The sequence below is a fragment of the Rhinatrema bivittatum genome, chromosome 4, assembly GCF_901001135.1.
Source record: "Rhinatrema bivittatum chromosome 4, aRhiBiv1.1, whole genome shotgun sequence".
Lineage (NCBI taxonomy): Eukaryota > Metazoa > Chordata > Amphibia > Gymnophiona > Rhinatrematidae > Rhinatrema > Rhinatrema bivittatum.
The window spans coordinates 438,825,019-438,897,107 of NC_042618.1; positions in this window are offsets into that span (position 1 = coordinate 438,825,019).

The window sequence follows — 72,089 nt, forward strand, 5'->3', positions numbered from 1 at the left end:
CGGTTAAAAGAGGGAGGGAATTTGGGTGAGCTGCTATGTCTAAGCAGGCTCTCAGCAGGGACTGAATTGCAGCTGGCCTCGACACACCAGTTGAGAATCACTGCTCTAGGGAAACAGGCTTGTGTACTCGACCACTGCTAACCTCCACAGTGTCAGGAGGCTTCACAAGGATTAGCTTTGGGGAGCTGAGCCACAGCTCTTCTTTGTTTCAGCAGTCTTCCCAACGAAGACACCAAAGCGAGGAAGAGCTGAAAAACTGCACTGTTTTACAATGCATTCATGCAGTCCAATCCTCTCCCTTGATGAATCCTCAGTGATAGGCTTTTTGAACTCAGTAGTCTTGTGACTGGTTACATCCAAAGATGTTGCTGCCACATTGCTGATGCAGAGAAAAGCCCTCAGCAGACTTAGGGGTCATTTTCTATCCCTATCACATGCGATAGCTAGATAGAGGCGGAGTCGGGGGGGTGGCATCAGGACCAGAAGAGGAGGAGTCGGGGCAGCGTCGGGGCAGAAACCGCGGAAACTTCGCTGGCGGCGAAAAGGTAAGACCCCTTATTGCCGCCAGTAGCGCGCCCAATAACACCACCTTTCACGGTGGCGCTATTGGGTGCAAAAGCCAGCAGCGATAACACCGCGGTGGTGCAATCGCTGCCGGCTTTCGCAGGCCCGCTCCCCTATTATCACGCGATTCAGAAAGCCCTGCGATTTTAGAAAATCCAGGCCTTAGTGAGATCCATTGCTTGGGGCTGAGAGAGATCACACACTCACAGCCCGGTGGAGACACCACTCCATCTTCACCAGGCATCCCTTCTAGATCTTCCCTGGACTGAGGTCTCACTGAGGTGTTCACCCAAAGGTCCAGAGGCTCAACCACAGCTGCTAGAGACTCCACAGGGTAGGACTTGTCTTTACTTTTTCTTTCTTCCCCATCAAGCTCAGATAAATTATAATAAAAACTACAATCAAGGCAATCAAGAGGGAGTTCACTCAGTAGCATCTGCTCAGTCTGATACCATCTTGATCCCTCCTTTACAGGTCAATTTTTACAGCTATTTACCTGGATAAATGGCAATATTCCTGGATAAATCACCCTATCTGGAAAATGTCCTCTTCTATCTGGTTACAAGAACAGGCGGGCTGCCACAGTGCGCATACTTTTTAATCAAGTTAAAAACAGGCAGGCCTGGGGGCATGTGTAGGTCTGGAGAGGAAAACAGTGCATGAGCATGCATTTTTCAAATGAATGCATGCTATTTCACCCCAATAGACAGTCCACATGAATATCAAGCAAAAAGGAACTTGGCGATTTCTCCTTGAAAATTAGTTACAAAGCACTTGCATTAAAATTATCTATGTACTTTGTAACTATGCGGGCTACTAAAAATTCCCCCCACCCACCCCATCACCTCCAATGTCTAGGCAAAATTAAATTTCTGAAAAGCACAATTGCTTGCAGGTAGCCCTTGGCACTTTACCCTCATAGCAGCAAACAATAAAAAGCTAACCGTTTTTAATGAAATGACAATTAAAAAAAAAAAATCAATCACTCAAATCTTCGGAAATAATAGCTAATAGAAAAAGACACCAAGACAATATTTAATGTTCAATATGCTATAATATTTGTCTTACAATCCCTTTCAAGAATTCCTTATCAGAATATAAGAACAAACTCAAGGTACATAATTCCCTCCATCACTATTGCTGCTACTATGAGAATGGTTATTTACTTTGCTCTGACATTTACATTCAATCTATGGCCCTGAGAAATAACAGCTACATTCCAAAGCTACTGAAATCTTCAGTGTACAGTGGATACTTCCAGCAAATTAAATTTTGCCAACCGGGTATGTCTTTTACTAAATTCTGATAATCACCTGCATTTTGGAGCTGCGGGATCGAATGCTGAAAAATAAGTTGGTACATGTAGGTTGGTGTGCATTTTTACCCACAACAGAACTTCAGTTGTGTTCAGTTGTACAAAATAGGTATCAACAATAATTTTTTGATAAATGACAGTTAAACAATACAACATAAGGAAATAAATGAACACTATGCATAAAAAAAAGCTTTTAAAACACTGCAGAGTAAGCCAGTTATTTATATGTCATACAAAGTACAACAGGCTAGGGTAAATAAAAAAGCCATTCAAACACTAACAAAAGGTAATATTTAATATTTACATACATATTAGTTTGGAGGCAGGGCCCAATGCTGAGGTAAGGCATTTGTAAGATAGACCTTGAACAGAGTTGCCACATCACCCCAGATAAACAATGGGTCAAAACAGCAAGGCATAGGGAATTTTTAAAGTTTTGTACTGTCCTTATTGTTAAAAAGACATTTCAAGGAAGTTTTGTACTCATATAAGCTTGGTGCTGAATTGGCAGAGCTATAAAATGAAATTCCCTTTTTAGCAGGAGCATAGGGACTGGATGGTTGAAGGGAATTGTTATAGCATTACAGCATCTTTCATCTCTAGGTTTCTGTTGGTACAGACTTAAAAGGTGGCCACTGAAATGAGTTAGTGATCTCAATCCAATTTTAGGGACCACAGCAAAGACATTCATATTGCAGCCCCTGTTGAATTCTTACAAATCTGCGCATGCCTCATTGGACTTGTAACATGAACATGGGGAGGGAGGACAGCCACTGAGTAGGCAAATCAGAGAACAGAGCAGTGCAAGTCTTCCCCACCACCCCTGCCCTGCCAATGGCCCCCAGTTTTATTGTGGTGAAACCACTTCTAAGCATGATAGAAAGAAGTCTAATGTTTATTGGTCACTGCACTTACAGTTTGCTCAGTAAGACTGGCAGAGTTGAAAGATACGTTGTTTTTGCAGTAGCTATCCAGTTACCCAATACTCTTCGCAAGGAATTATATTTTAACACATTTAAGAAGGCCCGAAAAACCTATTTGGGAAGGCAGTTCCCATACCTTTTTAGAGACTATGAGGTCTCCACCAGATGGTCCTAGTCCTCAGACTTTAATTCTAGTCCATCTCCATTACAGGCTATGCCATTCAATACTGTACCTCCCCAAGAGGCTTGCAGGAAAAAGCAGTCTGAGTCTGTTTAGACCATGCAGTGCAGCTAGGAGGCAGTAAGGTTTTGATTTCAAGAGGGAACAACATATTTCAGTGTGCTCTCCATAGCTGGGCCCCAGCTTAGCAAAAGAAGGGAGAGACACTGCCCTGCCAGTATCTGGTGATAGGCTGGAGGGAAAAAAAGAGGGAAACAGAGTGAGGTTTTGTAATTTTTCTAAAGTGAGAGTGAGAATTTTTTCTGTTTTGACTTGTGCCTTCTGGGAGGCTGTAGCCCCCCTCTTCAGAGGTGCAGGAAGGACCTGTATACCCCTTTGACCCATCAAGAGGAAGCTGCAGTGCCCAGCCAGTGAAACCCTTTTTAGTATTTTTCCTGTTTTGTGGGAAGGAAGGTTTTCTGCTGTCCCCTTCTTTGCCCAGTGAGAGAGCTATTTTTTTTTTCCTGAAGAGGAGTTTGGAGAAGACCATCAGCCAGAATTTCCACTCTGAAACACGGGACACAGGTAGGTGAAGATCAGGAGTGCTCTTCTGGAATCAGATACTATTGGGAAAAGGGACATCCACCCTGGTTAGGATACCCCAGCCCCTTGGGACAAACATTCATTCCACATCAGGGATGGATTACAAATGTATTTATTTATTTATTTATTTATATTCTGCTTTTTTTATTTTGCACTTTAAAGCAGATTACATTCATGTATTGTGGGTATTTCCCTGTCCCCAGAGAGCTTATAACTTAAGTTTTGTACCTGAGGCAACTCCCAAGTTTCAGTAACCAAGGGACACTTCCACAGGGTACTACATCAAAGACAAAGAATCTGGATATATTTTGTCACATTTTATTTAATCACTTTATTGATTTCCTTACAATCAATATCAGTAAATAATATTATTTTGAACACCCAACCAGCCTGTTTTGTCCAGATACCTATCCCGAAGAGCAAAGGTAACACACACAGAAGGTTTCCACTACCTGGACCCAGAAGGTTATCCTTCCCCCCATAGAGAAGAACCCCTGCCCCCCCCCCGCCCCCCCCCTGTCGGGAAACAAAAGAGTTAGGGAAAGGACTGAGGAGCTAGGCCACATAAGGAAATTATTTTATGGACTTTTAAGATATATAAAATATCAACCACCCCTAAACCTGCTCTTTTCGGAGCTCTAGAAAAATTTGTTAACATAACAATTTCCTTGTTGCTGTTTGTGGATAGCTATCACTCAATTACACACATTGTTTGTGATATTTTGGATCCTTTGGATGAGTGCATTTTGACTCCATATTTGTTTTGTCGTTAGGATATATGCCATCCATGGAAAAAGGGTTACACCTTCGTAGTTATCATGTCATCAGATTTCCTAGCTGTGATTTGCAGGATGAATTCGAGTGCTTTGCTGAGCCAGCCTAGTGGATTAAGAAGATTTAATTGTCTGTTTTCTAATGTGTATGTTTTCTCTGTCTGATCTAAGAACATTGTTTGTAAGCCACTTTGAACATTAGGATATCACAGCACAGAAATTTTGTAAATAAATAAATGCTGTAGTTGACCCATGGCTTCTCTGCTCAGATTGCACAAAATGGATCAGGCCTGTAATGATAGTATTAGTGACATGAACACCTGTCCACTGAGAACAAGACTGGGACTGCCAGATCGCTGCCACCAATGATAGCTCACCAGTAGCAAGAAGACCCAACAGCCATCCAACAGACCAACCAGCATGAAACACGTAGTGTTACAACCTTTATTTCTCCAAACAGTTCCTTCCTTTCACAATGGTTGAGTAAACAAACATTATCAAATTGTCCACACCATAAAAGTCCTCTTTTTAGGATCAGAAAATAACTTATATGGCCAAAAAGGTCCCTCCATTTACTGCACTTAGGTGAGTTGGAAGTAGTTATAAAATAGAGGAAAATAATTCCTGGGAAGTGCTGGATCCCATTTCCAGTTCTGAATGAGCTGAAAGCTCAAAGGAACAGGAGGGAAACTACTACTTATGTCAAAAAATAATTCTGCTTGTGAAATGGTCCTGTTGAAGTAGCCAACTAGACAACTCATTACCTCTCCTAGAGTGACATAAGTTCAAATAAAAGGCCACCAACTGGCAATTTCAGAAACGGCCCCCAGAAGGGGACATCCAATTCAGAAGAGGCTACAAAAGAGCACCTGTCTTCCTCGAGTCCCCCTGTACTAGGGATGTGCAGAGGGATGCCATACGTTGCATTCGGATTCGTCAGGGGGCAGATACGTTGCATTCGGCAAGGGGGGCCCCTGATATGTACATGCATTAATTCTTATTTGTTTCCCGGCTAAAACTGAATTAAGTACAACCCCCCACCCTCCTGACCCCCCCAAGACTTACCAAAACTCCCTGGTGGTCCAGCGGGGGGTCCGGGAGCCATCTCCTGCACTCACACCCTTGGCTGCCGGTATTCAAAATGGCGCCGATAGCCTTTGACCTTCTATGTCACAGGGGCTACCGGTGCCATTGATCAACCCCTGTCACATAGTAGGAGCAATGGATGGCCGGCACCATCTTGTGCTATATCGGCGCCATTTAGAATACTGGCAGCCGATGGCCCGCATGCAGGAGGTTGCTCCCAGACCCCCGCTGGACTTTTGGCAAGTCTTGTAGGGGTCAGGAGGGTCCCACAAGACTTGCCAAAAGTCCCTGGTGGTCCAGCAGGGTTTCCGGGAGCGCCATCTTGTGCTCGTATCATGTGACAGAGGTTGACCAATGGCACCAGTAGCCCCTGTGACATAGTAAGGTCAAAGGCTATCAGCGCAATTTTGAATACCAGCAGCCAAGGGTGTGAGTGCAGAAGATGGCTCCCGTATCCCCTGCTGGACCACCAGGGAGTTTTGGTAAGTCTTGGGGCAGTCAGGAGGGTGGGGGGTTTGTTTAAATTGGCTCCTTTACACGGCGAAATAATTCAGCGAAGATTCGTTGTATTCGTGGGGAATCGCGATATGTTTCGCTTCCCCACGAATACAACGTTTATGGCCCTATACGTTGCGGATTACAAATACGTAGGAAACAAATGCACACCCCCTCCCCTGTACTGCAGGAGCTGATTGGGTGGAATTTACAACACTGCTGCCCAGGCACTCCTGGCTCTAATCCCTTCAACCAGCCTCTACAATAAAGGCAGGATTTTTATAACACTTTCAAGCTTCTCAAAGGTGTTGGGTTCTGACTACTCCTACTGCATCACTAATGACCTAAGCCAGATTTGAACCAACAAACTATAAACAAAAAGTACACTATCCCAAAGTCAATTCCCTGAGCTCTCTAGTTCTCTACAACATTCAAAATATTGTACTAGCAGAAAGGAATAAACTGTTGCACAGATGATAGCATCATGACTTGTTTCAATATTTCAATTTTAAAATAGAAACCCGTGAGTATATTCCTTGTATTGTTAACACATGCAATCAATTGAAAAAGCAATTTAAATATACAACTGCAAATTAATGCAGAGAAAGATGTAATGCAAAACACTGTGGGGATGATCATCTCTGATGAACTTAAGGTTGCCAAAGAGTGGGAAAAGACAGTAGAGAGCCAGTTGCATACCAGGATGCCTAGGGAGAGATAAAAAAGGCAAAACTGGAGACGATAATGCCACTGTATAAATCACAAGAAGTATTGTGTCAAGTTCTGGAGGGCTACTAAAATCATGCAGTTTGCACCTAAGCCTTTCCAGCTGAGATGCAAGGACATAAATATGCACTGTATATCTACTTGAAGGAAAGAAAGGAAAGGGAAGATATGCCAGAGACATTCATGCATCTCACGGAGACAAATAATGCAGAAGGTGGAAAAGAAATTCTAGGAAAGTGAGTCATGAGGTGAGGCTGGAGAGGGGTAGATTGAGGCCAGGTGCATGAAGGTAAAGTATTTCCTCCCAGAAATGGTAATGAATACATGGAACAGTATATCAGAGGAGGTGACAAAGTCAAAAAAATAAAATCAGAATTCATGTATACACGGAATAGAGAAAGAGGATCCCAAATGGTCTGAAAGCAAAGGAGCATTTGGAGAACAAGTATGGGAGTCTGAGGTTTTGCAGTAGGTAGGAAGAGAACCTGGGCAAATTAGCTAGCACTAATGCTCTTTTGATAGCAGATAGGTTAGCAATACTCACAACTCTAGGTATAACTGTCTTTGACTGTGGTATAAAGAGAACAAGGTGAACAATATTTGAATTGTCATCCAGGCATGTACACTCATTCAGTCTCTGTTTCATGCACATGCACAGATGTATGCGACACACACATTCACTAACACTCTGTCATATACATGTGTATACGACACAACATGGGTTAGCCTAAAATTACTGGAGCATTCGCCTGAACCAACTGGCATCTTACATGAAAATATTAATATCTGGGGTTACAAATGCTCCTCCCTCCTTTGCTTGATCAGCTTGTTCCTTCCTTCTCCAGCTTTCCTTTCTCTACCATCCTTCCAGAGTCAGTGTTAGGTGTTAGCAGACTAATCTATTGCTAGAAGTTCTGAGGAGCTCAAGGGTGCCCCTGGACACAGGATTCATTTATGCCCAACACCAGCTCTGATTGTACTTATTTGCAGCTGTTTTGGAGTGAGTGTAAAGGTACATCTTCTTTCCAGGGATGTGCGCCCCAGCAGAAGGCAAAGCAGCTGGATGCAACCCACATCAAAGTCCCCCTAGCCCCTAACCTACTCATGGCCTTCTCTTTCTCATCCCCATCCCCCAGAGTGACCCTCCGCTTAAATGGTCTGTTTTCACAGTAGGAAAAGGTAAATAGTGGAGTGCACTTGGACCTGTGCTTTTTAATATATTTATAAATGATCTGGAAAGGGGTAAGATAAGTGAAATGATCAAATCTGCAGATGACACAAAATTATTCGGAGTAGTTAAAACACAAGCAAACTGTGTTAAAATACAGGAGAACTTTGCAAAACTGGAAGATTGGGCATCCATATGGCAGATGAATTTTAATGTGAACAAGTGCAATGTGATGCATATAAGGAAAAATAACCCATGCTGTAGTTACTCAATGTTAGGTTCCATATTAGGAGTTACCACCCAGGAAAAAGATCTAGGCGTCATAGTGGATAATACATTGACATCGTCGGCTCAGTGTGCTGCTGCAGTCAAAAAAGCAAACAGAATTTTAGGAATTATTAGGAAGGGAATGGAAAATAAAATGGTGGATGTCATAAGGCCTCTTTATCACTCCATGGTGAGACCGCAACTTGAATACTGTGTGCAATTCTGGTCACCCCATCTCAAAAAAGATATAGTTGTGATGGAGAAGGTACAGAGAAGGGTGACCAAAATGATAAAGGGCATGGAATGGCTCCCCTATGAGGAAAGGCTAAAGAGGTTAGGGCTGTTCAGCTTGGAGAAGAGATGGCCAAGGGGGGATTTCATAGAGGTCTACAAAAATCATGAAAGGACTTGAACAGATAAATATGAATCAGTTATTTTCTCTTTCGGATAATACCAGGACTAGGGAGCACTCCATGAAGTTAGCAAGTGTTGAGGCACCATTTGTTGCGTTTGTGCCTGTTCTCGCCCTCGCTCCACCCTCTCTACCTTTGTGGCGACTGCCTTCGGGTCTGATGGACAGATGCTGCTGCGGCTTCTCCTTGCCGCTTCTTCCCGGAATCCCCGGACTGGCCTGACGCTGTGGATCCGCCACGTTCCTGATGAGGTAAGGGCGCGCGCACATGCACACTATAGAGTTAGTACTGGCAAGGGTGCGAACCTTGGGGGCGTCCCCCCGTAGTGACGTCATCCGCTTCCAACTTAAAATGTCTTTGCTTGCAACTACAAATCGAGTTAGCAGGAGGAAGTCTTTCTCTGCTGCTCTGCCTCCACAAACTTACCTAGGGGTACCTGCTCCTCGGGGGCCCCGCTCTCTCTTCTTGATTTCAGATTGCTAAGACGGGAATCGGTACTCGCTCTTCGAGGGCCTACGTCCCTGAATGCTCAGAAGACTCCTTACTACCTGGAAGCGATCGCAGATGTGAATACTGTGAGTTCTATTACAGATAGGAATCGGTACTTGCTCCACGAGGGCCTATGTTCCTAATCTCCGCAGACTCCCTTCTGTCTAAGACGTTATCGCAGGTACGGAGATCGTGAGTCATTATTGCAGATTGCAGATAGGAACCGGTACTCACTCCATGTGGGCCCATGTTCCTAAATCCCTTCTCAACTCTCTTCTATATCAGAAACTATCATATACCTATATCTTGTGAATTACTATTATAGATTGCAGATAGGAATCTGTACTCGCTCCACGAGCGCCTATGTTCCTAAAACCCTCCAAAGACTCTCTTCTATTCCAGAAGCCATCTCATACACAGATATTGTGAGTTCTCATTCCAGACTGCATATAGGAACCAGTACTCGCCTACGGCTCCTGTTCCTGAATATACTGAAGACTCTCTGTTGCATAGAAGCCATTACAGATCTCTACAATTGTGAGTGTATCATCTACTACTGGTTATGTATACAGCATACCCTGTCTACTTACTTCCTATAGTCTCTCTCTACAGCTCAGCAACCCAGAGACCCTAATTCCAGTATCTGAGGGACTTCAGCCCTGCTGGGCACATCAACTCACTACTGCCACCTCTGGTGGTTCTACTTCCTGTCTAATAAAGAACTATCTGTGTTTGTCTCCATACTCCAGCCTAGCCGGTGGTCCCTCTCAGGATATCCTCCTGGGGCGCTGTCATCTGCCATCGGCCCAGGGATTCACCAATTTACCTTAAGTGCTCATTCCTTACACTACTAGAGCGGTATTAAACAGACTGCCACTCTGTGGGAAGCCAACCCACCTACAGATCATTAACTCCGCCTACGGATTATTACAATTGTTAGCTCTTCCCCTTGGCAGGATGATCCATAACAGATTGCTAACTCCTTGGCGGACTTATAACAGATTGCCAACTCCTCCCCTTGGCGGAGTGATTTATTACAGATTCTAACTCCGCCCCCCTGGAGAGCATTTTCTACAGATTGCTACTCCTAGCAGCAGGAGATTGATAACAGATTGCTAACTCCTCCCTCTCCAGGAGGAGATCCATAACAGATTGCTAACTCCTCCCTTTATAGGAGGAGCTCGATAACAGATTGTTAACTCCGAGCAGCAGATTTTTAACACCATTGCTGCAAAAGTGTGGTGGACACCACCTCCGGAGTGGCAAAGGATGGCATGATAAAACTAGGGCTAGACTTGGGTGAGGCTCTCTCACTCTCTCTCTCTCTCTCTCTCTCTCTCATAGGAGTTGTAACAATTGTGGTACTTACCACAAAGTGTGAAAAGGTTATTGCTGTAATACCTATGCTAAGATAGTGCACTTTGCAATAAATAGCCTATTACCATAAAATATGCTCCTTTTCCTATCACATGCAATATTTAGTGCATTTTGATAAATCCTGGCCTAAAAGTTTCACATTGTTGCACAATGTGTGCATTTTTAGCAGCATTGTTCCTGGGAGTATGTTTAGATCAGGGGAGGAAACGTGGAAGCATAGATTATATTTTAAATCTATGCTTGCATTTTTCAAACAAAATTCTACCCACAGAAAAAGCAGGTGCATACTTGTACCTGTAGCAATTTTCAAAGAGTAAGTACATGTGTAATTTCACTTTAAGAATGGGTGCAAAGCCTCCCCCGGATGAAAAGTACACATGCTCTTTGTCCAGTGTGGACAGTTTGAAAATCGCCCCATGAACCTTGATAGTCAAAGTGACTCAGATTGATAAAATCCTGTTTTGTGCACATAGGTACTACTTTGAAAATCATTAAGGGGTGTTGTGTCTGTGAAAGTATGCATGAAACCCCCATTTCATGTGTGCTTTTACCCACACTTGTAAGGGGCAGAGTCGAGGTGGGGAATGCATTTATGTGCATGCTTTCAGGAGTAGGTGCAATGTTCTGCACTAAAGGCCTGATTTTAAAAAAACATTTACTTGAGTAAAACTGTGTTTTACACATGCAAATGCACTTTACTTGAGTAAGTGGGCTTTTGAAAATTACTACAATATCTGCCATTGAATTGTCCATAGGATTTGCTCGTATAAGTGCACTTTAGTCAAATAAATAGCTTTTGAAAATTGCTACAATAGTAGTTACATTTATGCGCTTAACTCCTTTTGAAAATTACCCCTTTATTGTATTGTAGTATTGTAAATAGGTGGGCTCTAAATTTATAAATGAATGCATGTACTGGGACAACCTACAAATTTTCAAAGCAGACTTAAGTATGCCTGTACAAACTACCCACAGACGTCAGCCGTATGCTGCTTGTTACATAATTACCTTCCCCATGGTTTTCATAGGACCCAATACTGATTCTTAACCTGTTCCATTTGTTGCATCCTATGCTTTAATTTATATGCTTTTATAGAATTAAATAGATGTGTGCCATTACCCAAAAAAAAATAATCAAATTCAATTCTCAAACAGATTTCAAATAAAAAGAGAAATATGATTTGGAAAAGATTTAGCATTCTCTCTCCTTCTCATTCCCTCCCTTCACCACCATTTTGCAGTTGTCATAGCTCTTCAAGTCTGAGTATTCTTCTCTTCTAAATTACTTCTCAGGATTCTTCCCCACAGCTGTAGTCCTCTGTACATTGTTCATTAATTTCGCTTGCAGGCAGAGCACCTGCAATGTGTTTAGAAACGAGTTTACTGCTGAGGGTTATAGGCCAGAGTTTTCATTTAAAAATAAATCTCACGGCTGGTTTTTTGGAAGCTCCAGATCATTAAGAACGTAGGCAGTTGTTGCTGTGTCTTTCACTGTGAAAAAAAAAATTGAGCACCGAGTTCTTCTTTGGCTTAAAATTTACATAACTTTCAGGCAATTATTTTGTTTGAAAGGAAAACAAATAAGTCATAAGCAGCTGCATGATAACTGAAGCAACATGCACAGCTCCTGGAGAAGGGGGCTCCCTCCTTTCCCAGCCCCCTGCTCCAGGGGCTGTGGGTACTACCTTCATGGCATCCCCAGCCCTGGCCAACCCAGGACTAGAAAACCAGACCTGGGAATGAAAGTTGGGTCCTCCCGCCTACTGACCCATTGGGATGGTCCTTGGACTAATATTGTTTAGTCCAGGGTTTCCCACACCTACTCTGGAGACCCCACAGCCAGTCGGGTTTTCAGGAAAGCCACAATGAATATGCATGGAATAAATTTGCATATGTGGAATCTCCATGGTATGCAAATATGCCTATTCATTGTGGATATCCTGAAAAACTGACTAGTTGTGGGATCCCCAGGGCAGGTTTGGGAAGCCCTAGTTTAGTCCCTTTCTCAGTGCAATTAAAAAAAATTATCATGGCCAGGTCACCTACATTTTAGAATTCTCCATCCATGAGTGCACTCTTTAGTTGTTTTTGCTATATTCTTCCATGACATTGCTTAATGCAGTATCTTCATGGAATTCCAATTAACTGACCCCTAGATTCATCAAAGTTACAAGTGTCCTCGTCTCGTCTGAGTTCCAAGTTCCAAGTGTCCTCGTCTTGTCTGAGTTCCAAGTTCCAAGTAACCTCGCCTTGTTCAAGTCTTCAAGCCTAGTCCAAGTCCGAGGCCCCGTCATGTTCCAAGTTCCAGTGCCATCACCTGTCCTCGACCTCTGTCCATCCTACCGCATCTGCCGCTCCCCAGTGGCAGGTCCAAAAGGGCTATCGAGTGGCCGGAGGGCTACCCCAGAGACCAGCATTGCGTTGTTGGGTGCGTGCATGTTCAGCAGAGGTTAGGGCTCAGTGGCCAGCCTGCTCCTCCCATGCTTGGACACTTCTTGCCTGCTGCAGCGCTTCCATGGAGCTCCTCTCTGCAGTCACGTCTCTGGTCCAAGGGCACACATCTCTCCGCAATCAGGAGCGCTCCCTAGCGTTCCCCCAACACTATCCTGGAAATGATGTTTTGGGGATGTGCTGGGTATAAACAGGATGAAAGCAAGTGATACTGAAAATAATCCAGGTGTTACTATTTATGATCTGTTGAGAATCACAAAAAATATTAAGATAATGGCTTTATCCCTCACTTTTATCAATACACACAAACAAACACTACCACTCTGAGGGAATCTACGGCTTCCAATTTAATTTAAAATTTTTAAAATATCGGGAATCAGTATCAGAATAAAGAGTACTACAATCTCCTGGGCTCCTGCCCACAATGGGCTGCAACCCGTCTCATGTGTACGCACTAGTTGTCACGTCATTTACTTCATCCCGTTTAAAATATTTTTCATTTACGTTTTTTTATTTTGCTATGTGATTAATTTATAATTGTATTTTTCATTTAATTTTTGCTATAATATTTCCCATAAAGGGAAACCCCATTATTACTATCACAACTTATCTCAATCTCTTCAGACTTGACCACTTAATTTCTTATTGTCCACTGTCGCCCGCTGCGTTGCTCATGTTCTTAAACACCCAACATTGGCAATGTTTCGGCGTGTGATTCATGCCTTCTTCAGGGGATTTTTAGCCATTTTTTGAAGGAATGTGTTGCCGAAGTAAAGCCGAGATCAGCTAAAAATCCCCTGAAGAAGGCGTGAATCGCACGCTGAAACATTGCCAATGTTGGGTGTTTAAGAACATGAGGAACGCAGCGTACAACAGTGGACAATAGGAAATTAAGTGGTCAAGTCTGAAGAGATTGAGATAAGTTGTGATAGTAATAACAGGGTTTCACTTTATAGGAAATATTATAGCAAAAATTAAATGAAAAATACAATTATAAATTAATCACATAGCAAAATAAAAAAACGTAAATGAAAAATATTTTAAACGGGATGAAGTAAATGACGTGACAACTAGTGCGTACACATGAGACGGGTGGCAGCCCATTGCAGGCAAGAGCCCAGGAGATTGTAGTATAAGCACTCTTTATTCTTATACTGATTCCCGATATTTAAAAAATTTAAAATAAAATCGTATACTATTTATGATCTACCACAAGTTTGGGCACGGTGTCAAGGTGGCACACAGAGAGGAATCATGCATGCAGGAATCATGCTGTGATTATACAAATGTGTCTGATCCTAATGAGACCATGCCAGGAGAGCAGTGTACAGGCTTCGTCTTTCTATCTTAGATGAGCATAGGGAACCTAGAAAAAGTATGCTGAAGAACAATTAAGATAATTAGAGGAATGTAACATGAGGAAAAGGCTTGAGGAACTAAGAATGCTTACCCTGGAGAGAAAGCCAAAAAGGTTAAAAAATGACAGTTTATAAACACTTTAAAGTCCAATATTTGGTTTATTGTATTGAAAATGTAAAGCTGAACCTCACAGAATGCAAATGTTTCATCACATATCTGTGCAGCAGCAGCCATATTTTTCAACAGACGGGTTAAAGTTTCAATAGAGTACATAACTGTAAACTTACGTATATACTTCTAAGTCCACACAAAACATGCTAATTTTCAAACACAAGCTACCCACTTAAACTGAATTTAAAAATTGCACTGCATAAATTTAGGAGTTCGTAATCAAAAGATGTATATGGTTAAAACTGGCTTTTAACCGCATGAATCTAACCATTAAAAGTTCTCCTCTATCCACTCCACCACATTTGATTGAAATCTATCTGCACAAAATTGCTACGTAGCAGATTTAGCTGGATAATAAAATGGTTAGGTCAGGACATGCCTGGAGGGGCTTTTGAAATTTAGCTGGCTAACATGGTATCCAGCTCTAACCGGCTAAATCTGTAGGGACAACTTTGTCTGCACAAATCTGACTGTTGGAAATCTAACTGCACAAGGTTTTGCGTGTTCAGATTTAATCTGATATTCAGCAGCAACACTGACTGGTAAACAACTGCTAAAGAGCTGGACAAGGATAACTGGTTTACTTCCTCATTGGGTGGCACTTTCAATGCTTATAAGAACAAAAGAACATGCCATACTGGGTCAGACCAAGGGTCCATCAAGCCCACCATCCTGTTTCCAACAGTGGCCAATCCAGGCCATAAGAACCTGGCAAGTACCCAAAAACTAAGTCTATTTCATGTTACCGTTGCTAGTAATAGCAGTGGCTATTTTCTAAGTCAACTTAATTAATAGCAGGTAATGGACTTCTCCTCCAAGAACTTATCCAATCCTTTTTTAAACACAGCTAAACTAACTGCACTAACCACATCCTCTGGCAACAAATTCCAGAGTTTAATTGTGCGTTGAGTGAAAAAGAACTTTCTCCGATTAGTTTTAAATGTGCCACATGCTAACTTCATAGAGTACCTCCTAGTCTTTCTATTATCTGAAAGACTAAATAACCGATTCACATCTATCTGTTCTAGAACTCTTAAGAACATAAGAACATGCCATATTGGGTCAGACCAAGGGTCCATCAAGCCCAGCATCCTCTTTCCAACAGTGGCCAATCCAGGCCATAAGAACCTGGCAAGTACCCAAAAACTAAGTCTATTCCATGTTACCGTTGCTAGTAATAGCAGTGGCTATTTTCTAAGTCAACTTAATTAATAGCAGGTAATGGACTTCTCCTCCAAGAACTTATCCAATCCTTTTTTAAACACAGCTATACTAACTGCCCTAACCACATCCTCTGGCAACAATTTCCAGAGTTTAATTGTGCCATGAGTAAAAAAGAACGTTCTCCGATTAGTTTTAAATGTGCCCCATGCTAACTTCATGGAGTGCCCCCTAGTCTTTCTACTATCCGAAAGAGTAAATAACTGATTCACATCTACCCGTTCTAGACCTCTCATGATTTTAAACACCTCTATCATATCCCCCCTCAGTCTCTTCTCCAAGCTGAAAAGTCCTAACCTCTTTTGTCTTTCCTCATAGGGGAGCTGTTCCATTCCCCTTATCATTTTGGTAGCCCTTCTGTGTACCTTCTCCATCGCAATCATATCTTTTTTGAGATGCAGCCACCAGAATTGTACACAGTATTCAAGGTGCGGTCTCACCATGGAGCGATACAGAGGCATTATGACATTTTCCGTTTTATTCACCATTCCCTTTCTAATAATTCCCAATATTCTGTTTGCTTTTTTGACTGCCGCAGCACACTGAACTGACGATTTCAATGTGTTATCCACTATGACGCCTAGATCTCTTTCTTGGATTGTAGCACTTAACATGGAAACTAACATTGTGTAACTATAGCAAGGGTTATTTTTCCCCATATGCATCACCTTGCACTTATCCACATTAAATTTCATCTGACATTTTGATGCCCAATTTTCCAGTCTCACAAGGTCTTCCTCTATCATATCCCCCCCTCAGCCGTCTTTTCTCCAAGCTGAAAAGTCCTAACCTCTTTAGTCTTTCCTCATAGGGGAGCTGTTCCCTTCCTCTTACCATTTTGGTCGCCCTTCTCTGTACCTTCTCCATCACAATTATATCTTTTTTGAGATGCGGCGACCAGAATTGAGCAAGTGTTGCTTACCTGTAACAGGTGTTCTCACAGGACAGCAGGATGTTAGTCCTCACATATGGGTGACATCATCAGGATGGAGTCCAATCACGGAAAACTTCTATCAAAGTTTCCAGAACTTTGACTGGCCCCTACTGGGCATGCCCAGCATGGCACCAACCCTGCAGCCAGTAGGGGTCCCCCTTCAGTCTTATTTGATAGCTACAGGCAGTGCCGAAAAAATAAAACAACAAAACATTACTAACCCAAAACCGCGGGGCAGCGGGCGGGTTTCGTGATGACTAACATCCTGCTGTCCTGTGAGAACACCTGTTACAGGTAAGCAACACGTGCTTTCTCACAGGACAAGCAGGATGGTAGTCCTCACATATGGGTGAGTACCAAGCTGAGGATGTCCGAACATGCACCAAATGTACCCAACTGCGTGCAACAGGCACAACAACTGGGGTGGAATTTGGTAGCGGGCATCCTGAACCCCACCAGGCAGGCAGAAGGGTGTTGGTACGTCACGTTGGAAATAGGTTACGCAGGACAGACTGGCCGAAGATGGAATCTTGTCTTCCGACATTGTCCAAGCAATAGTGGGCTGCGAAGGTATGGAGAGAGCTCCAGGTGGCAGCCCTGCAAATGTCAGGAAGCGGCACCGATCTTAGGTGTGCTACTGAAGTCGCCATGGCCCTCACAGAGTGTGCTTTAACATGGTCTTGAAAAGGAATGCCTGCTTGCTGGTAGCAAAAAGATATGCAGTCCGCCAACCAGGAGGAGAGAATCTGCTTACCCACAGGTTGCCCTAATTTGTTGGGATGGAAAGAGACGAATAACTGAGTGCTCTTCCTGTGGGCAATCATACGGTCCAGATCAGGGGTGAGCAAGTCCAGTCCTCGAGGGCTGCAAACCAGTCGGGTTTTCAGGATACCCCTAATGAATATGCATGAAATAGATTTGCATACAACTGAGGCAGTGTGTATGCAGGTCTCTCTCATGCATATTCATTAAGGATATCCTGAAAACCCGACTGCTTTGCAGCCCTCGAGGACCGGAATTGCCCACCCCTGGTCTAGATAGAAAGCTAGAGCCCATTTACAGTCAAGGGTATGCAAAGCCTGTTCCCCTGGATTGGAATGGGGCCTGGGAAAAAAGGTAGGTAGTATGATGGATTGATTAATGTGAAACTCCGAAACTACCTTGGGTAAAAACTTAGGGTGAGTGCGGAGTACCGCCCAGTCCTGCAGGAGTTTAGTGTAAGGCGGATAGGTAACTAGGGCCTGTAACTCACTAACCCTGCAAGCTGAAGTGATAGCTAAAAGGAAAATCACTTTCCATGTGAGATATTTTAGTACACAGGAGTGAAGAGGCTCGAATGGAGTTTTCATGAGCTGACCGAGAACCAGATTAATGTCCCAAGAAGGGGCCGGAGGACGTAAAGGTGGCTTGATATGGAGCAAGCCCTTTAAAAATCGTGTTACGAGGGGTTGTACTGATATAGGGACATCCCCGACACCTTTATGGAAGGTAGCTACAGCACTGACATGCATTCTGATGGAAGAGGTTTTTAGACCTAACTCTGACAAATGCCAGAGATAGTCCGAAAAGCTTGTGATTGGACAGGAAAAGGGATCAAGGGACTGCGAAGTGCACCATGATGTGTACCTTTTCCATTTATAGGAATAAGATTTTCTTGTGAAAGGCTTCCGTGAAGCAATCAGGACACAAGAAACCGAATCTGAAAGGTTAAGTGGTTGAAGGATTAACCTTTCAACAACCATGCTGTCAGGGACAAGGCCTGAAGATTGGGATGGCGTAGGCATCCGTCGTTTTGAGTGATGAGATGCGGGTCCGTTCCCAAGGGAATGTGCCTGCGGTTGGAGAGATCCTGGAGTATGGGAAACCACACTTGGCGTGGCCAGTGAGGTGCCATCAGGATCATGGTTCCTTTGTCCTGACGTAGCTTCACGAGAGTCTTCGAAAGAAGAGGAAGTGGAGGGAATGCATAGAGCAGACTGGTTGCCCACGAGAGGGAGAATGCATCGCTGGGCTGAGAGCACTCGCTCCGAATGAGGGAGCAGTAATTGTCCACTTTGTGGTTCTGAGGGGACGCAAAGAGGTCTGACTGGGGGCATCCCCATTGGCAAAAGATTGAGGTCGCTACCGAGGGGTTGAGAGACCACTCGTGTGGCTGGAAGATGCGACTCAGTTTGTCTGCCAAGACATTGTCCACTCCCGGCAAGTAGGTGGCCCTGAGGTACATCCGAGTGGGAGAGCGCTTCCGCCCAAATCTGCTCAGCTTCCTGACACAGGAGGAAGGAGCCTGTGCCTCCCTGCTTGTTGATGTACCACATGGCCACCTGGTTGTCCGTCTGAATCAGGATGACGTGATTTGATAGGCGTTCCTGAAAAACCCTGAGAGCATATCGCATTGCTCGAAGTTCTAGGAAGTTTATTTGATGTTTGGCTTCCTCTGGAGACCAAGATCCGAGGTTGGAAGCGTCGGTTGTGAGAATGAGTTGAGGATCTGGCACTTGAAAAGGCAGTCCCTGGAGGAGATTGTTGTGATTTTTTCACCAGGCAAGAGACAGATGGAGTGAGTTGGTGATGTGGACAATGGTCGACAGAGGCTGAACAGCTTGAATCCATTGTGACCTCAGAGTCCAATGCATGAGTCTCATGGCCAGGCGGGCCATTGGTGTAACATGGACGGAGGACACCATGTGTCCTAGCAGGATGAGGAATTGGCGAGCTGTTGCTGTATGTAGAGACTGCAACTGGTGAGCGAGGGCCACGAGTGTTAGCACTCGTTGTCGAGGTAGAAAGGCTTTTGCCTGTAAAGTGTCAAAGTCTGCCCCAATGAACGACAAGTTTTGAGATGGGATTAAATAGGATTTCGTGTAATTGACAAGAAATCCTAGAGAAATTAGAGTGTGTGGGGTGAAATCGAGGGACGACCGAGCGGCTTGCTGGGTTGGAGCCCTGATTAACCAGTCGTCCAGATAGGGGTAGACGTGTACACCTTCTTTCCTGAGGAAAGCTGCTACAACTATGAGGCATTTGGTGAAGACTCGTGGTGCAGACGCTAGGCCGAAGGGAAGCACTCGATATTGATAGTGCTTTGGGCCTACTAAAAACCTGAGGTACTTGCAATGAGTTGGAGTGATCGCAATGTGTGTGTATGCATCCTGGAGGTCCAGAGAGCAGAGCCAGTCTCCTCTTTGTAGAAGAGGTAGAAGCAAGGCCAAGGTTACCATCTTGAACTTTTCCCGCTGGAGGTACTTGTTGAGATCATGTAGGTCCAGAATTGGATGAAGCCCCTCAGATTTTTTGGGGATCAAAAAGTACCGGGAATAGAACCCTAGGCCTTGCTACGAGTGTGGGACGGGTTCTATTGCTCTTAACTGGAGAAGAAGGGAAACCTCCTGCTCCAGAAGGACAGAGTGGTCGGATATTCTCCACGCCTGCAGAGGTGGTGAGTCCGATGGAAGAGCAAAAACGTTTGGGTGGAAACCCTGAGCAATGATTGCTAGCACCCATTGGCCGGTTGTGATTGATTGCCACATTTTTATTTATTTATTTATTTATTTTTTGTTTTTATATACCGATCTTCTTGCATTAAATACAAATCAAACCGGTTTACATGTGAAAGTGGCACAATCGACCTCCCACTGGTATGCTTGGCAGAGGAATCAGGCTGCTGCTCTCCAAGTGAAAGTCAAAAACCTGAAGCAGGCCCCGGCTGGGGAGCTGCTTGTGGCTTTTGCTTTCGGGCCTGGCGAGGCTGACGCTTTTGATAAGGTCTCGTAGTTCAGGACCTTGCTGGTGGAGGATAGCACTTCCTTGGACAGAAGAATGACTTCTTAGAGTCCTTCCTGAAGGGCTGTCTTAAGGGGAAGCCAGAAGATATCAATGAGAGCTGTTTAAGGGTCTCATGATAGTCCTTTAAATCAGCCACCATTTGCTGGATCTGCTCACCGAACAGATTGTCTCCTACACATGGTAGGTCAGATAGCCTGTCTTGTACTTCTGGGCGAAGGTCAGAAGAATTGAGCCAGGCCCATCGTCTTGCCGAAATGGCAGCTGCAGACACTTTAGTAGAGGTGTCAAAGATATCGTAAGCTGTTCTTATCTCATGCTTTCCTGCCTCAAACCCCTTGTTGACAAGGATTTGAAGGTGGTCTTGGAATTGTTCAGGAAGGGTTTCAGAGAAGTCCTGTATCTGTTTGAAGAGGACCCTATTGTATTGTATTGAGTCATATACAGCTAGTAAGCAGCAATTCTGGAGATGAGCATGGCCCCTTGGAACACTCATCTACCAATTTTGTCTAGGAACTTGTGTTCCTTAACAGGAGGGGTAGATGAGTGAGGCTTCATCCTTTTTGCTTTCTTTTGAGCCGATTCTACCACAACTGAGTGGTGGTCAAGCTGAGATTTTTGAAAGCCGGGGGCTGACTGCACTAAATAGGTAGTGTCAGCTTTTCTATGGACTGGGGCAATGGATCCATGGTTTTCCCAGTTCTTTTTGAGGAGATCAAGAAGAACTTCATGAATGGGAATAGAAGTGATCACTTTAGGGGCATCCAGGAACTGGAGCAACTCCATCATCTAGTGCCTATCATCCTGCTCCATCTGAAGCTGAAAAAAATTAATGAAAGAAAGGTCCTCTGGAGGAGAACGCTTTCTACTTTCAGTAGGAGAGGGAGATGAAGGTAAGTCATCGGTGTCTGAAGAAGTATCATAACCCCAGGTGTCATAAGGATCAGCAGACTGACCTGTAGGACGAGAAGGGGTTTGGATACCCAAAGGCCCTGGCCAAGGCTCCGAGAAAATCGAAGGAATCGCTGGGGGCACCGTGGACGGCCTGGAGGTCATCGATGCCAGTCTCGAAGGCATCGATGGCGCCGATGTATGTATCGCCCCTGATGAATGAATCGGTGGCGAGGGACGAATTGGCATCGATGGCTGAGGCAAAACTCCCGAAGGAGGGATGCGGAACGGTGTTTCTCCATCCGATGAAGCTGTCAACGGGGAGCGCACCGGAGCCATCGGAGAGCCAGGAACCACCGGTGGAAGGGCGGTTATGAGCGCCTCCATCCGGGATAGCAGCGGTGCCAGCGCTGCTGGAATTGGGTCGATGACTGGTTCCACAATCAGTGCCGGTGTCGGTGCCGAAGGGACCTGGAGTCATTGCATCGCCTTGTCGATGGCCTCCTGGACCAGCCGGTCCAGTTCTTCCCGGAGACCTGGAGCAAGCAGCCCCGGCTCTGTGACAGAAGAGGGAGGCAGAGGCACAGTCAGAGGGACCACCTTTACAGGCGGAATCGCGACTCCCAAACCCCGATCGGGTGAGGGTGGCCTCGATGCCCCGGTCACAGGAATGGTCGGTGCCGTTCCTGGACGGGGTTTCTTCGATGGTGGCTCGGACGGTGGCGAGGTCAATGATTTCGCTCCCTTGACAGTCCGAGTCTTACGATGCCGATGGCGATGTTTTTCCCTACGATCCCCTTGATCCTGAGGGGGAGTAACGGGCGCCGATGGCCGTGAAGACGTTGATGGCGGATGGTCACCGGACGGTGGTCGATGCTGGTGCGACGTCGACGGTGCCGGTTCTGATGACGTCGATGTGATGGACGGCGTTGGGGTGAGAGCACGGAAGAGGAGTCCCATTTTCTCCATCCTTGCCTTGCAACCTTTGGGTGTCATGAGGGCACATTTGGTGCAAGTCAGGACATCATGCTCACGGCCTAAACACATTACACAGACGCCATGAGGGTCTGTGATAGACATGGTGCGAGTACAGTCCGGACACCGGTGGAACCACGACGCCATGGCCGTAGAAAAAATCGAGCCGCGGGACGGACGACGGCCAGTAGGCCGCAAGGGCCAAACTCGACGGTAATCGACGGAAAACTGTCAAAAAACTTACCGGAGTACCGCGGCTAGAGAGAAGTTAGAGGAGGGACCCCTGTGGGGCAATTTAACGTTAGTTAATTCCGTGAGGAAAATTCCTGTCAGGAATCTCCACAGAGCTCCTAAACCGCGAGGCTACTGCAGCGCGGAAAAAAGAAGACTGAAGGGGGACCCCTGCTGGCTGCAGGGTTGGTGCCATGCTAGGCATGCCCAGTAGGGGCCAGTCAAAGTTCTGGAAACTTTGATAGAAGTTTTCCGTGATTAGGCTCCATCCTGATGATGTCACCCATATGTGAGGACTACCATCCTGCTTGCCCTGTGAGAATACACAGTATTCAAGGTGGGGTCTCACCATGGAGCAATACAGAGGCATTATGACATTTTTCGTTTTATTCACCATTCCCTTCCTAATAATTCCCAACATTCTGTTTGCTTTTTTGACTGCCGCAGCACACTGAACCGACAATTTCAATGTGTTATCCACTATGACCCCTAGATCTCTTTCTTGGGTGGTAGCACCTAATATGGATTTTAAACCCCCTGCGAGCGTAAATCCTCCTGGATTTATGCGCACAGGGGACTCGCGCGCCAAAGCGCCTATTTTGCATAGGCCGCCGGTGCGCGCAAAGCCCCGGGACTCGCGTAAGTCCCGGGGCTTCGTAAAAGTTAGTTTTTTTAAAGTGTTTTTTTATTGTTTTAACTTTAATATAATTTTAAATTAATGTTATTGAAAGAATGTAAAATTTAGATAAGTTTTTTATTTTTATTTTTTCATTTTATTTTGAATTTGCTACTGCAAATTCTATGTTTGTAAACCGCCTTGACATGTATTTGAAAGCCGGTATATAAAGTTGAACAAATAAATAAATAAATAAAAGGGGCGGGAGGGGGCGTGTCCGGGTGCATGTCCGGAGCAGGGGGCGGTCTGGGGTGGGTCCTGGGGTGTGGCGATGGTTCGGGGGAGGGCCGGGAGGGCGGTCCCGAGTCCCCCGGCACTGCGGCCTGTGCCGGGGGATGCCGGGGCGGCGTGCGCAAGTTACGCCTGCTTCAAGCAAGCGTAACTTCCCCAACAAAGGTAAGGGGGGGGATTTAGGTAGGGCTGAGGGGTGGGGTAGATAGGGGAAGGGAGGGGAAGGTGGGGGGACGCGGAAGAAAAGTTCCCTCCGAGGCCGCTCCGATTTTGGAGCGGCCTCGGAGGGAACGGAGGCAAGCTGCGCGGCTCGGCGCGTGCAGGCTGCCGATTTTGTGCAGCCTTGCGCACGCCGACCCCGGATTTTATAAGATACGCGTGGCTACGCACGTATCTTATAAAATCTGGTGTACTTTTGTTCGCGCCGGTGGCACGAACAAAAGTAAGCGCGCGCGTATGTTTTTAAAATCTACCTCAGCGTGTAACTATAGCATGGGTTATTTTTCCCTATATGCAACACCTTGCACTTATCCACATTAAATTTCATCTGCCATTTCGATGCCCAATTTTCCCGTCTCACAAGGTCTTCCTGCAATTTATCACAATCTGCTTGTGATTTAACTACCCTGAACAATTTTGTATCATCTGCAAATTTGATTACCTCACTCGTCGTATTTCTTTCCAGATCATTTATAAACATATTGAAAAGTAAGGGTCCCAATTCAGATCCCTGAAGCACCTCACTGCCCACTCCCTTCCACTCAGAAAATTGACCATTTAATCCTACTCTCTGTTTCCTGTCTTTTAGCCAGTTTGAAATCCACGAAAGGACATCACCACCTATACCATGACTTTTTACTTTTCCTAGAAGCCTCTCATGAGTAACTTTGTCAAACGCTTTCTGAAAATCCAAGTACACTACATCTACTGGTTCACCTTTATCCACATGTTTATTAACTCCTTCAAAAAAGTGAAGCAGATTTGTGAGGCAAGACTTGCCTTGGGTAAAGCCTTGCTGACTTTGTTCCATTAAACCATGTCTTTCTATATGTTCTGTGATTTTGATGCTTAGAACACTTTCCACTATTTTTCCTGGTACTGAAGTCTGGCTAACCAGATTGTAGTTTCCCGGATCACCCCTGGAGCCCTTTATAAATATTGGGGTTACATTAGCTATCCTCCAGTCTTCAGGTACAATGGATGATTTTAATGATAAGTTACAAATTTTTACTAATAGGTCTGAAATTTCATTTTTTATTTCCTTCAGAACTCTGGGGTGTATACCATCCGGTCCAGGTGATTTACTACTCTACAGCTTATCAATCAGGCTACCACATCTTCTAGGTTCACTGTGATTTGGTTCAGTCCATCTGAATCATTACCCATGAAAACCTTCTCTGGAACGGGTATCTCCCCAACATACTCTTTAGTAAACACCGAAGCAAAGAAATAATTTAATCTTTCCGCGATGGCCTTATCTTCTCTAAGTGCCCCTTTAACCCCTCGATCTTCTACCGGTCCAACTGACTCCCTCACAGGCTTTCTGCTTCAGATATATTTTAGAAAGTTTTTACTGTGAGTTTTTGCCTGTATGGCCAACTTCTTTTCAAATTCTCTCCAAATTCTCTCTTAGGCAATGCAAAAGGATAGTGTAAAGTTAGGTACATTAGTGACATGATGTCTAATTGCATACCTTTAGAAGATGTTAGTTACATGTACAAATACACCCCCTGGAATGCCCCAAGCTTGTGCAAATTATAAAAGTATATGTGTACTTTCAGGTGGCTGTAAATCCATTTACTCACAAATGGATGACAAACATGTTAACTGTATTTTTACTCATGTTAAAGACAACTAAGGGATCTATTTGTAAAAGCGTGTTAAAACTGGAGCATTCACAAATTATTTTAACATTCTAACACTGGCATTAATTTAATATTCACAAAATAATTATAAACGTACAGGGTCATTCATCAAATCGCATTAGGGCCTTATCATGGGCGTTAGGGCCCTAATGCCTATGATAATGCCATAATGCATGCGTTAAATAACACACTGCAAGATGCATATGCAAATTTTTATAATTTAGTCAAAAGAGAGGAGTTTATGAAAATGTGGGGTTTTTTAAATTGCATGCGATACATCTTTTTTCCTGGCATTATGCTGTGCAATATATGCCTGAAATGGGATTTGTGATATTTATTGCAAATCCTGTTTCAGGAAGACATGGGTTAGGGGGAGAGAGAGAGAAAGAGAGAGAGAACCTCTGTGGTGGCACACATACTAGCCAACTAGCTTGATACCAGCTAGGTAGAGATACATCAAGATAGGGCGAGAGTACATTGTACACATCTCATCTTTTATTACATATCCTCACTCCAAATCACAACAAATCTTCACTGATGTGTACTGTGCTGTTCGTACATCTGATTGTGCATGTAGAACTGGCCCCAAACCCTAGACCACCACTAAAACCTCACCTCGAGTTACTAGTTGACCCTCCTACAGTGGTATAATAGTTGACTAATAAAGACACCTTATAAAGAGTCAGTCAGTCAGTCTCTCTCTCTCTCTCTCTCTCTTTCTCTCTCCTTGAAAAGTGTGTGTTGTGGTAACTCCAAAAATAACAACCCTTTTTTATCATGCAAAATGAAGGTTCTAGGTCTAAATCTGTTGTAGCATGCTAACTAATGCACACATTAACATAGCTAGTAACTAGGTGTAAAGTTTCTAGCATTAACTCATCTGCATTAGCATTCGCGCAATTTAATGTGAGCCTGGTTTACCAAAGGTAACAGATGAGTACATTTGCATCATTTTGCATTTGATTACTTTATTATCAAAAATGTCATTTTAAAGTTAAGTTAAAGCAAGCATGTTAATGCCAAATTATCATGTTTAATTCATACTAACACCGATGTAAGAGCTAATGCACTTTAGTAAATTAACTCCTTTGAAAATTTACTTCTGCATACTCCATGTGTAAGGTTGCTGCAGAAGGCCACTTTTCACCGTTAATAGTAGCCACGTACCCTTCCACATTTAAATTGCAGCCATGGTATTCAAAGGAATCAAATAAGATGACATTTAACAACATATGGTGTTATGGGTACAGTATAAATCATTGATGGGATGAAGTACAGAATGAATTATATGCATTTTTGTCAGCTTTTATATCCATGTCCCTTTATGACATCACTTGCTTACAAATCAAGCCCCATACCCTCTTAGTAAAAAAAGACTCTGAAATTGGTGACAGATGATGTACCAGTGTCAATACCTACCTGACTCATTGATGAAACTTCTCCTTTTTATATACTGCTGCCTGTGTCCTGTGCTGTAGTATTTTAGGTTTTTCAGTACAGGTCGACTATAACAAAGAAAAGAATAAGAAAATCAATAGCTGTTACAGTACAGCTCCATCCACTGCAATGCATCAGATGTGCATGAGAAGCCACAGCCAGTCAAAATGACTTCATACATATCCATTAAAGCCACAATGCTGAGAAGTGGTGGGCAGCAGTAGATAAAAACTTGGAGAGTCCCAGTGAAAGGATCTGCTCAAGGCCAGCTGCCTTATCTTCACAATGCATGCAGAGGCCTCAATCTTTCCATTTCATGCTTATTTTATCTCAATTGTGTTACTTTGTAACATTTGATGAAATGTTGTGAGTTTAGTTTTCTTTTAATGCTCATGGAATTTGAAATTGTTATAGTGACTTTTCCACTGATTCTTTCTCCTGTATGTTATAGTCATTTTTCCACTGAAGTTTTTTGTTATAACATTGAAATTTCCAGGAAAAATAACTGAAAACAATAACCCTTAAATATACACTAGGGATATGGATTCACTGAAAACAAAATGGGAAATGTTAACAAAATTTTGTTTCATTTCAGTTTGGTTTTTAAAATAAAACAAAATGAAAAACAAAATTAAATTTCTTTCATTTTGTTTGTTTTCTACTAAGCAGCCACCAGACCTGGTCCCCATACCACCCCTTCCTTCCCTAGCCAAAAAAACACAACTGCAAAAAATTTAAACATTCAAGGTGCCCTGGGAGCTTTCTTGTACCCTGCACCCTTTTGGATGCACCTTACCTCTTCCTGCGGTCAGCAAAGTCCAAATGGGGCAGGCACAATCCCTAGTCACTGCTGACCTACCTGCTCAATGTTTCAAAATGACACAGGTCAGCCCTGACAACAGTACCATTTTGTTATACACAGGTTCTGCTCACCTGGTGTGGCAGCTGCAACTAGGGGGCCATATATGCCCCCTTTGGGGACGTAGGGACAATGAATTTTTAAATAACATTTTTGTGACAGTGGGTTTTTGGTAGAAGAGGATTCAGTTTCATTTTGTTTTCTTAATTTATTTTATAGTTTATTTCATTTCAAATAAATGAAAATGAAATAAAATAAACCACAAACAAAATAAAAACAAAACAAAGAATGATACCTTCCCTTACATACATAAAAGTCAAAAATAAAAGAAAATACAATAAAAGCAATTGCTTAAAAAACTCCTCCAAACAAAAATAAATACAAGTTAAAATTGAGGAAATAAATACCTCAAAAGATGATATAGGTTCCTAACACTTGAGTGTAGAGCCAAGCCTTGATTAAAGACCTTAACGATGTAGCTGCTATAAGATATTTGGAAATATCATCTTTTGAGGCATTTATTTCCTCAATTTCAACTTGTATTTTATTTGTATTTAGGGAAGATTTTTAACCAATTGCTTTTATTGGATTTTCTTTTATTTTTGGTTTTTATTTTTAAGTTTATTATTTTTCTATTGTGTATTCTATTGCTTTAAATTATATTTCAATTTGTAATATGTATTATGTTTGCTATATATTTATTTCTATTCTATAATCCACTTTTTTCAGAAAAAAAGCAATCAAATGAATAAACTGATCTAAAATTAAACTAAAAATTACCCATTTACCCTCATTCACGTCATAAAATGAAACTATATCAAGTTGATAACAAATTTCCTATATTGTAAAGATTTACAAACTATAAATGTAACCTTATCAAAGTACAAATAAACAAAAAAAGGCCTACTTGCTATCTATTAAAATCAAGCTATAGTCTAGAATATGAGTGCCAATGGTGTGGGCCCATATGTGACAATGTTAAAACAAAATTTATGTGGTGCACTGTTCTTGTTCATTTAAATATATCCATCTGTTCTCTTGTATGGTTTTCCCCAGTTCATAAGGCAGGCTAATTCTGTTGATAAACAGTGCTATCAAGAAATTAATTAGAAATGAGTGTAACAAACACTACAATTCTGTTATCATTAAGCCATCGAAAAGCAGTCCAGGTTAGTCTGTAAGGGGAGGTACCATTCTTTGCAGCCCCTCCTTTTGAGGATGCTGAAATGGCGATCCCCTTTGAAAGGTGATGTAGCAGCTCTCTACTGAGAACTTCTGGGGGCAGTGTGCTTAGTTTCAGCACACTGCCTGAGTTTTTCCTGAGTTGTTTTTTGGAGCCTGCTCAGTATGGACTCTGGGCAAAACTTGTCTGGAGACTGTTAGTCAGGTCTGGGTGTTTTTCTCTGCCCAACCACTCCCGGGTGTGACAGAGACTGCATCCCGAGTTCATTTTTGGGGTGTTGAGATCCTGGGCACTAGAGATGTGAATCGGAACTGAAATCCGACCCGATTCTGGTTCCGATTCACATCTATAGAGATGTGAATCGGAACTGAAATCCGAACCGATTCTGGTTCCGATTCACATCTCTACTGGACACCACCTAGACTCAGGGAATGGGGAATTCTGTTTTTTGGGGCTGTGTAGGTTAGGGAACAGCTGCTCCTCTACCCCCTCAACAAGGATGGAGGAGGTGGTACCTTGCCCTATTTTGGGGAAGAAGTTTCACTGAAAGATCTGAGAGGAAGTCTTAGTCACCCCTCTTCCTACCCATCAGAAGGACCATTGGACCTGCCTGTGACCAGCTTGGATCCCTCCTATCTGGGAGCCCAAATTACTACGAAGCAAAGAATCAACTGAGTAAGAGACTCTTAAGATTGTTGAGGACACCCATCAGGAGGCTTCATACTGGGGAGACAGTGGTTTGGGCTCTCTGTGCAGAGGCAGTAATTTTTACCTTTTTACCCATCTAAGGTATACCCTGCTCACCTGGGGACTCTACTCATTCCAAGTCTTGGAGAGTAGAGGTTTTCCCTTGTCTTGGAATCAGAAAGATTTCTGCACAGATTGAGGAAAAGAGAATGTAAAACTGAGAAAATACTGTGGTGCTAAGGGATACGTTTGTGCCATATTCCATTTGACTTTTGGAACAGTAAAGACTTTGATTTTGGATAATACTAACTTGTGTTGTTATTGGCACTTACAGCACACAGTGAGCAAAAAAGAAATGTACCCTTCCTCTTAGCACTCTGGGCCCAGAAAGTAAAGCTCCCCCCCCCCCCCCCCCCAACAAAGGATCCCATCACTAGGGGAAAGAGAGACTGTGCAAAAAGCTAACTGGAGTGGTTCCAGCCCTGAAGATTATAGAATTCTTTTATGGCCCCACCATAGTGTGGTAAGCTCCCCGGGGTGGGGTTACAAAATAAACTCAAGGCTCTGTCTTAGTGACATTAATATATCATTGATTGTAGGGGATGATAAACAACACAACAAAAAATATGGATTTTAAGCTTATAGGACTGTATGCCCTACAATTTCTTTCAGTTCCTAGTGCCCCTTTGCGCTTGCTTGTATGAAGGCATCCAAGTGGCTTAGGTCTTCATCTTCATCTATAATTTTACAGCTACTCTAATGCATATGGATAATTATTCAGAGGTTAGCTGGCAATGTAGTAGTCCACTGAAAAATGTGAGCAGGCTGGGCTGAACCATGTCCTAAATCACCTGTACTATCAACACAGGAAATGATTATGTGACCAAGCAGACCTGCATGCATACCAAATGTTTGTGCTAACATGCCTGCCAAATTTATGTGCTTAATCATGTTTGAGAATTCTAACAGCCTTAGACATGGTGCATGCTAGCTTGCTTTTTCAGGACTCCATAGTACCATTCAAAAATAGAACTTGAAGTTGTTGACAATCAGTACAGCAAATAAATTAGCCTAACATCTAGAAGGTAAGTAAACAGATTATAAAAAAAAGATTTAAAAAAAAGTTCATGATTGTAAACTTGTCAGTAGGTAAAAAGAACAGATTAAAGGTGGTTAATGGTTTGTCTAATGGCCTCAAAGTAAATTCTTAAAACCACTATTACATTACATCTATTTGCCACATATTGAAAACTAAAGGGTTTTTCCCATTTTGTATCTATGGGGAAAATGGTTGATACATTTCGCCCATAATTTAAACAGAGCGATAGCTAGCCTATGCCCGATATGGCCTTGGCCATAGGCACCATCCACCAGGGGCAGTATCCCTCTCACAATTTGGCTAAAGAGCTGCCTCCCCTGCACCCGAAACAGCTTTTGGGCAAGAACTGCTGTGCCTGCTTCTGGTAACCTGCCTACCATCAGGGCTGTCCATGAAAGGGGGTGAGGGGTCCAAATCAGGAGAGAAAAATCACCAATGCTGCCGCCCAGCTCAAAGGAAACTTCACAGCCCCTCCCTTTCTCCGCAGGCAGAAGTAAAGCAGGGCCGAAAGAAGAAAGATCAGCCTCCCCCCGCCCCAGTGGTCAGAAGGTGCAGCCCGTGGAGTTGCAACAAGCAGCATCGGCCTTCCACACCCCCTGTCCCATCAGTCAGAAGAAGCATGACTGTGGAGCCATAGCTAGCAACACCTGCCTTCCACCCAAGCATCAAGAGGAGCACGGCCCACGAGGTTGAAAGAAACAGCATCGCTATTCCACTCCCCTCCCCTGCCTCAGCAAGTCAGAAGCCTGGTCACGGAGCCACAAAAAGAAGCACTGGCCTCCCAACCTCCTTTCCTGCCTCAGCAGTCAGAAGGAGCATGGCCTACATAGTTGCAAAAATCATCAGTATCCCCATCTCTCTCCTGGCAATTAAAAGGAGCAGGATCCGCAGGGCAGAAAGAAGCAGCATTGGCCTCCCACTTCCCCTCCCCCTCTCCACATCAGCAGGAGTAGCAGGGTCAGAGACTACAAGCAAGAGAAAGAGTCTAGTGACTATCCAGGTTGAAAGAGGAGACTGCTACTGCTGCTACCCCTTACATAAGAACATAAGAAGTTGTCCAGCATCCTGTTTCCAACAGTGGCCAATACAGTTTACAAGTATCTGGCAAGTATCCAAACACTAAGTAGATCCCATGCTACTAAAGCCAGTAATAGCAGTAGCTATTCCCTAAGTCAACTTAATTAATTATTTATGGACTTCTCCAGGAACTTGTTTAAACCTTTTTAAACCCATCTACACTTCAGCCTTAACCACATCCTCTTTAATTGTGAATTGAATGAAAAATAATTTTCTCTGATTTGTTTTAAATGTACTGCTTTCTACCTTCATGGAGTGCCCCTAGTATTATCTGAAAGCGTAAATAAAAGATGTACATTTTTACATTGTTCTTCCAGGGGGGGGGGGACTTGTGAAAGTGCATGAGAGATAGAGAGTGCATGTGTGTGTATGTTTGAGCATGAGAGGCAGAGCATGTATGTGTGTTTGTATGTGTGTGAGTGTATACACTTGATTGAACATGAGAGAGAGCATGTTTGTGTATATGATTGAGCATGAGAGGCAGAGCTTATGTGTTTGTGAATATTTATTTATTTATTTAAAAATTTGTATACCACCTATCAACATTTCTAGGTGGTTTACAATAAAACAATCACAATACAGAAAACATAAAACATCACAGTTATAAAAATTTAAAAATAAAAAAACACATATTCACTAAAAACACCACAAAATAATATGATAAATGACCTGCCTCGCCAACACTCTACATCAAAACCTTATTCGGGATAGCATCTTCCACTAAAACCTTCGGTAGTAAATAAGTGGTCCACAACTTTATTATAGATAGTTCCTTAATCCTTGCCCTACTTATTATGAGCCTCATCAAGATAATATGCCTGGTTAAATATAAATGACTTATTCATTTTTCTGAACTTCAGAACCAAGCTTCACATCTTGGCCTCCAAGGGTAACGCGTCCCAGAGATTGGGGTCTATGTACACAGAATAAATGCTTGTAGGATTTGTCTAGCCTAATATACCTGTATAACCCTTTTCTTTGAAGGGGCATTATCCTTCAGGGCACATAAAAATAATTGATATCTCTGGAGCTGTATTCCTACTGATTTCCCCTCCTTCTTGTAACCCCAGGGGTGAGTCCTTTCTGTGGGGGGGGGAAGCTGTTGCTTATGGCCCAGTTGGTAAGTGTGTTTTCCCCCAATATGTGTGTAGATCCCTCCGTAGTCTGTGATGCTTTAGTGCTGCAGGGACAAATTCACTGGATACAGAACTGGATGTTCAAATAATATTTTACTGATTCTTTCAAAAGTCAATTCAATTTCCGATTATGAACAAATGAAATTACAGCTGACTGTTTTCTTTCTGCTGTGTGTCTCTGGTCCAGGTTCCTTATGACAATTTTATCACTCCTGCTCTGAGTGTATATGAGTCCAGTAACTAGGAAAAATCCTACTCTGTGCGAGGTCCCTGTAGAACATAGAAAAATCCTACCTGAGTCCACATTTGTTTTGTCCTTTTACCAGCCTGTGCCTGTGTCCCAGGGGATGAATTTCTTCACCTTCTTGCTTATAGTTCTTGGACCTCTCTATAGGAGGGGTCTGATGATAACTTGCACACTGTGCTTTACCAGACCAGCTCCTGGCAAGGAGAAGTGGACAAAATAATACTCCTCTCTTACAGCCAAAAAAAATCTTCTCTGAAGGGGGAATCACTATCCTGCAGATCTATCTCTCTCCTAGACAGGATTCCGTCAGGGCTTCAGTGTCCTGGCATCTGGATCAGGGAAACTGCCATCACAAATGGCCAAGCTTCTACTCCAGTGATCTTCTCTCAAAATTAGCAAAAATCTTAACAAAGTCTCTTACAGCATTACAACAGGGAGGTGGCAATCCTTTAAAACACATAAAAACCAGCAGCAATGCTTTAAACTTTATCCTCCAAAATATTGGTCACCAATGGAATTGCTCCAAAACAGGAGAAATGTGTTGCCGCATCAGACACTATACTTAATTGCAGAATTCTCTACATACTGAAGGGCCCTTAATGTTCCCTGAGGGAAGCCCATGTAAAGACTGTTACAATAATCAAGGGAAGACATAACCAATGCGTGAACCACAGTCTTTAAGTCTGTTTCACCTAAATAAGGCCGGACTCTTCGAACAATGTGAAGTTTAAAGAAGGCATTCTTCATGATCTGATTAATATGAGGGCGGGGAAATAGCGATGAGTCCATAATGACTCCCAAGTTACGGGCCTTATTGACTATAATTATTTGAATATCCTTGATTACAATATTGTCAGGGAAGGGTATCTAGCAGGTATAAAATCTTGGTTTTCCCATATTTCAAAGACAACTTTAGTCATATTTCAAAGACAACTTTAGTCATTTTTTAAGGCAACCAAGCAATTAGCTTGATAGAGCATGAGAGACAGGGTGTGTGTATATAATTGAACATGTGAGAAAGGAAACGTGAGTGTAAATGATTGAGCAAGTGAGACAGAGCATGTGTGTCTATATGACTGAGTATGTGAGATAGTGTGTGTGTGTATATCATTGAGCACGTGAGCATGTTTGTGTATATATGATTAAGCCTGTGAGACTGTGTGTGTGTGTGTGTGTGTGTGTGTTTGTGTGCGTGTATGATTGAACATCTGAGAGAAGGAGCATGTGTGTGTGTACATGATTGAGCATGTGAGACAGAGCATGGTGTGTGTGTATCACTGACCATGTGAGGCAGCGAGTGTGTGTGTATATATGATTGAGCAAGTGACAGCATGTTTATATATATATAATTGAGCATGTGAGACAACGTTTATATATAAGTGAACATGAGAAACAGCATATGTGTGTGTGTGCATGTGTGTCTGTATGTATGTATGTTTAAGAACGCTTAATGACGTTAATGACGTTTAATATATGTTTAATGACGCTTAATGACGTTTAATGCATGTTTAATGAAGACAGTTTGTTGTACGCTCCCGAGTTTATTTATAATTTGTTTGTTACTTCTATCTGTTAATGTATTGTTAATATTCTGAATTATCATTATTGTTGGCGTTATACCTGAATGTGATATTAGTAGTTTGTATTTACCCCAGATATTTATTTTCATACACCCCAGTTATGTTTAACCCCTGTTCCATGTAATGCTCTTATGCAACGTATGTAACTACTGTTTTAATGTAAACCAATGTGATATGTATTTGCTAAATGAATGCCGGTATAGAAAAATTCGAAATAAATAAATAAATAAACAAACAAATTATTAAGCATGCGAGACAAAGGAAATGTGTATGTGTATATGATTGAGCATGAGAGACAGCATGAGTGTGTTTGTGAGTGTGTATATGATTGAGCATGTAAGACAGAGGAAATGTGTGTATGTGTGTGTGTGTGTGTGTGTGTGTGTGTGTGTGTGTGTATATATATAACTGAGCATGTGAGACAGCACATGTGTATATGATTAAGCATGTAAGACAAAGGAAATGTGTGTGTATATATATGATTGAGCATGAGAGACAGAGCATGTGTGTGTGTATGATTGAGCCTGCAAATACACAACAATCTCAGGTCATCTGAAAATAAAAAGTTCATAGGTATGGAAATTGGGGGATTTTTTTTAATATACTCATTAGTTTTAATTTATTCTTGTTATTTGGTGTATCTAATGATTTGGAACATTTTATTGTCATTTGGAATAATTTTAGATGAGTTTTTAATTATTGAATGTTCTATTTGTCAGCTGTATTGAAATATTTATTCTTTTTATTATCATTGCTGATGGTTTATATTTCTTGATTATATTGGGGTACATTTTCAAAAACAGCGCGCGCGAACAAAAGTACACTGGATTTTATAAGATACGCGCGTAGCCGCGCGTATCTTATAAAATCTGGGATCGGCGCGCGCAAAGGGGTGCACATTTGTGCAACCTGCGCGCGCCGAGCAACGGGCACCCAGGAGATGTGGCTGTGCGCAAGTTAGGAAAACAGATGCTCAATTAACTAGCAGCCGTTTTCCCTAACCTGACCGCTGTCGAGATTTTTTTTTTCATGCTGCTTCTTGATGTTCCTCCTACTTAGTATCGGGATGAAGGAACCACAGAAAAGCAATAATTTCTGCTTTTTTTGAGCCCTTGACATGCATCAAGACTTTATGCCAGCTACAGGGCTGGCGTTAATTCTTGCATGCAAAAATGGACACATTGGGCACATGATAATTTTTTGCATTGGGGCAATAGCTAAAAGCCTCATCTACATGGCCTTTATGTGTGATGGGCGCTATTAGCTACGAGCATGTTTGAATGCGCATTCTGGACACGCTAAACCCCTTTTTGCATCGGGTGTTAGCCTAGTGCATCCAAAACGCACATCCAACCATGGGCTAACCTGTACGCTAGCCTGAGTGCACGATATTGCATCGACTTGTGTGTATTGAAGGAAAATCTTTAAAATCAAAATAATAACAGATATTAAACACAAACAAAAAGTACATTGATAGAACATTTTGGGGCTTCTGCACTAAAACTTGTGCTAAAAGGTTTTTAGAGCACATTGCTAAAAAATGTAACAAAGATGTTACAATGTTACTTAATGTTTAGTGCACAAAATGCTTTAGCACACATGCTAAAATTAGCATCAATAGCATATGAACACTATTAGCCAATCATAAACTGTGGATTCCATGTGCTAATGGTGTTTGTGCACTACATAGCACATGGCTCTAACAAAAATAACATATACATGCTAAACTAAGCATTTGCAGTGATCTTTTATACATGACTTGGGCCTCCTTGATGCAACCTGTTTAAACGTAAGAATGGTACAGGGGGCTGGTTCTCATTGCTGTGGGCAGAACAGGAGCAGATCTAAACCCCAGGAAAGGAGCTGAAAAATAGAAAAGAAACTTCCAGAAGAGGAACCAGCAGACCAACAGCACAAACCTCACCACACTGACAACTGTTCATGCTAAAACCTCGGAATGCCTGCAGTTGTTTTTGGACAAACTAAGCACAACGATAAAAGCAATGGCCATCACATACACCAGCAAAGTAAAATGTTTTATTTAGTTTATTGTATATTTATAATTATGTTATTTGTGTGATTTACTACAGTATATTGTTTTGTTTTGTTTTTTTCAGTTAAATGTTTAATCACCCAGTCAAAACCCTCGTCAGAAGGGCAGTTTACAAACTGAAGAAATAAACAAACAAATAAGTTGAGGTGACTGACAATACTGCTGTAGTGGCCCCAGCCCCTGAACCAATTCCCCCCCCCCCCCCCCCCTTTTCCCATTCTACAGAATCTACTCTATCCACGCTGCATAAAAATGGCCATTTTAGAGGGCCACTGCCCAAAGGCAGAAAAAGATATCCAACTTTGGGTTAGAAGAAGCTTGCTTTTCTAACCCAAAGTCACTCTGAGGTCACTTTGAGGTCACACATAATGCTTTTTGTGAGGGACTTACAGCTCAACTGCTACACTTTGTCTCCACTGCAACACCTATCTTGTGGACTGTGGGAATTATCTGAGATCATGGAGGATATGAAATCTTTGTAGGACATAGAACCTCATGCAGTGCAACTTTTCAGTGCAATCATGGTGTTTGATTGAAACATGGGATGGACCTTTATTTGGACACCATATAACATTGTACATAATAGTTGTAAAACTGCAATGGGGCAGTGGTAAGAGCCAGAGGAATGCTACGGTATGCAGGCAGAGGTGTGGTCAGCAGAAAAAAGGATTTTGTCAAGTTCTGGAAACCACATCTCCAAAAGAATATAGATTGAAAATAAGCAGCCCAGAGAAAGACTACCAAAATGTTATACAATCTACCCCACAATCTGTGAGATGAGACTCACAGGGGGGGGGGGGGGGGTGTATATGATGGGAATATTACAGTTCCTCGAAGTTATAAGAAATGGACAAGATTCAAGCATTTACCAATGGAAAAGAAATTCTAGGTCACGGTGTAACACTGAAAGTGGGTAGAGTCAGACAGAAGGAAATATTTCTTCACAGAAATGATGGTGGATGAATGGAACAGTGTCCCAAAGGAAGTGGTGGGAGCAAAATCAGTATCGTAACTTAAAAGGGTGTGGGATAGGCACAAGGATCCTTAATCGCAAGGAAGTGAATTTAAAAGCTGGAGTTCACAGTGTCTGCAGTATTACAACAGGAAGGGGATCATGGGAAGATTAGATGAGCCTTGCAGTCTTGATTTGCCTTCATCTTCCATGTTTTTGGTTTACATACTCTCCTGAAAATTCCCCCATTCTTCTCTTTTATTTCTATCTATTTCTGTCATCGTCTAAGCCCATGTTTGACTCCATTTGAGGTAGTTTTCCTGTTGTCACTCAAGGCACTGTTGAGGTCATTGTGCTTTAAGAGTTTGTAATATGACTAATCAAGCTGTATGTCATTACTATCTTATTATGATCCAGACATGGTTTTATTTAGGCAGGAGGTGGGGGTTTTCAGCTGAAGGGTAATACTCATACAATTAGCTCACTGCATTCTGTAGGATAGAAAACAAACAGTTTTGGATTGGGAATTAGAAAAACAGGACTGGTTCACCAACTAATAATGACACAAACTGCAGGCCTCATTTACTAAGTTTTTTTTTCCCCCATGGACAAAGACTGGGGGAAAAACCTTAGTAAATCAGACCCTTTGATTGGTAACAGTAACAAAATAGTGTGCCAGGGTATTTCTTAAACTTAGCAGACTATTTCCTTCCTATGCAAGCATCTACAGCCATGAATTTTCAAGAGTTCAACTATGGCCAATGTTTGCTCTCCTTGTGCCTGGCATTCATTCATGCTCTGTCCAGCTCCAAGCAGTGACAGTATCACCTGCAACACATTATGCAAGTTTAGAGCCCTGTGGAATCTGATATGTTCTCCTTGCTGTCACCATTTCTCTGCTATTTAAATGTTAAATATTGTTGTCATGCCAGGCAGCAAAAAATTATCAAAAATGTCAGAAAGATGGAAAACAGATTGGGTAAGGATTTTTGTTTTTATGTTTTGCATTCTGTGCTACCCTTAGGGAATTCTAAGCATGTTTCTAGCAGTTCAGTTACTACAGTGGTTCCAGGAATCTTTATGTTTATCAAATCAATTAAAAGAAACTGTTCTTTTCAGTACTGTGCTGCCTTTTTTGTTAATAAAGGTGAGATATCCAGTTTGTACAAACTCCTTTCAAAATCACTTCATTATCTGTCTTGTCCTCCTATGCTTTGCCTTTAAAAAAAAAATTATTACTTAAGAAAATAAGATTTGCCATATTGGGTCAGACCAAGCCCAGGTTCCTGTCTCCAACAGTAGCCAATGCAGGTCACAACTATCCAGCAGGGTCACAAAGAATAGGTCCAATCCTTGATGCTTATAACCAGGCATAAGCAGCGGCTTTCCTAAGACTACATGGCTAAGAATGATTAAAGGATTTTTCCTTCAGGAACTTGTCTAAACCTTTTTTGTATCAAGCTACACTAACTGGTTCATCACATCCTCTGGCAACAAATTCCATAGTTTGTGTGCCAAATGAAAAAAATTCTTTCTCCAATTTGTTTAAATGTGCTACTTATTAGCTTCATAGAGTGTCTCCTAATCCAAATACTATTTGAAAGGATAAATCACCATTTCACTCCACTCAAGATTTTATAGACCTTTTATATCTCCATTTAACTGGCTCTTCTGGTTGAAGAACCCTAATCAATTTAGCCTTTCCTCACAGGGGAACCATTCCATCCCCTTTATCATTGTGGACACCCTTCTCTGTACCTTTTCTATTTCTGATTATTTCTAATTCTTGGGTGACAAGAACTGCACACAGTATTCAAGGTGTGATTTCACCATGGATCAATACAGAGGCATTGTGATATCTTCTGATATACTTTCCATTCCTTTCCTAATAATACCCTAACATTCTATTCGCTTTTTTGACCACTGTTACACTGGGCTGAGGATTTCAATGTACTGTATATAATGAGAGGTTCTTTTCCTGGATGGTGTCATCTAATACGGAACCCAGCATCATGTACCTATAGTTTGCTTTATTCTTCCCTTTATGCATCATTTTGCATGCATCCATATTAAATTTTATTTGCCATTTAAACATCCAATTTCCCAGTCTCTTGCAATTTCTCACAATCCGCTCTTGATCAAACAACTTTTAATAATTTGATATCATCTGCAAATGTGATCGCCTCACTCATTACTCCCTTTTCAAGATCATTTATAAATATATCAAAAAACACCAGTCACAGTAAAGATCCCTGGAGCACTCCACTATTTGCCTTTCTTTGCTGAAAGAAATGAACATTCAGTCCTACGCTCTGTTTCTTATCCTTTAGACTAGGGATGGGCAATTCCAGTCCCTGAGGGCCGCAAACCAGTCAGGTTTAATGAATATGCATGAAATGGATTTTCATACAACTGATGCTCAGTGAATGCAAATGTCTCTCATGCATATTCATTAGGAATATCCTGAAAACCTGACTGGTTTGCGGCCCCCAAGGAATAGAATTGCTCTCCCCTGCTTTAGCCAGTTGCTAATTCACAATAGGAAATTGCCTCCTATCCCATGATTCGTTAATTTTCTGATGCGTCTCTCATGAGGAATGCTGTCAAATGTTTTCTGAAAATCCAGATACACTATATCAAACAACTCACGTTTGTCAATATGTTTACTAACCCCTTCAAAAAACTCTAACATATTTGTAAGGAAAGATTTCCCTTTACTAAATCCATGTTGGCTCTGATCCATTAGCCTGTGTTTATTTAAATGACCAGTAATTTTGTTCTTCAGAATAGTTTCTATTATTTTGCCCAGCACTAAGTCAGGCTCACTGGTCTGTAGTTTCCCCAGCCACCGCTGGAGTCCTTTTTAAAAACAGGCGCCTCATTGGCTGCACTCCAGTCCTCAGGTACCATAGCTGATTTAAATGAGACGATAGAAATTACTAGTAGTAAATCTGAAATTTCATTGAGTTTTTAGAACTCGGATATATGTCATCTGGTTCAGGTGATTTGTTACTCTTTAGTTTGTTGACTTGCTCTAATACATCTTCCCACTTCAATGTGATTTGATTCAATTCCTCTGAATCATCACCCTCAAAGAATGTTTTCAACATAGATCTTCCCCCAACACCCTCCTGAATAAAGACTGAAGCAAATAATTGGTTTAGTTTTTCTGCTTCCCTTTTACCCCTTGGTGATCTAGTGGTCCAACGAACTCTCTCACAGGCTTCTTGCTTTCAATATACTTGAACAAGTTTTTATTTTGAGTTTTTGTCTCTCCGGCAAGCTTCTTTTCAAATTCTGTTTTGGCTTGCCTTATTAATACTTTACATCTGACTTATCAGTGCTTATACTCTTTCCTATTTCATTTGTTTTGATCCAACTTCATTTTTAAAAGATGTCTTTTGGCTTTAATAGCCTCTTTCATCTCACTATTTAAAAATGCTGACAGTTGTTTGATCTTCTTTCTATCTTTTTAATGCATGGAATCCAAGATGATATTTTTAAAGTGTCCACGCCGCATGTAAACTTTTAACTTTTGAAACCTCTCCTTTTAGTTTTTTTCCCTAATTTCCTCATTTTTTCATAGCCTCCTTTTTAAAGTTAAGTTCCATTGTAGAAGTTTTCCTTAATGTCCTACTTTCAGTATATTAAATTTGATTACATAAGCATCACCATTGCTAAGTAGCCCCACTACTGTTATCTCTTGCACCAGATCCTGTATCACAGTAAAAATTAGATCTATAGTTCCCCCTCTCATCAATTCCAGGACCTATAGCTCCATAAAGCAGTCATTTATAGCATCTAGAAACTTTACCTCCCTAGCATGTCCTGATGAAACATTTACCCAATCAATATTGAACATATAAGAACATAAGAAGTGCCATGCTGGATCAGACCAAGGACCATCGAGCCCAGAATTCTGTCTCCGACAGTGGCCATTGGGGTAACTGAAATTTCCCATTGTTATTGTGTTGCCTAATTTCTTAGCATTTCATTGTCTGTCTCTTCATCTTCACCAGGTGGATGATACCATACCCTTACCACTATATTTACAGTATATAATTTCTTCATACAGAGGGTAGTGGATGCATGGAATGGCTCCCTATGTCCATGCATTAACTACCAGGCATTAAATGCCATCTCAGTTATGAACAAGTGCCCACTGCCCCTGATATCTGAACTGTTTGATTAGATCTCAGAGGAACATATAATTTTATCAGAATTTAAGAGGGTGATGAGTGGAAACTGTGTTGAATACCTGGGATGGCCATTATGACTATCTGATAAAGCCTTTGGTTTGTGCAACACCCCAGGAATTTTCCAAAACTTTGTTAATGATGTATTCCTGAATCTACTGTACACTTCTATTATTGTCTTCCTAGACGATATCTTAATCTACTTGCCTTCTCTTCAAACACACTGCAGTCATGTGAAGAGAGCCCTCCAGAGGTTACAAGACTATGGTCTTTGCACTAAACTAGAGAAGTGTTCCTTTCAGCAGTCCAAATTAGCCTTCCTGGGATACATTATATCAGCTCTGGGTCTCTGGATAGATCCCTCCAACTTCTCTGTGATTCTGAATTGGCCTCAGCTTGTAGGCCTTAAAGCGATATAGTTTACTACAGGCAGTTTATTCATTGGTATTCCACTATCACTGCTCCTCTCTGTAACATTTGGCCAGCCATGAGATGACCCTGCGACTGGCCACATTCACTAACACTGCCATTGCCGACACACCGCCATGCTGCTCCTTCTTGGGATCCCCCTTAGGCACGCGCATGCATGGTGCACCAATAGTTAAAGGCTCCACAGCAGGAACCTGTCCGCAGCAACATCTGATGACTTCAGCAGGATCGGTCTATTTAAGCCTCCCTCATAGCGCAATGGATGCCTCAGCAACAGGTCCTCCTGTGTTGCAGTGCATGTTGCTACTTGTCTCTGTGCCTTATTGCATTGTCTTGCCTCCTTGTTATCCAGCCTTGATGTTACTTTACCTGCCTTGCTTTGTTGTTACCTTATCTGCCTTGCCCTGCCTCTCTGTTACCTTTCCCCATCCGCCCTGCCTATGTCTTGCTCCCCTGTGCCTTGTCTTGTCTTGTCCATCCGTCTCGGCCTGATTCCTGGTTCTGACCTCTGCTATGGATACTGACTACTCTTCTAGACTGCTGCCTGCCCTGACCCTAGCTTGGACTCTGACCTGCCTGCTCTCTGCCAGCCCTGACCTCTGCCAGAGACTTGACTTCATCAGACTGTTTCTTACAGGACTTTCGCCCAGGGCTGGTGCTAGCTTTTTTGCTGCCCTGTGCGAACAGCAATTACTGTGCTGCCCCCCTCCCCCTCCCCTTGTTCATTCATTGTCTATCCCGGGCCCACCAAAAACAAAATCCCAGCTCCCTTCAGTAATACAAACTTTGAAAACTATTATCTGCCTCCCCCCCCCCCCCCCCGGGTATTAGGTGCTCTAGCAAACCTTATAGACTTGTACAATGTTCCCCTCTCCCCCTGCCCCAACCTCCCCCCTCAGCCTGCTCCACACACACACAGTTAAGAGTTATGTAATTATAATAACATTTTACATGAAAAATATCAAAGTACCATATTCTGAAGTAAAACTATCACATTATATTTACATGCACTGCTGTGATGCTAACCAGAAAGCTTATAAAAACACCCTTGGAACCCATATGGTATTAGGTCTATTGTAATGTGGGTTGTGTGTGAGCTTGGCCCTCCAAAAGCCCTAAAACATTAATATACTTCCTATTAGGAGAATACCTCACCTCAGTCACACATGCAGAACCTAAATGAACCCTCACCAAATACAGAATAGAGCAATCATAAAATAGAAATATAAACGTTACAAAACCTGAAATGGAAACCACAAAAAGCCAGACTCTCTATGCAGTGAAACAATAAAAACCAGGAACCATCACCATTCCTTAAACATCAAACAATAAAATCAAGAAATAAAATACATACATAATTATAAAAGTAAAGACATGCTAATAATAATATTCCAAAAACAGATGACAAACAAAAGATCAAATAATTAAAAACTCACATACAATTTTTTTTAAATATTCCAAACACCCATAAAATATTTCAAAAGAGCAGACACACCAAATAACACATGAAAAATAAAACTAAAAAGGATTTTAAGAATTCACACTCTCTATACCTGGGAACTTTTGATTTCCAGTCACCCTGAGAATTATTTATTATTATTTAATGGCTTTTATATACCGACGAACGTTGGGAACATCTCATCGGTTTACAGAGAACACAAAATTTAGCAACAGGCTTTACAATTAGCGCATGATTATATGAAGAACAGTTAAACCAATAGTGATTACATACAATAGCTTCGTTTTTACAAGTAATATATGGGTAAGGAGGTTAGGTAAGGAAGGTTGTCTAACTTGGAGGAGCAGAAATCTGAATATAGGGGGGGTATCTACATTTATAGGGTAAATATACATGAGTATGAGATTATAACGTCCTTTGTAATCTCCTTATTTACTCTTAATGGAAAGAATGAGGGAAAGGGGGAATATGTACAGAGGAAAGGAGGTGGAAAGGCAAAGGGGAGGAAGGGGGGTGGGGAAGGGGAGGAAGAGTCAATGGAAAGGATGGGGCCTTGAAGAGTATGATGGGGTGGGGAGGGGGGTGGGGTTGGAGTGGGAGAGAGGGAGAAGGGGCGCATGATAGGAGTAGGGGGAATGTTAGGTGAGTGGGCGTAGGTTAAGTGTATGAGTGCTTGAAGAACCAGGTCTTGAGGTTTTTCCTGAACATTTTTGGGCAGGATTCTTGTCGGAGTGATGTGGGTAGTTTATTCCAGAGGAGAGGGCCTGCTAGGGATAGGGCCCTTTCGTTTGTGGTGCGGAGCTTAGTAAGCTTGGGTGAGGGGGTATATAGTGTGGCCAGGTATTGTTTTCTGGTGGGTCTATTATTGTTGTGGAAGGAGAGATGTTCTTTGTACCAGTGCATGTTTTGGTTGTGTAGGGATTTGTGTATTAGCGTGAGGACCTTGAAGGTAATTCTGGATGCTACTGGTAACCAATGAAGATGTTTGAGTACAGGGGTTATGTGGTCATTTTTGTGGGTGTTGGTAAGTATCCGGGCAGCTGCATTTTGGAGGAGCTGCAACGGCTGTATGGTGCTTTTAGGCAGGCCTAGGAGCAAGGAATTGCAGTAGTCTATTTTGGATAATACGAGGGCTTGTAATATGGTGCGGAAGTCGCTGAGATGTAGTAGAGGTTTGAGTCTTTTTAGGGTGTGTAATTTGAAGAAGCAGTCTTTGAGGGTGTTATTGATGAATTTTTTGCAGTTAAGGTGACTGTCTAGGTATACGCCGAGGCTACGTACATGCGTTGGGAAGGTGAAGTTATTGGAGGGATCATTGTTATGTGTGAGTGAGGGGGTCATTCGAAGAGTGTTGGAGATGTTGGGGGGTGATATGAGGATGAGTTCCGTTTTAGCGGCATTGAGGGCTAGAAAGTTGTTGGATAGTAGGCTGCTGATTTCGGAGAGGGCGGATTTCCAAGTTTCAATGGCTTTGTGAATTGAGTCATTAACAGGAATAAGTATCTGCACATCATCAGCATATATGAAGTGCGGAAGGCCAAGTTTAGCAAGAAGATGGCAGAGGGGGAGGAGATATATATTGAAAAGTGTAGAAGAAAGAGATGAACCTTGAGGTACTCCTTGTGCGAGGGAGTGAGGTTTGGAGGTGGAGTTTCTAATTTGTACGCTAAATTGTCTTTCAGCCAGGTATGAGTGGAACCATTGTAGAGCAGAGCCTGAGATCCCAATGCTGCTCAGGCGTTCTAATAGGATGTGATGTTTAATGGTGTCAAAAGCAGCGGATATGTCAAGAAGAATGAGGATGTGTGAGAGACCTTTGTCAAGACCTTTCAAGATGTGGTCGGAGATTGAAATGAGCAAGGTCTCAGTACTATGATGCTTTCGAAAGCCAAATTGAGAGGGGGATAGGATGTTGTTTTCATCCATGTAGTCTGATAGCTGCTTGTTTATAGCTTTCTCAAGGACTTTTGTGATTAGTGGCAGGTTGGAGATGGGTCGGAAATTGGAGAGATCGGATGGGTCAAGGGAGGGCTTTTTTAGAATGGGTTTCACAATAGCATGTTTAAGGTTTTTGGGGATACTGCCAAGTTCAATGGACTTGTTTATGATGTTGGAGATGGGTTTGGCGATGATCCCGGGGATGGAGAGGAGATTTTTTGTGGGGATGGTATCTGATGGGTGTGTGGAGGGGTCTGATTTTTTTTAGGATAGATTCAATTTCGAGAGATGAGGTGGTGTTGAAGGCAGAGAGATTGGTAGTAGCTTGGTGTTGTGGTGTTTCATTGGATGATTGCTTGGGGGGGAAGCGTGACATGATGTTGCTGATTTTATTGTGGAAGAATGAGGCTAGGTCTTCACATTTAGTCTGGTTGTCTATGTCTGGTATGGATGGGGTACAGGGTTTGGTTAGGTTATTTACTAGTTGGAATAGGGCTCTAGGATTGAATTGTAAGTGGTGTATGCGTTGAGAGTGGAAATCTCTTTTGGTTTTATCGATAGCTATACGGTAGGAGTGCATGTAGGATTTGAATTTATTTAGATGGGTAGAGGTGGGGTCTTTGAGCCACGTTCTTTCAAGCTTTTTCAAATTGGATTTCATATTCTTTAATTCTGGTGTATACCAGGGTTGTTTGTGTCTTTGAGACGTGTCAATAGTGTGTTCTTGTATGGGGCAGATCTTATCGGCGATTATACTGGTGATATGGTTCCAGGATGTGAGTGCCGTATCAGCGTCTGTTAAATCAAGCTCGTTGATATTTGTGGTAAAGGCTGATATTAATTCTTCTTGCTTGCAGTTGCGTCTAAAGTGTATAACTTTTTTGCCTTGAATGGGATGGGGGGTCTTAGTTATAGAGCATGTAGCATCAATGCGATAGTGGTCGGACCAGGGGATGGGTGTGCATGAGAGGGGGTTGGTATGGATCTGGGAATTGGTGAATAAGAGATCGAGTGTGTGGCCTGCTTTGTGAGTGGGTTGGGTGATAGTTTGTGTGAATCCGAGTGCATCTAATGCAGTTAGTAGTGAATCACAGGAAGCTGAGGGGGGGATGTTGTCGACGTGGAGATTGAAATCTCCAAGGATGATTGCTGGAACATGTATGTTTATGTGTTTGGATATGTATTCAATAAGGAGGGAGGGGTTGGTCTCAAGGAGTCCTGGCGGGGCATACACTAAGCAGATTTGGAGGTCGTGAGAGTGAAAAAAACTAATTTCTAGTTTGGGGGGTGTGGGGATGGGTTTTCTAGTTAATTTAAAACTCTTTTTGGACGCTAAGAGGAGGCCCCCTCCTCGTTTCTTAGGTCGGGGTATAGAGAAAATGTCATATTTTTTTATTGGGAGTTGGTTCAGTAGTGCTGTGTCTGTATCCTTTAGCCAAGTTTCTGTGATGGCTAGGATGTCAGGGCTGTCGTCCAGTAGAATGTCGTTAATGAGGGAGGTTTTTTTGATGATAGATTGCACATTGATTAGGAGAATGGTAAATGTGGTGAGGCTTAATATTTGGGTGAGTGGGGTGGCCATGATAGGGAGGAGGTTTCTGTAGTGTGTTTCATGTGTTTTGGGGTGAGGGGGTCTCAGTGGGAGGGGGTAGTGTTTGATGGAGGCAATGGGAAAGGTGAGCATAGCTGGTGGTATGTTAGGGGGAATATGGGACAATATCAGTGAGATAGCATAGTGCTGAGAATGAGAAATGGAATAGAGGGGTAAAGAGAAGAGCGTCTAGAGAGATTAATACAGTCTTAGTTGTTGTGCTGGCCTCAGGGTCTTTTTGGGCGGCGGTTACAGGGCAGGCGGGTTGGTTGCGCTGGGCCTCCAGGGACCCCAAAGGGTCACGGCCGCCGAACGTGGTGGAGGCGGTGAGGCGAAGCTGTGTTGGCTGCGTGGCCACAGTGAGGTAGGCGTTGTGGTGGGGATGTATTTATTGTGCCTACCAGCGTTCTGATGACGTCGTCGATGCTGGGTTGGTTATGGTGTCAGCTGCGGTGGCGTCGCACGGTCGGGTCTCTGCTACGGAGTAAGGCTGAAGGGATGCTGGTGGCGGTAATGGTGAAGAGATCCGGCTTGATTAAGGTTGCAGGTCGGCGACGGTCTCCTGTGCTGGGTTCGTGCTGTTGTTTGTACTTAGTGGCTGCTGTGAGGCAGATGCTGGGGAGTGTTGTAGAGGTTGCAGTAATGTGAAGGGGATCTCTGGCGGCACTTCAGGGCTGGCCGAAGGGGCGCACAAAGGGGCGGGCCCCTTTGTCGCGCTCCTTCGGCGCGTGACGCACGGCGCGTGACGCCTGGACTGATGGGTCTTTAGAAGTCCAGCGAGGGCTGCGTGGATAGGCCGGCTGTCGCTTGTGCTGCTTGGTTGGTTGGGCTTCGGTGGAGGCGGGGCGAACGGCCCGAAGAGGACGAAGACGGCGATCAGGCTGCGGGTAAGGTCGGCAGGCCGGACTAGCCTCGTGGTCGGCGAAGGGGACCCGTTCGGGGTAGGAGTGCACAAGTGCAAGGCCTTACCCCGGTGGGTCCTCGGCGCCGATCGCGCAGGCCCTCTCTCCTGTCTCTGTCGCCGGAACGAAGTCGTGGATTTGTGGGAGTGGGATGCACAAACTTTCTTCTCTCTTTCTTATATTTTTATACACACACACACACACACACACACACACACACACACACATACAAGCTAATACACACATACGCTCCCTCTCAGACAAACCCACAGGCATCTCCAGCTCTTCCTTGGTTGGGATCTACCAGCAGCGCCAGACCCTCCGCTTCATTTCAGCTGCTGGCAGGTTGGGATCTACCTGCAGCCCCATTATCTCTCTCTCTCATATACTCACACACACAACCCAGGTAGCTCCCATTCTTTCTTACACACACAACCCCAGGCAAGCTCCCATTCACATCCACCCAAATGCCAGGCAGGCTCCCATTCTTACACATACACACACCCTTGCTCATCCCAGGAAGGCTCCCATGCATGCATGTGTACACACATCCCAGGCAGGCTCCCATTCATACACACACATACATTCATCCCAGCAAGACTCCCATTCACACACATGCATGCATCCCAGACAGGCTCCCATTCACACACATGCAACTGGAACTGATAAGCATCGGGGTATTGGAAAACTGGATTCAAACTAGGGGTATGCATTCGTTCCCTATGAATTGGGAATCTGCAACGTATAGGGCCTTATTCGTTGTATTCGTGGGGAATCAAAACGTATCGCAATTCCACACGAATAAAATGAATCTTTGCCGAATTATTCGGCCACCTAGAAGACAATTTAAACAAACCCCTCACCCTCCTGACCCCCCCCCAAAGACTTACCAAAACTCCCTGGTGGTCCAGCGGGGGGTCCGGGAGCCATCCCCTGCACTCACACCCTCGGCTGCTGGTTTCAAAATGGCGCCGATAGCGTTTGACCTACTATGTCACAGGGGCTACAGGTGCCATTGGTCAGCCCATGTCACATGGCCATCAGCACCATCTTGTGCTCCTACCATGTGACAGGGGCTGACCAATGGCACCGGTAGACCCTGTGACATAGTAAGGGCAAAGGCTATCGGCGCCATTTTGATTACTGGCAGCCGACGGCCCGAGTGCAGGAGATCGCTCCCAGACCCCCGTTGGACCACCAGGGACTTTTGGCAAGTCTTGGGGGACCCTCCTGACCCCCACAAGACTTTCCAAAAGTCCAGCGGGGGTCCAGGAGTGAACACCTGCACTTCGGCCGTCAGTTGCCAGTATTCAAAATGGCGCCGATAGCCTTTGCCCTCACTATGTCACAGAGGCTACCGGTGCCATTGGTCAGCCCCTGTCACATGGCCATCGGTGCCATTTTGTGCTCCTACTATGTGATAGGGGCTGACCAATGGCACTGGTAGCCCCTGTGACATAGTAGGTCAAAGGCTATCGGCACCATTTTGAAACCAGCAGCCGAGGGTGTGAGTGCAGGGGATAGCTCCCGGACCCCTCGCTGGACCACCAGGGAGTTTTTGTAAGTCTTGGGGGGGTCAGGAGGGTGGGGGGTTATAGTTAATTTAATTTTAGCGGGGAAATGAATAGGAATTGACGTATAGAACGTATCAGGGGGCCCCCTTGCCGAATGCAACGTATCTGCCCCCCAACAAATATGAATCCCGAATGCAACATATGGCGTCCCTCTGCACATCCCTAATTCAAACAGCAACCAACAAGGGCCCTGACTTTTATGGTCTGGGAAACTGATAAGCATAGGGGTAACCTATACGGTACATCACATACTACCATAAGCTTGCTGGGCAGCCTGGATAGACATTTGGTCCTTTTCTGCCATCATTTCTATGTTTCTATGTCTCTATGCATGCATCCCAGGCAGCCTCCCATTCACACACATGCACCCATCCCAAGCAGCTTCTCATTCACACATGCACACACACCCATCCCAGGCAGCATCCCATTCACACACACCCAGTCATCACAGGCAGCCTCCCATTCACACACACCCACTCATCCCAGGCAGCCTCCCATTCATACACCCCCATTTCAGGCAGCCTCCCATTCTCTCACAGATACACAACCCAGACAATCTCCCATTCACACCCATACCCCAGAGGCAAGCTCCCATTCACATACATACCCATCTCAGGCAGCCTCCCATACACTCACACATACACATGCAGATCAGGTAGGCAGGGTTCAAGGGTCATTCCGACTCTGCTGCTGCTGCTGCTGCTGCTGCCAGTATGAATCTTCTTTGTTGGGGAGAGCAGCTGTTCTGCACCTCCTCCTGTATGCTGGCCCCGAAGTAATTCAACACTCACAGTGCTAGCACTTCCTGTATTCTCATCTCATGCACCACGAGTGTTGAAATACTGTAGGGCCAGCACTTGAGGAGGAGCTGCAAGATGGGCTTCCTCTGCCGCTGGTGAAACAGCCCACTGGCGTCTGCACAGGCTTTCTGATTCTTCAGCCGCCAGTGGAATGGTCCACTGGCTTTAACACGGGCTTCTCCTTGCTCCCAATGCCACCGCCCCCCACCCCCCAGGTGTGCCAGCCTGTGCAATTGTACGGTTTGCACACATGGTCACACTGGGCCTGCTTTCACCTAAGCCCTGCCAGCCCCTAGAACTCAAGGGCTCAACCTGCAGGGAACGTGGCTGGTGTAGGTGAAGCTCCGCTCCAGTCCTAGTAAGAACGAGTCCACCTGCTGTTGGTGTGGCCCGAGTGGGTTTGCCTGCTAGGCTCTCATCTGTGATACTCTCACCGCCCTTACAAAGACGAGGGCCAATACATGGGACTGGGACATGAAGCAATCCAAACTTTTAATCATCTGAAGTCTGCCTTCTCATCTGCTCTCAACTTACAGCGGATACCTCTCAGCCCTTCTGTTTGGAGGCAGATGCATCCTCAGTGAGTACGGGTGCCATACTTGCCCAGGCTGCTCGCAACAGTAGACTTCTACCCTGTGCTTTCTTTTCCAAGAAGTTTTTGCCTGCCGAAAGGAATTATGGCATGGGTGATAGGGAATTACTTGCCAAAAAGCTGGCCCTAGAGGAATGGTGCCACGTTCTGGAGAGGGCCGCTCACCTAGTTACCATCTTTTTCAATCACAAGAACCTTTTGTACATGCAGACCGCCAGAAGATGCAACCCTCGCCAGGCCAGATGGTCTCTATTCTTTGCATTCTTTAACTTTTGACTCACCTACTGACCAGCAGAGAAAAATACTAGGGCTGATACCCTCTCCAGGTCCTTTAACCTAACTGACACCACTCCAGAGACACAGTAGATCATCAATCCAACCAAATTGGTTGCTACCACTCCATTGGTAGCCATTTCCATTCCTCTAGGGAAGAACATGGTACCCAAACACCTCCAAGGCGGAGTTTTCAAATGGGCCCATGGTTCCAAGATAGCTAGCCATCAAGGCATACGCAAGACTGTGCAGCTCATCTGGTACAACTATTGGTGGCCCAACTTGACTAGAGACATCCAATTATACATAGCTTTCTGTGAAAACTGTGCCCAGAATAAAACTACCCACCTCCTTCAACCACTACCAGTACTCAAAAAACGCTGGACTCATACCTCAATGTACTTTATTACCGATTTACCCTCCTCTGCAGGAAGTACAGTTATCTGGGTGGTTGTTGACAGGTTTTCTAAGGTGGCCTACTTTGTTCCCTTAAATCTCTGCCTACAGCATTGGCTCTCATCCAACACTTCTTACAAAATATTGTCAGACTACATAGATTCCCAGAATACATTTTGAGTGGCTGAAGGGTGCAATTCACATCTAGGTTCTGGCATGGCATCTGCAGGAACTTGATTGGATTTCTCTTTGTCCTACCATCCCCAGTCCAAGGGCCAGATAGAAAGAGTTAACAAATTCTCGAGAGTTTCCTCAGAGCCTTTGTCTTGGTCCAGCAGAATGACTGGGCTCAGTTACTCCCCTGGGCATAATTCTGCTACAACAATCATGTCAGCGAGTCATCTGGGTCCCCGCTGTTCCATATAGTATTTGGCAGGGACCTTAGAGTACCTCTGCCCCTCCGATTATCCTCACAAATGCCTGCAATCTGCAGGAAATCTGGAAGAATACCCAAGTCCTACTTACAAAGCCACTGAGCATTATAAACATCAAGCTGACAAAAGGTGCAGGCCGGCACTGTAATTCCTTTCAGGAGATAAAGTGTGGCTTAGTACAAGGTATATTCATTGCTAAATACCATCCATTAAATCTGCACCCAAATCCAATGGAGTTTACCAAGTTCTGAGGCAAATCAACCCGGTAACCTATTAGCTCAAGTTGTCTCTATCTCTCCACATCCTCGTCTCTGCCTCGTCACTACTTAAACCCTTGATTCTTAGCAGGATTACTAAGAAGACTCCCATGCCCACCACCATTACAGTGGATCATGATACTGAATTCAAAGTAAATGATACCTCTGATTTCATATTTCTAAAGGACAAGCTCCAATACTTATCTGAGTAGAAAGTTCATGGTCCAGAAGAAAGGACATTGGAACCAGCATCCAACTTCCGTGTTCTGAGATTGGTCAAGAAATTCCATCAACAAGCCTAGGTTAGGCAGCTCTGGGGAAGGGGCTTAAGAGGGAGGCAGGGCTTTATACCTTTTCTTTGTTCAGCAGTATCCGGTGGTCATGAGGTTTTCCAACATACTCCTGGCATCTTCCTACATCCAGTCTCACCCCTGAGCCTTTATAAGCCCTACATTCAGAACATCCTGTGGGCACTGGCCGATGACATCAGCTCTGTCCCTGGATATAAGGGAGTTCAGTGCATGTAGCCAGTTCATGTGCCTCAGCATTAGGTCCTCTCATGGATTCCTCTGGCTAGGTGTTAGAGTCAATCATGATCCTGACTCCTGTTCCTGCTTGTCTGCCTTTATTCTAGACCTTCCTGCTCCCCATTTTGCTCTGCTCCTGTCTCCTTCCTGCCTACCCTTTTTTACCTCAGCCTTGGACTGACTTCTCATTCTTGATCAAGCTTGAGCTATGATGCTGCTTCCCTTGCTGTCTGCCCTGACTGCAACTTGTCTCCTCATCTCTGCTTGAACTCTGCTAGCCCTAACCTTAGTATGCCTCATCTCTACTTGAACTCTGCCAACTCTGACCTTAGCCTTCTAAGGGAATTGCCGGCTCTCCGGGCCAACACAGTGCCAACACAGTCGCCTGCTGCTGCTGCTGTGCTAATGAAGCACAGCCAGACTAGAAGACTAGCAGCTGCTGCTGCTGTGCTAATGAAGCAGCCAGACTAGAAGACGTCTGATTAGGCTATATGGGCCAACTGAATGCCTCCTTCCTTTTCCCTGCCCTGTGACCAATCGGAGGTCTCCTTTCTTCTTTCTGCGCCTGCGGACTAATGGTATGCCTCCTCCCTTTTTCCTGACTGAGCTGTGACTACGAGCTCACTTATCCTATCAAAGACAGAAAAGTGCTAGATGTACAAGGATATGGATGACTAACTTATTCTCCTGTTTTACGTTAATTTGAGGGATATGCATGGGGAAAAGGTAATTTAGTTTTATTTTTTTCATTTCTTGGGGAGAGGGGGTGCTTTATTTGCATTTTGTTTTATTTAATGCTTATTTTGGTTTGATTTGTTTGCTGAACAAAAATAAACATTTTTAAACAATGGTCTCCCCATCTACTGGACAAGCTTGCCCTTTCTGTGGGGGTCTCTGATGGAGAAAGGGACAGGAGAAATCCCCAAGGAGCCAGTGAGGCAGAAGCGACTGGGGATCACTTCGGCCACGTTCTATGTTAAATACCCCAGCGGAAGAGGTAAGCATAGTTCAGGAAGGAAGGGCTGGGGAGACAGAGAGGGAAGCAAGGGGGAATTTTGCATTTTTTCAGTGGCATGTCTAAAGTATGTGGCCCCTGGTTGCTGAAGGGGAGAGGGGTACCTCTCCCCTTCAGCAACCCCCAGTTCACTCCTTTTCTATCTCCTCTCTGGTTCCCTCATTCAAAACTAATAAAATCATACTAATAAGAACATTTCCAATGAGCTGATGAATAGAATAACATTCAATAATTAAGAGCTCATACAAAATTTTAAAATTTTTCTATATAGCAATAAAACATTTCAAAATAGCAGACACATCAGACACCTATAAATTAAAACTAATAAGGATGGAAAAATTCCTCGCTCTCCATACCTGAAATATTTTGATTTTTATTCACCCTGAGCTTGTCTTGGATTAGTGGGGCAGCACAAAATTTCCCCACACATGCACAATGCAGGCAGAATCACACTGACACCTACAAACAATGTAGGCAAGCTCCCATTCTCTCTCTCTCTCTCTCTCTTTCTCACACACACACACACACACATACACAAAACCCAGGGGGGAAGAGGTTGGATGCCAGCACTGAATCCTACCATTGAAAAGGCAACACTGCAGATACTTCACTGGGCTCTAAAACACCTTAAACCTCCTATTAGGAAAACAGAACAAGCCAAGCTGCTATAGATTCCTACACAGAAACTATGTGCTAGCAGAATACCTCACCTCTGTCACAAATGCAAAACACACACAGAACCTTACCAGATACACAATAAAGAGACCACAAAGTATAAATAAAAATATGCAGACAAAAATTGAACAAAAATTGCTACAAGCTATACTCCGTATGCACTGCAGTAATGGAAAAATAGAATAACCATTCCTCATAAAACAAACAAAATCACTTTCATACATACTCTCTCTCTCTCACACACACACACACACACACACACACACATACATACATACACGTTCTCTCATACATGCTCTCACTTTCTCATATATATACCCTCTCGCTCTTCTACACAAACTCTCTCATACCCAACTCGCATGTCTATTTCATACATGGTCTCGCTGTCTACACTACCTATAGTCTCACATGCCCTGTCTCTTACATGCTTTATTACTCACATACACTCTCCTCTCTCTTCTTTGACTATTGACAGAAGCCCTAAGGGCCTGTTCCACTCTTCAGCTGCTAGTGGGATAGGCTACTCTAGGGATGACCTTAGTGGGATGGGGGACCCAGGTGAATCAGCCAGAAAGGGGTCCCCTACTCACGACTGAAGGACAAGAGGGAATCCCTTCCTCAAAATTGAGATTCTACTCTGCACTCCCCCAAAAGACTCTATGATGCCCTTTCCCCGTCTCCCAAGATACCTCATGCAGCCCCCATGACCATCTCAAGTAATGTCTCCACAGTATATGCCCCCCAAAATACCCCATAAAGCCTTTTTCTTTCCAACCAAGATTCTATCAACAAGCACTCTCCGCTCCTCCCAGGCACAAAGATCCCAGGAAATACTTCCTCCTCTCTCCCTAACCCTCCCAGGCATCTTGTTGATAATGATAGTTATCTCTTCCCATCCACCACTGATTCCTCTGCACCATGCAGAAAGGTACAAATAAATGGCACCATTCCTTCCTCTGTGCCAGCAAATACACGCTGATGACACTTCCCACCAATGTGCAGTAGATGCTGCTTGGGGCTACTAGAGTCTTTCCTGCAGCGCAAGGAGGTGTCTGCTGGGGGACCGCTAAAGCATGGATTCCGGCGTAATCACCCCGTTTCCCACTTCTCCACATCAATGTTCCCTCTAAGGATTATTTTGCTGTGTGCAAAATCTTTTGCTCATGAACAAAAATGTTTTGTTTCATTAACCTGTGAGCACTACTGTCTTTGATGCAAAAAGCCTATCAATTATATATTCACAGCAACCCAGTCCTTAGAGGAAACATTGGTAGCTGCATGCACGCAAACTTTCTCACATAAGAACATAAGAAAATGCCATACTGGGTCAGACCAAGGGTCCATCAAGCCCAGCATCCTGTTTCCAACAGTGGCCAATCCAGGCCATAAGAACCTGGCAAGTACCCAAAAACTAAGTCTATTCCATGTTACCATTGCTAATGGCAGTGGCTATTCTCTAAGTGAACTTAATAGCAGGTAATGGACTTCTCCTCAAAGAACTTATCCAATCCTTTTTTAAACACAGCTATACTAACTGCACTAACCACATCCTCTGGCAACAAATTCCAGAGTTTAATTGTGCGTTGAGTAAAAAAGAACTTTCTCCGATTAGTTTTAAATGTGCCCCATGCTAACTTCATGGAGTGCCCCCTAGTCTTTCTACTATCTGAAAGAGTAAATAACCGATTCACTTCTACCCGTTCTAGACCTCTCATGATTTTAAATACCTCTATCATATCCCCCCTCAGTCGTCTCTTCTCCAAGCTGAAAAGTCCTAACCTCTTTAGTCTTTCCTCATAGGGGAGTTGTTCCATTCCCCTTATCATTTTGGTAGCCCTTCTCTGTACCTTCTCCATCGCAATTTTATCCTTTTTGAGATGCGGCGACCAGAATTGTACACAGTATTCAAGGTGCGGTCTCACCAAGGAGCGATATAGAGGCATTATGACATTTTCCGTTTTATTCACCATTCCCTTTCTAATAATTCCCAATATTCTGTTTGCTTTTTTGACTGCCGCAGCACACTGAACCGACGATTTCAATGTGTTATCCACTATGACATCTAGATCTCTTTCTTGGGTTGTAGCACCTAATATGGAACCCAACATACACACACACACTTGCATATTCACTCTCATACTCTTTCTCATGCATACAGGCTCATTCTCACAACCCTCGCCACACACAAACACACACACACACTCACTCTCATTCATTTCATTCACTCCCCAGATTCTCATGCACATGCACACTCACTCAGTTCTCCTCTTCTTCCATACTCACACTCATCTCAGTAACTGCAAACCCTTCACTGCCAAACACTTTGAGAACACAAATCCTTGAAAAACAAACACACACAAAAAGACACCTAGAACCTTGCCTACCATACCATACCATACCAGCACTATCTCAGGACTCAAACAGGAGCAGTCTTTTCTATGATATGGCAGCAATACAAATATTATAGCATGCTCTAGAACACTAATATACCATCTACTGGGGTTAACAGAACAAGCTGTACTGCTAAAAAGCTCTACAGAAAAACTATATGCCAGCAGAAATACTGCACCTCACATGCAGAACACAGACAGACTCTTACCTAATACAGAATAATGGATTACAAATTAGCAACAGAAACAAGCAGACAAAATAAAATAGAAAGCCTGAAAGAACAAAATCCAAATATGTAATGCACATTCCCAAACTTAACATATGCCAATCACTAAAAATTCAAACAATTTTTTTTACCTTTGCTGTCTGATCTTATTTTTCTAATTGGTTGGTCGCAGGCTTTTTTTCCCCCAGGTTTCCTTTCTTCGTCTTTTCCCAATTCCTTTTTTCTATCTTTTTCTTCTCTCTCCATCTGTCTTCTTCCCTTCCTTTCTCAAACACACACTCAGGCTCTCATTCTCACATGCTGTCTCTCTCTCTCACATAAACACACACACACATACACTCAGGTTCGCTTTCTCACATGCTGTCTCTTTTTCTCTAATATGCTGTCTCACACACACAGCTCCTACTTTCACAAGTTGTCTCTCTCTCATACATATACACTGGCTCTCTCTTTCACATGCTGTCTTACCCACACACCGCATTCACTTTCTCATGCTGTCTCTCTCTCTCTCACACACATATACACACTTTCACTTTCAGATGCTCTCTCAAACAAATGCACACACTCTCACAAACATGCTGTCTCTCACATACATACAGAGACTCTCATATGCTGTCTGTCTCTCATAACATACAGGCTCACTCCTACATACAATCCCTCAACTCATTCTCACAAATACACACACATTCTACAGGGTCTCACGCTCTGGGCCTCCTCTTTGCGGGTCACCACAGGATGGGCTCTGCAGCGGCCTTGATGTTCTCGGGCCACTGCAAGATGGGATCCGCAATGGCCCTGCTACTGGGCCTCCTTTTCAAAGCGAGATGGGATCTGTGGCGGCCCTGCCACAGACGCTGCTCTTCTTCTACTACGTGGGCAGACGATCCTCTTCTTCTTTCCTGCCCGTATGGTTCCGGCAACATTTTTCTTCTGGGATCGTGCAGGCAGGAAGGAAAAGGAGCACCTGGAGGTTTGGAGGTCTCTTGTTTTCTTTGCACAGTGTTGACATGAGCTCCACCATGGCTCCACCAATCTTCCTGAGCGAGGGGATAAAAGCTTAGAGGGAACAATGCTCCACATTCCTTCCACCTTCCCAAGGATGATCTTGGTCTCCACCAGCAGTTTCTTCTTTTTGACCCTGGGGATTCTTAGCTTTTTGGCTGCTGGCACAGAGTTCTGTCAGTGTGGGTGGGGTGGGGGCCTCTTGATAACACCACCTCCTAGCTGCCACCCTTGCTCTCCCCTTATTTTGCCACTCCATTTTTTTGTTGATTTTGTCAAAAGAAAGTGAATTAAAATAAAGAATTTGGCAGTTTGTTTTATTTTTAAATGAATAATGCAAGTGTTTCATCGTGTTTTTCATTTCATTTAAAAATGAATGCATACCCCTATTTAATCTGTGATTTCTTTCAATAAGCAGGATAATGACTGTTGCCCTAGTACATGTGTAACAGTTACCCTGGATACAATGATATCCTCCTGGATCTTGTGAAAAAATGAGATGAGACACAAGTAGCATTAGTGTATCTTATGTGTGCAGTTGTGTCATTCTGTTGGGGATATAATGCTTGATTACTATCCCCGGAACATAATATATGACTGTAACATACATGACTGCAAGGAGGTTCCAATGTTCTTCCATGAGATAGGTTACTTGATGAATGAAATGAGAGTCTGAGGAAGGCTGCTGGTGTCATATCCAGATGGCAACTCTTTCAATATTTCCCAAAACTAAGTATCCTTCTTTTGAATAATTCACTCTTTACTGTGCAGTGTATAGATGCGACTTCATGTAATGCTAGGAGGGATATACTGGAAATTGAAGCCTCTGAGCTGTGGAATTCAAAGATGTGTCATCTGAGAACGGAATGGTCCTCCTTGATGTACTGTGCGCGTCCTAAGGGAGTGAGGGTAAGGCAAAGTTTGCAATATGCATGAAAATCTTGTTTGTTCTTTTAGCAGACTTTACCATGCACTTGACACTCTCCCAGCTCCTTTATAACAATTTTTGTCAGCTCCTTATAAAAATATAACTGCTTTAATAAATAAATATGAAAGATTTCTGTTTATCCTTACATTCTTTTTTTCTCCTCAGAATGCTCGGCAGTAAAGGCTTGTGTAAGTGGTTTGGAGAATATTTAAATAAGGTAGAGCAGTGATTGCAGGCAAGGTTTTTTTTTTCTTTCATTTCATCCTCTTCGTCGTATCACAGGGTGGGCCATGTACAGTGAGTTTCATCCACCCAATTCTAAATGTTGGAGACATGAGAGCTGCTCCATATATCAGGAAACAGATAGCAATGGTCACGCATATATATGAAGGTAATATATTATGCATCGTTGAGTAGGGGGAATCTTATCTTAAAAGGCAGCATAAAGGAGATTTATTTGGTTTTCCCTAGATGCAAAAGGCCTTTGAGTTGAGTTTTGTTTTTGGGTTTTTTTTTTACACTGGATATGATTATTTTTACTAGGCCAAAAGTCGACAAATATCTTTCAAACTAAAATTATTCCAAGTCCCAAATTTGAATGAAGGAAGCCCTGGGTCATCATGTCACCAATGACACAATGTTGGGTACATGGAAGGCATTTTATAAATAATAAAATTTTACTACTGAATAACCTAAATATCTCAAAAGGTCTTTGTGTACTCGTGTCTTTCTATCATGAAAGATATTACACCATCAGGATTCTTATTATCCCTAAACTAACAGAGGACTGAGCATGAAGAGATGATTGTTTCTCTACCTATCTGATATCAGAGAGAAATACATGATCCACAAATATCCCACACCAAGTGAAAAGTATCAGATTATCAAATAAAGATTCACTGGTCTATTTCTTATACTCAATACAGTTATAATATCATTTATATTGATAATATTGCTACTGAATGGGACTCAAAAATCAGGACTAAACGTCAAGTGCAGCAGTCCTTCATGTTTCCTAATCACCATCCCGCCATTTTGTAACATTTTATAACAACATTTTTTAACTGATATATATTGTACGCCAGGACAGAAAGGTAAAGGAAGACAACTTTAACAAGATAGGTCCTACCTAATTCTAGCTCAACTTGCCTCTCATGGTCTTATCTGAGCATGCTATGTTTTTATTTTGTTTAATATCCTAGTAATGGGAATGTCTTCCATAATGTACATGCTCTGATATTGTGCATATTTTATTATGTACCTTGCCCTGAACTTTGGGTGGAGGGCAGTAACAAATATTTTAAATAAATAAATACATATATACAAACATGATACAGGAACCTGCCAACTCACCAGGGAAGATCTATAGCTTAAAAGAAGCTGGGAGAAAGCAGGACGTGTAAAGCAGAAGAATCCAGAGCCACCCAAGCTCACTAAATCCCTAAGCCCAGAGTAGCAAGCCTGGCTGAGGAGAAGCAAGGATTCCAAACAGGAGAGCTTAACTGGGGAACCATCAAGAAATGATAGGAAAAGCTATTGCTTAAAAGTAAACCAGTAACTAGAACTGTTTCGGCTTGCTTGCTGTTAAAGTTTGTGTTCATGTGAGAGCTGGACTATCACTCTCTGAAAGCAAACAGAGTGAATAAATGTACAATAAACCTGTTTAAGCTGAAGGTAGCTGTCTGAAGAGTTATTATAAAAGACAGGAACCCTTAAACTAGTAAATAAGAGAGAAAACCTGGCACAGATTCCCACAAAATATATATATGCACAATCATGTTACTTCCTTTCACTAAGCATTCTCAAGCACCCAATATGGTGCGTGTTTCAGAGTCTGCCTCAGGGGTGCTTCTCGTATGCCTCTATTTCAGCATCTGTCTGAAAAGAACTTCACATGTGCCATCACTGAACCTCCCATCTGCTTATCAGCTGTAAAACCAGAAAAGACACAATGGCTTCAAGGCCACCAATCATTTGACAGCAGATTTAACTCTGACCAATCCCAATATTCATCTATTTAGTGACAGATTTAGCACTTTGGCACCCTTAGACATCATTGGTTCTATTGCCCCCCTATCTCCCTCCCCCTTCCCTGAGGCTGGACAACAGGGAGCAGAAGGTCTAAGGCACAGTCCCCTAGTTTCCTGTGGCTGCTCAGGGGTTGAATCTATTGAGGCAAACATTTAAAAATTCATAAGCAAATTGGCAAACATTTCCATCTTTTATATTACATTATAAAAATAAAGTAGTTTAACACTATGATTAGTATAATTGTATATTATTTTTATTGGGTGAAGAAAAGTGATCTCAGATATCAGTGCAGGGAGGAGACCAGGAGGGGAAGGGAGGGGGGTTCACAAATGGGGTGAGGAGAAAGGGTTAGGAGTATCAAAAGGAAAGAGGACACAGGATGGGGAAAATGGGAGATGGGAGATGGTGAAGATTAGGAATCTGTGATGTGTAAGAGGAAGGATCCTGGATTGAGGAAAAGGAGTAAGATTCAGGATCTGGAGAGAAGGGAGAGGTAGGAAGGAAAGAAGGAGATTCCAGGATCTGGAGAGAATCCAAGATCAAGGGAGGGAGGGAGGATATGAATTGCAGTGGATGGGGAGGAGAGGAAGGAGATGTTCCTACCATGCTCCAGTCCTGTTCCTCCTTGAATCCCCTCTCTAACACCCCACCTAATCTGACACACACACACAAACACACTCATCCCCAACCTCTTTTCCCACCCTCCAATGATCTATATTCAGCCACTCCTAGTCTCCCCAAAAAGATTCCTCTTTCATCTGTCTGCTGCAGGTTCTCCTGTTCCCTGCCTCTTGCCTGGAAGGGAGGCGCTGGATCAGGAAGGAGAGCGCTGTGTTCAATGCTGAGTGAGATTCAGCACAACTGAAAGGCAGCAAATCTTCACCCAGCCTGCTGTCCCCCAGGTTTCTGCTGCCCTAGGCAGAGGCCTAGTGTGCCTATTGATAAATCCAGGCTTGCATCTAACCATGCAGTGATTAAATAGCCATTGGTTACACACTCCCACAAATTACTCCCTATATAGCTGTAATCCTTCTTGGGCTGTTCACACACATAAACGCATGGTGAAGGGAAGTAACATGAAAGTGCATATATATATATATATATCTTCCACCCCCCCCCTCTTCTCCATATTTGTTCTCCCCTACCCTCCATTTGAATCTCTAAATTACTTCGCTCCCCACTGCTGTTTTCTACCATCTACCTACAATGTGTTATAGTTTTAAAGTTATTGTATGGATAATATCATGACCCCTCCAGCTTAAGTGTACTCCTTAAGATATTCTATTAAATATAGTTCCCTTAGTAACTCCTATACTCCCTACTCGCACACCCATATATATCTCTTGTATTTTTATTATATAGTTCTATTTATTACAATTATATCTCCTGTATATTTGTTTCCACATTGTTATACTGTTCTTTGTAAGGGGCTCTGCCCATAAATTTTTCAGTTGTATGTAAACCGATACGATGTGCAAACGGCTATCGGTATATATATACATAGTACTATCAAAGAGTGTAACACTAATGTATACACAATCTCTTAAAAAAATGTAACTTATACCAAGCATTGAGCAAATACAGAAAATATTTCATTGAACTACATACCGTATACAAAACATTCATATTAAAATAACATCGCCTGAACATAACATCATGTGAGTAAGATGAAAATGCATCCAAGTCCAAATAATCACAACAAATCTTGCAAATTCAAATTCTTAGAAAATGCAAGAGGCAAATAAGATGTTAAACAAGGACTGAATTGTAATGTCTATAAGCTAAATTCTCCATCATCCTGCTCATGGCATGATTTAGAGTCCTCATAGCCCAACAAAGAGCTCTTTGTTTCACCAATAATGGCTTCTTCAAGGGGAAAGTTACAAACACATTGAGGACTCTCATAATTATGAAGTAATCAGACAATATATAAAAAAAAAACCTTTTTTACTATATACGATAAAAATTAAGAAGAAACAACTCTCTTAGGCCTGGATTCACCATTCTATTGCAGAATGGTAAATCCAGCGAAAACGGGGGTGGGTAGGGGGGTGGGCCTGCGAAAGCCGGCAGCCATCGCACCACTGCAGTGTTATCGCTGCCGGCTTTTGCACCCAATAGTGCCATCGTGACAGGTTTCCTTTCCCAGACTGAGCCACAGTGACAGAAAATGCTGATATATTCAAGTGAGAGCTTCCAAACAGGCAGGTGCAAAGAAGTCCAGACACTAGTAAAAAAAAATATAATAATAATAAAAAGGTAACTGTCTTAAGCCCATTGTTTTGTTGTAGAGGTTTATTTTTTTATCCTTTTCAGACTGTATGACCTTTTTCTCTGTATTTTTAACAAGGATGTCTGGACGTATACAACAGAAGAACAGCAGGAACACACACTAGTTGTTTGGATTTTTTTTTTTTTGCCATTATTGTCCTAGATTAAATGATAGAGCTCTTCTGGGAAATTCCTTTTCATCATGTTTGTGTGTGTGGTATCTGTATGCAGTTTCTTTCCATTTTTCCTGGTCTATTCTCTTACCTTTCTTGTTATGCTCAGTTCTTGGCACTTTCTTAGCTGAGAAAGCAGGAGGCCATTTATTTCAAACCCTGGGGGTGATGAGCTGGGGGTCAAGAGGAACATATCACAAAATATTTGCTTCTTCTGTTACCAGCTGAATTTAGAATTTTTATTACTGTACATTTTTTTTTTTTTGTAACTACTCATGTAGTTTTGCTGCAGTAGATTTTTAGCCATTTTGATGCACCTCTTCGTGGGTAAACACAGAGAAATTCATCTGTTGCATGACAAATGGGCTCTTATTGACAAAGTGAATCATCACTCATAATGAGGTTAATATGGCCTAAGAAAAGTGTGCATATTATCTCCATATCTAAGGAGCAATTCTTACCACTATTCCTTTTCATCTATTTTTTCTTTAGCAGGTTATGTGTTTTGTCATTTTTGGAAAGCAAAGGGCAAAAAAGCCAAAACAAAGGTGCAGCAAAACTTCAACTGTTATGACTTTGGCATTGTCAACTAGCATGCTATAATAGTGTAAATACATATACACACAGTTTCATTTTATTTTTTCGCTTAAAGCCTACTCATAAACTAATTCCTCATGCCCACATTAAATTTGTTTCTTTCCGTTTAGACTGTTTCTTGGTTTCCCTTACCGCCTGCATCTGATAGCAATCATTGCCTCCTGAGAGGTCAAGGAAAGTTAACATACAATTTAAATCTGTGCTTACAAAAAAAAAAAAGCGACAGTCAATATGCTAAAAATAAAGCACATATTTTTGGTTACAGAATTATCATGGACTTTTAATTTCCCTACTGGAACTGCACACAACACATTAATAATTGTCCATTTATTGTTTGCCTTAATGAGGATTTGTAAGTTGACTTAAAATAAACTGTATAACTAGGAACCCAGGATATACATGGCAGAGTTATAAAACTTGGGCTCATCTGCAGTGCATTCTTTTTGTCACCTGGAAACTAATTAGCATGACATAATCACATACTTGCTGTCTAGTAAACATACAAGTCCCAAAGGATTAAATGACTTGTATCATGAATAACTAGCCACTGCTTATTTGTAATTATCATATAAATGAGATGCTTTGGGTTGACCTGTGATTCCCAAGTCCTTATTGGAAGCGGTCAAGATGCACTAGTTTCAGGGAATTCAAATTACTTCTTTAGACCTTTAGAATTTATTGTTATTATTATTGTAGATTTCATACAAATCCATCTAATGCTAATGCTATACTGGCAAAAACAAAACAAAAAAAAAGTGCCACTTTATCAGCTATTCCTCATAACGTGAAGTTCAAGACTGGGAGACTGCAGCTCCAGAAATGAAATGGCATTGGGTACCTGTTATGTTGTCAAAATAGAAAATGTCAAGATATGAATGCCTGCAGGGGATGTCTGTATGCTACATATTTGAACAATATAGAGATTATCCAGCCTGTTGCCAATTTAATTTCATATTAAACACATTTCACAAACGGCAGAAAAAAAAGCATGGTCTTATGGTTTTTCCTGACCATTAGTGCATTGCTGCACTGCCACCACCTATTCAGAATAAAATTCAGGTATGTAGTGTATAACTGTAGAAACACTCTGAATGTACCTTCTTTTCAAACTTTTTTGTCATGTATCTTTAAATAATGAAGCAAAATTTGGACTCAGTAGTAAAGTAACAAGAGCTGGGTGCTTTGAAAGGTTCACAAAGCAACATTAGCCAATACATAGCTAAAATAAATCATCCTTGTAGAATTCAATCAAAGCCTAAACTTCAAAAAAGGGGAAAATTAAGGCTAAACTTACTATACTGAAACCTACATGCCTTTTGCTAATCAGATTCAAAGAAAGCCCTAAAGTCAAGGGATGCACTGAAAATGTTTTCAGTCTGTTTTATTTTCTTTTTTCTTTTTTTAGGGTTTTTTTCATATTGTTTGTTGTTTGGTTAGTTTTCCTTTATATTTTTAAAATGAAATAAAAAAATGAAAACAAAAATAAAACAAAAAAAAATTGTCAGGTCCATTCCACCTCTTTCCCCTCTGCCACCGCCACTGTTACCACAAAGCCTCCCACACTGTCCCCCAACCACTTACCTCGTGCGTTGGTCTAAGGGCAGAAGCGATCCCCAGTTGCTCCTGCCTACCTGGGTCTCTGTTTCAAAATGACAATGGCAGGCCCTGAGGCCAGTGCCATTTTGTTCTATGAAGAATCTGAAGCTCCATTTTGAATTGGAGACCTAATGGGGCAGGAGTGACTGCCCCTTAAAACCACAGATGGGGTAAGTAGTTGGGTGGTAGACTGGGGAAATCTTGGTAGGGGTGCTGTGAGGAGCTTTGGTTGTGGTGGTGTGGCAGATATTTGAAACCTAAGGGGTAGATTTTACAACATGCGCACACACATCCATGTGCGCATTTCCCGGCGTGCACACATGGAAGTGCCAATTTTATAACATGCGCGCACCAGTGCGAGCATGTTATAAAATCCGTGGGCCACGCGCACATGTGTGCCGGATTTTATAAAGCATGCGTGTGCGGAAGGGGGGGGAATTTTAGTACATTACACGTAGCGACGAAATCGGGCCTTCCCTAGTTTCCTCGCAGTCTGCTCCAATTAAGGAGCAGACTGGGAGGAAACTTCCCTACCCCTCTACCTAAAGCCCCTCCCTCTTCCCCTCTCTCTTAACCCATCCCAAAAACTTACAATTTTTTTGTTTCACTTCTTACTGCTCCTCTGGAGCAGAAGTAGTTTGCGCGCGCCAGCAAACTGCCGGCAAACGCTTCCCCAGGACAGCAGCCAATGGCTGCTGTACCAGTCGGGCTCTGTCCTGCCCCGCCCCTCCCCGCCCCTCCCCACCCAGACCACGCCTCCCCGCCCACCCGCTTTTCAGGGCCTGGCAGTTATGCGAGTGTCGTCACGCGTGTGGCCGGGCCCTTTTGAATATGTGCGCAGCGTGTGCAGAGCCTGGCCACGTTCGTGACGATATTTGTGCACGTGGACGATTTAAAATTTGGCCGAAAACGAACAAGCTACATTTTCTTTGTTTTTGTTTCTTTTCATTTTGAAAATAAAATGAAACAAAATAGGCAATGTTGTTGATATTTCCCATTTTGTTTCAAATGAAAGCAAGCACATTCCCACTTTAAAGGTGAATTTTAAAAGCCCGGCGCGTGCCAATACCGGGAGATACACACACAAGTTGGGCTGATGCATGCTGGGCAGATTTTAAAAGCTGCCCATGTATGCATGTATCTCCTGCTACGCGTACCAATGAAAACTTCTAAGAAAGGGGCAAGGCAAGGGCGTGGTCTGAGCAGGGCACAGGCGTTCCGGGATTTCACTTTGAAATTTGCGCATAAATACTTATGTGCACAGGCGCACTCTGGGAGTCTCCTGCCGCAAAACTTTATTTCTGCTATGGATGTGTGTAAGTCATAAAACAAAAAAAATGAACACATCAGTGGGGTTTTAAAGGTTAGGTCTAACAGGGGGGAACGGAGGCTATTAAACTAGGGGGGTTTGGAAGTCTTATTCCTTACCTGGGTAAACTGGGAATGAACTGGTAAAACTGGAATTGACATCAGCGTGCGTGTGTTTTAAAAAAAAACAAACACATGGTAGAAGCGGCGTTTGCAAGCATAGGCATGCGTCCACTTAATTGTGTGTGCGTTTCGGCTATTTTATAGCATGTACATTCATATGCGCGTATGTTATAAAATGGTAGCATCCCTGGGTGCCGGCCGATGAATGCACGCACATGTGTGCCTGTGCGCCTGTTTAAAGGTTCCCGTCCCTAGGTATATCTGAATTTCCTTCAAACACAAGAGTGTATTTCTTAATTTCTCTGGCACTTGCAGGGCTGATTTTCAAAAAAAGAAAAAAGTTCCAGGTCAAAGGTATTCAGGGAGCACCTTCTCTCCACCCCTCCCCCATCACCTTCTCAAGTAGTTGCAGTGGTGTGGGCGTATATCAATATCCAACCTCAACACTCCTCATCCCCAGCACTCTCCCTCTCTCACAATCCCCTCCCCTGTCCCCATTAGTTTCTCTCTCTCTCTCAACCCCCTTCCCTCCCGTCCATCTGTCCCCAGCATAGCAGTCTCTCTCTCTCTCTCTCTCTCTCTCAGTCCTCCTTGTTTCCAGCACTTTCTGTCTTACTATGTCTCTAGATACTTCAAGAGTAGGTAACAGCTCATCTCCTCCTCCTGAGGGCCTGAGCTGATGATGTCACTTCCCTCTTTTTGGCCTACATAGGATGCTGACATCACCTCCTCCTCCTTATATGGGCCACTGACACTGCCACCGAGTATGTATGTCTGGTTAGCAAATCTAACAACTTTCTTGAAACAGAGATGCTTACCCAACAGTTTATTCAACAATGACGAAGCAATATTCTGAAAAGGTATAACTATGCTTGAGAAGCCACTTCAAGTTTCTACAAGGACTGCATTAAGTAAACTGGAAAAAGAAAAACACTGCAAGATTTCATTTGAAGGTTGATTATTTCATAGAATTTTGCCTGCCTCTGGTCCAGACACAAAAACTGGTTAGTAGAAGATCTGCAAGTATGTCACAACATACAGATCAGTAGGAAAATTCAGAACAAAGACTAGTTTTAAAAGTTAGGGGTCCATATTGAGTGGCGATAAACCAGATAACTTGTAAGTTAACCGGCTAAATGCCAACTTTTGAATATTACTGGCACTTATCCAGCTAAAATTTAGCTGGATATCTCATTGGCCAGCTAATATTTAGTCGGATAACATAGGTACATTCCAGGGATGTTTCTGGGAGGATTTATGTTAACGGGATAAGTTATCAACTGTAAGTTTAGGTTGTGCTGTAGAGCAGTTCTAAAGTTAACCTGATAAACTTATCCAGCTATCTTTAAGAGAGCCGGCCATATTCAATGATGCGGCTACACCACTGTTGCGGTCTCCACCGCTTCCCCTTCCTTAGCTCTGAACAGGGCTCACCTCCGCTGCTGGAAACGCCGCGTTCCGCATGCCCGGGACTCCTGCGGCTCTGCCGGTTCCACGTGGCGGCCACCATTGCTTGCCTGTCTCCCCGATGCCTCGCGCGCGTGAGGACGCACACTATATGTGCACAGCTCCCGGAAGTCTGGCCCCGCCTGTGCTAATGACGCCACGCCCTAAACCTGATATAACCGGCGTCCGGACGCCTTCTCTTTGCCTTGCAACGAGGTTCACTACTGCCTAGTAGTTCTGAGTTGCGCTTCGTCTGTTCCTCGTTCCTGACTTGACCTTTGGATTGCCTTTGACTTCGCTTCAGCCTGCCGCCTGCCTCTGACCTTGGTCCGTTCCCGGTTCCGCTACAGCCTGCTTCAGTTCCCAGCCAGCTACAGACTCCGTTCCAGTCTACAGCCTGCTCCAATTCACAGCCAGCTACAGACTCCTTTCCAGTCTACAGCCTGCTCCAGTTCCCAGCCAGCTACAGACTCCGTTCCAGTCTACAGCCGGCTCCAGTTCACAGCCAGCTACAGACTCCTTTCCTGTCTACAGCTTGTTCCAGTCCACAGTCTGCTATCGACTCTACCTCAGCCTTCAGCCTGTTCCTGGTCCAGTATTCTACAAACCCCGCCTCACGGTCCGGCTTACTACAGGTACCGCTGCTGCCCGCTGTCCTGTCATCAGCTGGCCCTCGACCTGCACTGCCGGCCTACAGACTCTTGGACTTTTTGGACTTTTCTTACTACACTCCCTGCCCAGGCTTTATCTGCTATTTGACTCTGAGCTGATATCCCAAGTCCCAAGGTTCCAGGACTCTACGGGCTCCTCCTGGGGTGCTCCTGGTTCCCGGGTGAACACCGCCAGCCTGTGGCTCCACCTCCCGGCCTACCCTGTCACCCTTGGTAGACCGGCCCAAGGATCCACTATCCTGCCTGCAGCACCCAACTGCAACAGTTGCAAGGCCATGGACTCGGCGGAGACTCCAAGCCTACAGGCCATTCCGGGGATGGCTCAACGTCTCCAGCAACAACAACACTGTATTGACTCTCTCGCTGCTACGGTGGAACAGTTGGTCTCTCAGCTTGAGGTTTCCACTCCGCACTTGCCTCCTGCACCTGCATCTACTTCAAGTACTCAGCTGCCCACGCCTACCCGGTACGCCGGGGACAGCAAGACATGTCGTGGTTTCCTGAACCAATGTCAAGTGCGCTTCACCTTGCTGCCATCCCAATTTCCCTCAGATGCAGCCAAGGTAGCCTTTATCTTCTCCTTGCTGGATGGCAAGGCCCTTGACTGGGCTTCACCCTTGTGGGAACGTTCCGACCCTCTGCTACAGAACCTACAAGACTTCCTCCTTAACTTCCGCCTGGCCTTTGATGACCCAGCATGCCGATCCACCGCAGCCTCGGAGCTCCTACACCTTCGACAAGGGACACGCACGGTGTCTGACTATATTATAGACTTCCGAACCCTGGCCATGGAACTCGCTTGGCAGGATGATTGCCTTAAGAGGATTTTCCTCAAGGGCTTGGCAGGCCGAATCAAAGATGAACTGGCAGGTCGGGAGCTTCCTGAGGATTTAAATGATCTAATGGACATTGCTGGTAGAGTGGATCGCCGTCTCCAGCAGCGGGATAGAGAGACTCGCTCGAGTCGCAGAGCCTCACCACACCTGTCTGCCTCCACCAGAACACCGGCTCCCAAGGTTCTTCCTTCTGCCATGCCTACTGGGGAACCTACGCAACTGGGCAGGTTTCCACTCACCCCGGAAGAAAGGAGGAGACGGCGCTCTCTAGGCCTCTGCCTCTATTGTGGGGGCAAAGGACATTTTCTTTCTTCATGCCCAGAGCGTCCGGGAAACGCTCGTGCCTAGGTTACACTGAGGAGCTACACCTAGGCGCTACTGGATCAGCTCCTCTCTGCACGCTACCAGTAACCCTGAAATACCCTGGTGGGGAGATCCAGATTCGTGCCTTCATTGACTCAGGAGCTGAAGGGAACTTTATTGTGGCCGATCTGGTGACTCAGCTTGCCCTGCCTACACTACAGAAGGTTCCTCCTCTGCGGATCTCCTCGATCCGAGGGACCTTGCTCCCGGGGGTTATCACTTGCTCCACGGCCCCGGTGACTCTGCAAACAGGTCTGTTCCACTCAGAGGAGATCTCCCTGCTCGTCCTAGAACGAGCGGTGCACCCGCTAGTGTTAGGACTTCCTTGGTTACGTCAGCATTCTCCCGTGATCCAATGGGATGACTTCCAGCTGGTCCGTTGGGGTCCTGCCTGTTTTGAACGCTGTCTACACCTCCCACGTCCGCCTAGGCCTCTGCACCTCTGCTCTTCGCACCTCCTTCCTGAACCGTACCAAGGCTTTCAAGATGTCTTCTCCAAGGAGATGGCGGAGATCCTTCCCCAGCACCGGCCGTTCGATTGCCCCAACGATCTTCTGCCGAGCACCACGCCTCCTCGTGGCCGAGTGTATCCTTTGTCACTACCTGAAACAAAGGCGATGTCCCAGTATATCACGGAGAACCTAGCCAAGGGGTTCATCCGCCCGTCTCGCTCACTGGCTGGCGCCGGATTCTTCTTTGTGGCCAAGAAGGGTGGCTCCCTCCGGCCGTGTATCGATTACCGCGGCCTGAACGCCATCACCAAGCGGGATCGGTATCCTCTCCCGCTCATCCCAGAGCTTCTGGATCGCCTCCAGGGTGCCCGTATCTTCACGAAGCTGGATCTCAGAGGGGCCTATAACCTCGTCTGCATACGTCCAGGGGACGAATAGAAGACGGAGTTCAACACCAGGGATGGGCATTACGAGTACCTGGTAATGCCCTTTGGGCTCTGCAATGCCCCCGCCGTCTTTCAACACCTCATGAATGAGGTTCTCCGGGACATGCTCCATTCGCATGTCATAGTCTACCTGGACGACGTGCTCATCTTTTCTAAAGATGTGGACTCCCATCGCCATCACGTCACGCAGGTTCTTCAGGTCCTCCGAGACAACCACTTGTATGCCAAGCTGGAGAAGTGTATATTCGAGGCGGAGTCTCTGCCCTTCTTGGGCTACATCATCTCCTCTACCGGCTTCCGCATGGACCCAGAGAAAGTAGCGGCCATTACCAAGTGGCCCCAGCCCACGGGACTCAAGGCCCTCCAGCGGTTTCTGGGCTTCGCTAATTTTTATAGACACTTTATCTTGCGTTACTCGCACCGAGTGGCTCCGCTCACGGCCCTGACCCGCAAGGGAGCTGACGCCAAGAACTGACCTGACGCTGCGGTGGCAGCCTTCTCCGACCTCAAAGAGGCATTTCTCTCTGATGTTTGCCTCCGGCATCCGGATCCCTCCAGACCATTCATCGTGGAGGTCGACGCCTCCAGTATCGCGGTTGGGGCGGTTCTCAGCCAACACTCCGACTCTGGCCAACTCCTTCCCTGCTCTTACTTCTCCAGGAAGTTTTCTCCAGCCGAGAGCAATTACTCCATCGGGGACAAGGAGCTCTTGGCGAT